We start from the raw sequence: 72089 nt of genomic DNA on the forward strand, positions 1-72089 counted from the left end.
ATGACAACATGTTTAACTACATCATATCATGCGATACTGTGAAAGAAATCTGGGAGAGGTTAACTCAACTCTGTGAAGGTAACGAGCAAACCAAAGAGAACAAGCTTATGGTTTCCACACAATAGTTTGACAACTTATGGGATTCAACAAGATTATCACTACTCTCTATTTTCTGGGCAAGACTTACATCAATAGAGATGTTGCAATCAAAGTCATGCGTACTCTACCCAGGGAGTGGGATATCAAGACAATGGCGATGAGGGAGTCTAAAGATCTCAACAAGATAGAGCTCTTTGACTTGTTAGCCGATCTAAAGGCCTATGAATTTGTAATAAACTCTAGGAATGAAGAGGATCTCTCTATATCTGCCATTGCAACCAAGGCGTTGGTGACTGTTAAGGAGCCACCTACTGTCACCAATGTGAAGACTACTACCGAGCAGATCAGCAGCGACGCCATGACTCTTCTCGTGAAGAAATTTGGAAAATTCATGAAGAAGAGAAATTCTAACTCAAGCTCTTCAAACAACAACAATAATGATAAGAATAACTATAAGGCTAACTTGAAGTGTTTTAACTGTGATAAACTAGGATACTTCAAGTCAGAGTGTAGGAAGCCAAAGCGTGATGAGAAGAAGAAGGACAAGAAATAATCAAAAGCTTTATGACGACTGACAACAAAACCAAGAGGGACCAAAGCGATTCAGATAACTCATCATCCAACGATAGTGATGTGAAGAGGTCACATGTTTCATGGAAAAAGAAGAAGTTGACTCTGAGGTATTTTACTTCTCCTCTGAATAATTTACATGAGATGAATTAACTGATGCACTCAATGACATGGTTAGTGAGTACAAGAAGTTGTAAAACTCTTGTAATGAAATGAGATTGAAATATGAATCTGATAAATCTTTTTAATCTCAAACTTCAGAACCAAAAGATTTTGAAAACAAAATAATCGAGCTCTCATCTGAGAATGAGAAGCTCAAGAAAAATGTTTAAACTCTGTTTTCTGAAACCAACAGTTGGCATATGTGGTTATTTCCTGGACAAGGTTCAGAGATATAGTCAGACAACAAATAAGTGTGCTGAGGCCTACCGGATACAAATCTGGTTTAGGATTTGACAATGTCAACTCAGACAAGTCCTATAAGAAGTTAAACTCAGCAATAGATAAGTTTAAGCTAATAAAATTTGTCAGAAGGAGTTTATCTGATATTTGAACTGATCCAAGTTGTAAGGACTTAACCTTAAATGATGAAATTATTTATGTTCCACCAACTATAAGTTGGCTGAAACCTAGGAAGGAAGCAGCCAACAAATCTGGTAAATTAAAACATGATAGGAAGTTAGGATGTTTTAGACAAAAACCATCCTCTAAGGTTAACCATTCAGATGCTAATAGGAAGATGTCTGTTAAGCATAAATCTTACGCATTAATCACAACACAACATGGGAAATCCATCAAAATAACTCAAATATGTATTACTAAGGGAATGATTGATCGAGGACCCAAGTGAATGTGGGTACCAAAAGATTGTAAATATGTTTTTGTGTAGGTACAACAAATAAGCTTCTTGGAGGAATCTATATGGTATATGGATAGTGGATATTCAGACACATGACTAGAGATAGAAGACTTCTGACTGAAATTACGGAGTGTTACTTGTTGAAAACTTGTGTTATAACATGATTAGTATAAGCTAGTTAAGTGATAATGGATTTACTATTGATTTTCAAACACATGCATGTCTGGTTAAGGATCAGCATGGTAACATTTTGCTGATCGGAAGTAGAGTAGGAAATTTTTACAAAATGAACTAGAAAAATAAGATATCTAATCTCATATGCATGATTGCTAAAAATGATCAAAACTGGTTATGTCATAAGAGATTAAATCATCTTAATTTTAAAACCATTAACAACATTTGTTCGCATGATTTAGTTTTTGGTTTACCTTATTTGAAATTTTTAAAGGACAAGGTTTGTCCTGCTTGTTAGTTAGGCAAGTAGAGAAAATCATCGTTCAATAGTAAAGGAAGATCTTAGTCCAACCGATGCTTAGAACTTTTACATATGGATCTATTCGGTCTAATTCCTGTAAAGAGCTAAGGAGGAATGAGATTCACCCTAGTCATTATTGATGATTTTTCAAGATTTACTTGGGTTATGTCTTTGCAATCTAAGGATGAGACGGCTGAGAATTTGATTAAGATCCTTAAAAGACTTCAAAATGAAAAATCATTAAGTATTTTCAAAATTAGAAGTGATCGGGGAACTGAGTTCACCAACCAACGCCTAACTTCCTATCTTAAAGAGTCTGGTATTAGACACGAGTTGTCTAGTTCCAGAACTTCACAACAAATTGGCATTGATGAGAGAAGAGTAAGAACACTAAAGGAAGCAGTGAGATTAATGCTTGCCGACTTAGGTGTTCCTCAGAAGTTTTGGGCAGAAGCCATAAACACAGCATGCTATATACAAAATCGGCCAATAATCAATAAACGCTTTGATAAAACACCCTACGAACTATTATTTGGAAAAATTCCTACAGTTTCATACTTTCGAATCTTCGGGTGTAAGTGTTTCATTCACAACAATGAGAAATATTATTTGACCACGTTTGATGCTAAAGTAGACACTAGAATCATATTAGGATACTCCTCAGTTAGTAAAACTCTTAGAGTGTATAATAATCGAACACAAACTGTTGAGAAATCTTATCATGTTGTTTGTGATAAATCTGTTGAAAATAATTCTAATGACTCCATTAACATTGCTAACAGATTAGAAGAGACAAGTCTTGAATCTGATAGCGATGATGAAGCTACGGTCAAAGCCTCTACCCGAAACTAATTTTTCTCACTTTAGAAACATTTTAGGACTTGTTGTTCTTGATTGATGTTATTATGTGCATAAACTAAGGGGGAACATGTTGTTCAAATGTAACTGGACAGACAAGAAGACATAGGTCTTAATACGTCCAATGGACTAAAAGTTTAAAAAGCATAACTACTTAGACGTACGTCTACTCAAGCATCTTTATCTTCTTTCGAGAACTCATGTCTTGGTTATTTTAACCTACGCGGTTAGACGTATACGTCTAATAGACATTAGAAGTTTTTATGACAAGAGTAGTGGAATCTCACGTCTAACCAAACACACATGCAGCACGTGGTGTTTATGCGTAATTAGACGTCTACGTCTAATAGACGTTAGACGTTTATAAGACAAACTTAATTAGACGACAACGTCTAATAGACGAATTTCCCAATTTGAAGTGAAGAATGTGAAAAGTAGAATAAATGTCTAACTACTTGTGTACTTATACTTTTCATCTTCTGGCTATCTAGACAACTGTCATCTGCATATAAATTTGTCCATATACCTTTTTCCCGCCGAAAATAAACCAGTCACTTCTCAAATAAATTGAAGACATGTGTCTCTCAATTTCTCAAAAGTGACTAACATTTCTGATTATTTCTTCTATACGTCTAATATTAATTGTGCAGTTTCATGATTAAATTAATTGATAGTCGTGTCCCTTGGGAATAGGTTTCTGAGAATTTTGACGGTTCAAATGATCATTAAACATTTATAATGATTAATGAACCTAGTTAGAATGATTTCCACCCGGAAGAAGATCTTCGGGTATGACGGTCCTCTTTGCTCTTTCCTTTGTCTTAATTTTGATGAACCTGGTCATGGGTTCCATTCTTCTTCCAAAATCTTGAACAGCGAGATGGTTCTCGCTTATTTTCTTACGGTGAATAGGCTCAGATCGAAGAAGAGAAAAAAGGACTAGCTTAACTCGACTTTAACCTTAGCCCTAGAGTCAACTATTGATTCTATTTCTAAATGATGTTAAAAAGGGGGAAGAGAGAAAGGAAGAAAGGAGGATAGGAATTCTTTTTTGGTTGTCTTGTGTTGTTCTGAACTTATTTCGTTTACTTGTTTTCGAAAGGTGTTTATGTATTTTTATGTTGAAAAACATTCCTGATCTTGGATTTATCTGATTATGGTATTTATTGCGCATTACTTATATGATGGATGCTTATTTTATTACCTATGCAAACTTTTAACATCATCATCAAAAATGGGGAAATTGTTGGGTCAAATTATTTTGACTAAGTGTCAAAGTATTTTGACTATTGAAATTTTGATGATGAGTGTGTATAAAACTTAATTTAAGTCGTCTAATCATTTTTGGTGCAGGTGTATCGAAAACATGTTATATTAGACTAAGTCTTAATGAGGTTGTTGAGTTATTGGAGCCTACACTTATAAAAAATTCTTCATTGTTAATTAGAGTTTATTGGGTTTTCTTTTTTTGGTTTAGGGCTTGGGCCTGACCAAAGTTATTTAGGTTTATTACCTGAATGTTTACCCTATAAATATGTGATTATTAAGGGTTTACATTGTGAGACAGAATTCTAGAGAGATAAAGTGTGAGACAAAAACTCTGTATTCCTTCTTCTTCTTCATAGTAAATCTGGTGGTGACTGAAGTGGATGTAGCTCAATTTGAGTGAACCACTATAAATCTGTGTGTTCTTGTATTCTTCTTTCTTGTGTTTTTACAGATTGTTTTCAAGCTGGTAGGATTTGGGAGATACAAATCCTAACAACTGGTATCAGAGCAGTTAAGCTACATCTGAGCATTGGAAACAATGGCAAATGAGAACAGTATAGGACATGGGATTGGAAGATTTGATGAGACAGATTATGCTTTCTGGAGAATGCAGATTGAAGATTATCTCTATGGAAAGAAGCTTCATGTTCCTTTGAGTGAGAAACTAGAGAAGATTGATGAAGCTGAATGGAAACTCCTTGATAGACAGGTTTTGGGAGTTGTCCGATTGACGCTAGTCAAGACGGTTGCTCACAATGTAGCAAAGGAGAAGACCACCATGGGTCTGATGAAATCTCTTTCTGATATGTATGAGAAACCATCTGCTAACAACAAGGTACACTTAATTAAAAGACTCTTGTACTTAAGAATGGTTGATGGTACTTCTGTCACTACTCATTTGAATGAATTCAATACAATTGTGAATCAATTGCTATCTGTTGAGATTGATTTTGGGGATGAAGTTAGTGCCCTGATTTTGTTAGTATCTCTACCAAATAGTTGGGAACCTATGAGGGCAGCAATTAGTAATTCAGTTGGAAATGCTAAACTGAAATTTGTTGAAGTTAGAGATCGTATTCTTGCTGAAGAGGTTCGTAAAATTGATTCTAGTGAAACATTCAAAGGTTCTGCTCTAAATGTGGAAAACAGGGGAAGAGGTAATGATAGAAATTTCAACCAAGGTAAGAGCAGATCTATGTCAAGGAGCAGGAGGAGTTAGTCCAAGTCTGGGAGGACATTTGAGTGCTGGAATTGTGGTAAACATGGTCATCTGAAGAGAAACTGCAAAGCACCGAAGAAAAACGGTGATGATAAAAATGATACAGCCAACGTTGTTACAGAATCTGTCACTGATGCGTTATTTCTGTCTGTTGATAGCCCGATAGAGATTCATGGGTTTTGGACTCAGGAGCGTCTTTCCACACCACTGCACACAAAGAATTAATGGAGAATTATGTGTCTGGAAACTGTGGGAAAGTTTATCTCGCAGATGGTGAGCCACTGAATATTGTTGGCATTGGTGACATCAAATTGAAGATGGCAATGGTTCTGTTTGGAAGATTAATAAGGTGAGACACATTCCAGGTTTAATGCGCAATCTGATTTCTGTTACACAACTTGATGAAGAAGGTCACAATTTCAGTTGTGGAAATGGTGCGTGGAAGGTGACTAAAGGAGAAATTGTTGTTGCTCGAGGTCATAAAACTGGAACGTTATACACGACTTCAACTTGCAGAGAAACAGGTCCTGTTGTAGTTGATGACTCGAAGAACAGTGAGTTGTGGAATTGCAGGTTGGGCCATATGAGTGAAAAATGGATGAAAATTCTTTTGAAGAATGGACAGATTCCAGAACTGAAGTCTGTGGAACATCAGTTATGTGAAAATTGCATTCTTAGAAAACAGAAACGGGTGAGTTTCTTAAAGATTGGGAAGGAGCTCAAGAAAGAAAGACTAGAGTTGGTACACACTGATGTGTGGGGACCTGCACCTATTTCTTCTATTGGCGGATCATACTACTATGTGACTTTTATAGATGATTCAACAAGAAAAGTATGGGTTTACTTTATGAAGCACAAGTCTGAAGTATTTGCTATTTTCAAGAAGTGGAAGGCTTTGGTTGAAAATGAAACAAATCAGAAAGTTAAGTTCTTGAGATCCGACAATGAAGGTGAATATATCAATCTAGATTTCAAAGAATATTGTGATGTGAATGGGATCAGTATGGTGAAGACTGTTCCCCGAACGCCTCAAAAGAATGGAGTAGCTGAACGAATGAATCGAACATTGAACGAGCGTGCTAGAAGCATGAGATTGCATGCAGGGCTGCCTAAAACCTTCTGGGCAGAAGCTATTAATACTGCTGCCTATTTGATAAACAGGGGACCCTCTGTTCCTCTTGAATTCAGAATTCCTGAAGAAGCTTGGAGCAATAAAAGGTAAATCTTTCTTATTTGAAAGTGTTTGGTTGTTTATCATATGTTCATATTAATGAATGTGATAGGTGCAAGCTTGATCCAAAGTCTAATAAATGTTTTTTCATTGGTTATGGTGATATCGAGTTTGGTTATCGTTTCTGGGATAATCAAAATCGGAAGATCATTCATAGCAGAAATGTTATCTTCAATGAACAGGTTCTCTACAAAGATTGTGTTGGGAAGACATCAGATGGTGATTCCAAGTTGGAAGAGACTGATACAGTCGATTTGAGACAATTTCCAGCTGAATATATACCGATTGTCGAAGAAGAACAATGTGTTGTTGAAGATGAAATCGCTGAGAACGTGGCCCCAGAGGTAAATAAGCAAACACCGGTTATACAATTGAGAAGATCATCAAGGAATCGAAAACCAGTTTAGAGATGGTCTCCATCTCTGAACTATATCTTGTTGACAGATAGAGGTGAACCTGAATGTTATGAGGAGGCAATACAATCTGATGAATCGATTAAGTGGGAGTCTGCTATGAAAGATGAGATTGACTCTTTGATGTTGAATCAGACTTGGGAGCTCGCTGAGCTACTAAAGGGAAAGAAAGCACTTCACAACAAATGGATCTTCAGGATTAAAGAAGAACATGATAAAACCATGAGGTACAAGGCAAGGTTGGTTGTGAAAGGATTTCAACAGAAAGAAGGTATTGACTACAATGAGATCTTCTCTCCAGTAGTTAAATTGATGACAATCAGAACTATTTTGAGTTTGGTTATGAAAGAAGACCTTCATCTTCAATAAATGGATGTCAAAACTGCTTTTCTTCATGGTGATTTAGATGAAGAGACTTATATGCGACAACCAGAAGGATTTGAAATCAAAGGAAAATATGAGCTTGTGTGTAAGCTTCAGAAGAGTCTGTATGGTTTGAAACAGGCTCCAAGGCAATGGTACAAGAAGTTCGATAGCTTCATGAAAAGTAACAATTTTTTGAGGTGTGAAGCTGATCATTGCTGCTATATCAAGATGTTTGATAAATCGTACATTATTCTTCTTCTCTACGTTGATAACATGTTGATTGCTGGAGCAAGCTTGTATGAGATTAACAAGCTCAAGAAAGAGTTGTCTGAAAAGTTTGCAATGAAGGATTTGGGTGCTGCTAAACAAATCCTTGGGATGAGAATTTTCAGGGATGAAGAAGTTCTCAAGCTTTCACAAGAAGAATATGTGAAGAAAGTTCTTAGCAGGTTCAACTTGTATGATGCAAAACCAGTTACTACCCCTTAGCTAGTCACTTCAGACTATCTAAAGATCAGTCGCCTTCAACAGAGGAGGAGAAAAATTACATGTCCACTGTTCCGTATGCCTCTGCCATTGGTTGTATTATGTATGCGATGGTTTGCACAAGACCAGACATAGCACATGCAGTGAGAGTTGTTAGCAGATTCATGAAAAACCCAGGTAGACAACATTGAGAAGTAGTAAAGTGGATACTACGATACTTAAGAGGAAGTACGGGTCTCGCTTTGTGTTTTCGAAAGTCTAATATGGGTTTAGAAGGATATGTTAATGCTGACAATGGTGGTGATGTTGATAGTAGAAAGAGCACAACAGGGTACATTTATACTCTGGGAGGTACTGCAATCAGTTGGGTATCAAAATTGCAGAAGATTGTTGCTTTTTCTAGTTGTGAAGTAGAGTATGTTGATGTGACAGAAGCTGCTAAGGAGATGATGTGGTTACAACCCTTTTTGCGAGAATTGGGACAAGACTACGAGGGAAGTGTGATGCGATGCGACAATCAGAGTGCCAATCATTTGGCAAAGAATCCTGTTTATCATGGCAGGACGAAGCATATACAGGTTCGTTATCATTTCATCCGGTCAGCTTTAGAAGATGGAGTATTAGCTCTTGAGAAGATTCTCGGGAGTGAGAATCCAGCTGATATGTTGACGAAAGCTGTGACAAATGAGAAATTGAAGTTGTGTGCAACTTCAGTTGGTCTTCTTTGTTAAGACACCGAATGGAAAGCCACTATCGATCGAGAGATGATGAAGTTAGTCTCCAAGTGGGAGATTGTTGAGTTATGGAGCCTACACTTATAATAAATTCTTCATTGTTATTTAGAGTTTATTGGGTTTTCTTTTTTTTGGTTTTGGGCTTGGGCCTGACCAAAGTTATTTAGGTTTATTACTTGAATGTTTACCCTATAAATATGTGATTATTAAGGGTTTACATTGTGAGACAGAATTCTAGAGAGATAAAGTGTGAGGCAAAAACTCTGTATTCCTTCTTCTTCTTCATAGTAAATCTGGTGGTGGCTGAAGTGGATGTAGCTCAATTTGAGTGAACCACTATAAATCTGTGTGTTCTTGTGTTCTTCTTTCTTGTGTTTTTACAGATTATTTTCAAGCTGGTAGGATTTGGGAGATACAAGTCCTAACAGAGGTTCATTAGACTGATTGGCATTAGATGCATTCAGTAGTTAGACGTACAGTCTAACGGATACGTAGTTAGACGTGCAGTCTAACAGACATAGTTAGACGTGTAGTCTAACGGATATGTAGTTAGACGTGCAGTCTAACAGGCGTAGTTAGACGTGTAGTCTAACGGATAGGTAGTTAGACGTGCAGTCTAACAGATACGTAGTTAGACGTGCAGTCTAACAGACGTAGTTAGACGTGCAATCTAACAGACATAGTTAGACGTGCAATCTAACAGACGTAGTTAGACATGCAGTCTAACAGACGAAGTTAGACGTGCAATCTAATGGATACGAAGTTAGACGTGTAGTCTAACGGATACGTAGTTAGACGTGCAGTCTAACAAACGTAGTTAGACATGTAGTTTAACCAACGTAGTTAGACGTGCAGTTCAAAGGATACGTAGTTAGACTGCAGTCTAACTCCTTCAGATTAGCCTAAAGGGATGCGTAGTTAGACATGTCGTCTAACAGATGAAAGTTAGACGTGATGTCTAACTCCTTCGGATTAGTCTGAAGGGATGCGTAGTAAGACGTGTTGTCTAACAGATGAAAGTTAGACGTGCAGTCTAACTCCTTCAAATTAGTCTGAAGGGATACGTAGTTAGACGTGTCGTCTAACAGATGAAAGTTATACGTGCGGTCTAACTACTTCAGATTAGTTTGACGGGATGCGTAGCTAGACGTGTCATCTAACAGATGAAGGTTAGACGTGCAGTCTATCTCCTTTAGATTAGTCTGAAGGGATGCGTAATTAGACGTGTCGTCTAACAGATGAAAGTTAGACGTACAGTCTAACTCCTTCAGATTAGTCTGAAGGGATGCATAGTTAGACACGTCGTCTAACAGATGAAAGTTAGACGTGCAGTCTAACTCCTTCAGATTAGTCTGAAGGGAACTGTAATTAGACGTGTCGTCTAATCCCATTAGACCAGGTGGTCTAATGGATCCTACTATTAGAAGTGGGCGTCTAATTTCATTAGACGAGGTTGTCTAATTGAAATACGTCTAATGTCATGTTTAAAGCAGTTGCTTGAAGCTAGCATACGTTTACCCACGATCAACTAGTTGTACGCTACTCCTGCTCCACTTTCTAGTGAAGATCAGTACGTCAGCCAGTTGTAACCAATTGATTAATAACACGTAAGCAAATATTCTTCCCACTACTTGTTTTTACAGGAATATCCTAGAAGAATATTTGGCGCACTACCAGATTGGTACGACCACGATCCTGGTGCTTAGAGTCTGTTGTGTACTATGGAGGCGTTCCGATGGAGGCTCTCCACATGTCATTATAGAAGATTCGACTTTTGGTACTTGCTCCTTATTTAAAGATCTTCAAGGACAATGGAAGAACTGCTACAACTATTGCCGAAAAACTATTGCTGAACACTGAGAAATACGCATATACGAAAGAGCTGCTTTCTTGCTTTCCTGTGTGTTTATCAAGAGAGAGTGAGAATCAAAGCATTGTTTTAGCTGAGTGATACACTTCATCATATTGTAAGTTGAACAGAGCCTGTTTTTTTCAACAATGAGCTAATCGTGCGACTGTATTTGATTCTAAGAAACTTATAGTGAATCCTTCCGGTGGTTGGAAGAAGAGGTGACGTAGGAGAGTTTGCTCCGAACATCCATAAACAAATTGTTGTGTCTTCTTCATTCCGTCATCTTCTCATTCTTAGTTCTTAGCTTCAAACCTGAACAAACGTTTCCGCACTTGAATCGTTCAAGAGTTTGCAAGGGTTTGTGCAGAATAGAAAGTGATTTAAATCCTTAACAAGATTTCTATCAAACCGTTTTTTCTTAAGTCGTCAACAATAGCCAGACCTCCGTCTTTATTAGTATTGTCGATTCTATCAGCTACACTAACAGTTATAACCCAAATTTCTATTGGAATTAAGGTCAAACCTTTGAAGATTCGACAGAAGCGTAAATCTGATTTCAAAGTCGAAGTGGTAGCCTCCGTTCAAGTTCCTACCAAACCATGGTTCAATATTCTTTAAAACTACATCGTGTATGTAGAATATTTGTCCCATTTTCGAGCTAAAAAATGAAGAGCCATTTTCGATATTCTTTAAAACTACATCGTGTATGTAGAATATCCGTCCCATTTCCGAGCTAAGAAACGAAGAGCCTTGTGCAAATATTCAACCAACTATGCTTAGATAGCTAACAAGTTATATAGATGATCTTTTGATGGTCAAAACATGCTTTGTGTCAATGGTCCCGAAGCATGATGGATTATTAAAGAAGTACACGCAAGTGTGTGTGGTCCACACATGAATGAACTAGCCCTTGCCAAGAAAATATTCCTCCATGGATATTATTGGCAAAACATCAAACAAGAGTGTGTCAGCTATGTAAAAAGTTATCACCAATTCCAAATATATGCTAATCTAAAGCATACTTCAACATCTATGTTGTAATGCATGACATCACCATGACCCTTTTCGACATGGGGCATTGATGTCATTAGGAAAATTTATCCCCATGTTTCCAATGCACATTAGTTCATACTCGTAGCCATCGACTATTTCTCTAAATGGTCCGAGGCAGCATCTTATAAAATTCTCAAGTCTACTTAGGTAGAAAAATGCATTTGTGTTAACATCATAGCTAGTTACAGAGTACCCCATTCTATTATCACGGATAATATAATACACTTCCAAGGAATGGTTTTATCCATACTCAAAGAATTCAATAATGAACATCACAAATCTTGGCCTTATCGACCCCAACCTAATGGCGCGGTCGAAGAGAGAAACAAGAATGTGATCAGGATCATCAAGAAGATTACCAACACATATAGGATTGGAATGAAAAGCTTCAATTTACTTTGTGGGGATATTGTACGAATACATAAGCATCGACAAAAGAGACTCTATTTTCTCTAGTCTATGGTATGGACGTCGTACAATCTATCGAGATATAAATCCCACACTGAGAGTCTTGTTGGAATCTCATGTCGTTGAAGAAGATTAGGTAAAATCTCGAGACGACCCGTTTACGTTGATGGAAGAACATAGGGTAGATTTGTTATGCAAAACTCAGGCTTACCAGAAATTAATGGTCGATACCTTTATTAGAAAGGTCAATCCTAGAAACTTAAAAGAAGATGACCTAGTACTCAAGGCAACCTAAGAACTATTAGACCTTAGGGGCATGTTCCATCCACGATGGAATGTCCCTTCCTCATCAAGAAAATCCACTTTGGAGGAGCAGATTGCCTTTTTACAGTTGAAGGTGAAGAATTTATTGCTAAAGGCAATCTAGACGTCCTAAAACGATATTATGTGTAATATCGTTTCACGCAAAACCATGGCTCTAGTCTAGAATTGGTAGGATTACTACGGCTCTGATCCAGCCTTAACAGAATTATCATAGCTCTAATCAAGCCTTAGAAAGATTATCACGACTCCAATCTAGACTTAGCAGGATTATCACAACTCCAATCCAGCCTTAGTAGGATTATAATGGCTCCAATCCAGCCTTAGAAGGATACAACTCCAATCCATCCTTAGTAGGATTATCACAGCTCCAATCCAGCCATAGCAGGATTAATACGACTCCAATCCAGCCTTAGAAATATTATCATGGCTCCAATTCAGCTTAAGTAGGATTACAACGACTTCAATATAGCCTTAGCAAGATTACCACGACTCTAATCTAGCCTTACTATGTTGTGAAAAACATTTTGTAAAGTCGAAGGGAAAAAGATTATGTTGAAATATTCCCTAAATCCCCAAAGAGTCGACAAATTCACCTAGTTGTGTAGGACACTTCGCAAGACCAAGGGAAAAACTCTATAGAAAATTTTCCTAAGTGTTAAAATTCCCACAAAAGTTGATGGTTTTAACCTAGTTGTAAAGGACACTTTGTCAAGTCTCGAATCGATAAGCTGCCAATCAGAATAACTCTTCTCATAAACAATCCCCAGCGGAAGTAGGATGTTTCAATCAGATGTGAATGTCACTTAGTATAGAACCACTCTAAATCCCTTTTCCGATAACCATCTCTATGGATTATTGTTATAACCTATCCCCAATAGATTATAGATTATAAGGGTTATTGTTATAACCTATTCCCCCCAGAGTGAGTGTTTTCTCCTATCCCCTTCAAAAGTGAGTCCTATCTTTTATATGTATCTATACCGGTCATCATTATGACCAGTCTCCATTAGAGTGAATGTTATCACATGTCCTCTCTATAGGTCATTGTTATAACCTATATCCTTAGCACGATTGTTGTCACCCACACAGAGCAATTGTTGTTATATTCCCCACACAACATGATTGTTATCACCACCCAATGTGATTATTTCCATGTCACCTAGAAGATCTTCCTTCATCCTCAGTAGAAAATTATCTTCATTCTCCAAGAAAAGTCCTAGTCGTGGATAATATCTCCTATAGTAAGTCTTATCTTATTACATGCAATTGCGAGAGTCATTGTAATGACTAATCTCTAGTAATGATTCCATCTGTTGGTGGACGTGGTATGATTGTTATCACTATCCCCGAGAGTTTTATCTCTATTTTTGGGATTTTATTCCCATGAGAGCATTCCTCATGAGAGTCCTACTTTTCGATAGGTTGTCTTACTAGCATGAGACTCTTCCCCAAGAATAGTTCTTTTCACTTCTCAAATGAGCCATATTTGTTGATAGGCATCATCGATCATTGTTATGACACAATTATTGTAATAATTCATCCCTAGTTGGAGTCTCACTGATTCTCCAACATGGTAAGACTATTGTAATAGTCTATCATCAGAAAGATTCAATAAAGAAGAGAATGATCCATTGTCATGACTCATCCCCACCAGCACTCTGTCGTCTTCCCAACACATGATAAGACTGTTGTGATAGTCTATCCTCGGTAAAAGACAACATGTAAAGTAAGATCACGCGATATCCCCAACCGTGAGTCATTGTTATGACTCCTCACCAACATCCGATGTCATCCATGTTTTATCCTTATACCTCACTATAGGTTATGGTACAATTTTTTATGATCATACCTCGAACCCACGTTTTCCAAAAACTAAATTTGTTTTAATCAAACTTGGTTCGAGAGGGGCATTCTGTAAGTATGAAAATTTGACTTACCCTATTTTCAAATAATATTACTATTTTTAATAATATTAAAAAATATATTTTTAATTTTTATATTCAAAATAATTTAAAGAAGAAATTATAACCTAATTAAGGTTTAATTATTGTGATAATTAAATCATAATTAAGGAAATTTTTCAAAATTCAAAAAAAATTGAGAATAAAATATTGTATTTATTTTAGTCAAATTAGACCAAATAAGAGGTTTAAAATATTTAATTTTGAATGATTTATGTTTAATTCATAACTTAAAGAAATTAAATAAAATACCCCAAAAATACAAGAAGATTTCAAAAAAAAACAATTATGATCATAATTTTTATTATGATTCCAAAAATATTTTTTGTAGAATCTTTGGTGAAAAAATGAATTTAAAAGGGATTAAAAATCATTTTTAATAACCTTTTAAATAAAAATAAAATCTAATAATCATGTGTAGCATAAGTTATTTTTAATCTTTGCAGTAGGTTTCTAGACCATCAGATGAGCACCCATATCTCATCCAACAGCCCAGAACGCACCAGACCCCCACTACAATGGATCGAGCGCCCAGTCAACCGCACTAAATCAACTAACGGGACTGACTAACCCCGTTAGTCAAGTTGTTGATCGCCCAAAGGAACGCGGACAACGTCAAACAAAATGATGTAGTTTTAGTTATCTTTTTTGCTAGGACGCAGGGCTCGCAGGAATCATGACCTCGCCGTTGTGATTCTTCATGCTACAAGTATCCTTATCCACTGATTTCTTCGCCTACACGTTTGTCTATTCAGAGCCTACAATAACCCTCTATTTATAAGCATTATCCTCCCGTTGATAAGGCTACCAACAAACTAGATAAAATTAGGGATAAGTTCATTGGAGGTCAAATTTGTCTTTAATTATCCCTCCCGACAAACCTTAAGGAACTATAAATATTCTTTTATGTTTGTAAAGCAGATCATCAAACAATTACACAACAACACCCATTGAAAGATGATTTGAAGAATCTGGCCAAGTCTATTTTTTATCAAAAACCTCTTCCGGCGATCCTAGCTTCGATCCAGACTTCTGGATAGCCTCCAACATCTCCACGGAGTGTTCTCCAACTGTCGGTATAAATCCAAAAGCCTTAAATTTCAGTTTGTAATGAAAACATTGAATTTTTCAAGTTTTCTTGTTATATCGGTTTGATCTTGTTCTTAAGCTTGATTATGGAATTTATTTGTTTAGAATCATTCTATATATCATATATGAGCTTTCTGTTCAAAAAGTTTAGATCAAATCAACTTGAATCAAAAAATTTAAAAATTAAAATTTGAAAAGTAGATTGTTAAAATCTCATATTCTTGAGTTTAATCTGATTTGTTTTGTTCAATTAGTTGTTATGGATGTTTGTTAACATGTTAGAATGAATCTCAAACAGCAGTAATCACGTTTTGATCATGTTTGATTAAACTGGAATTTTAAAATTCAAGTTTAAAAATCGGAGTTTTGAAATTTTGTGTTCTTGGTTTTAATCCAGATTTTTTTATCCAATTAGTTGTTATACATGTTTGTTAACATATTATGATAAATTCCATGAAACTATTTCACACTTAGATTATGTTTGATTAAATCTTGATTTTGAAATTTTCGGGATTTTGATTAATTCTTCAAAAACTTTTTTAATGATGTTAAGATGTTCTTGTTTTGGTTAAAAACAACTATATTCATCATTTCAATACTAATGGAACAAAAATCAGACCTTAAAATGGTCTAAGTTATAATATCCCAAAATTTGACCTATTAATGGTGTTTTAAAATTAATCCTTGCAAGGACTTCAACACCTTTATTTATATTAGGGATTTTGTTCTTCATGATCATATGAACTTACTGTAGCTTACGGATCAAAATTTCATGATCCCAATCAAAAGTTATGAACTTATGAAATTTTGAACCAAAACAAGAACACTCGGTCCTAAGGTTTTAGCCTAGGACCAGTGATCCTCGGTACTGTTCTTTAGCAGGGACCGAGAAAACAAACCTCAGGTCAAAACCTAGGAGCAAGAAAATACACCCGGGACCGAGTTTTCTGACCCAAGACCGGTGTTCTTCAGCTAGGACCGAGGACTAGACCCAGTGTTCTTCAGCTAGGATCGAAGAATAGGATCGAGTTTAATAACCCTAGGACCGAAGACTAGGACCAAGTTTTCTATCCCTAGAACTAAGCCCTCACTTAACCTAGGACCGATATTTCTACCCCTAGGACCAAACCCTCACTTAGCCTAGGACCGAAAAATATGACCTAACCATAGATCTAGGACCGATGTTTCTAACCCTGGGACTAAGCACTCACTTAGCCTAGGACCGGTAAACTTGACCATAACCCTAGAGAGCTATGAACGATATTTCTAACCCTAGGATCGAGCCCTCACTTATCCTAGGTCTGGTAAACATAACCCAAACCTTAGATCTAGGACCGATAGCTACCTAACCCTAGGACCGAGAGCCTAGACCGATAGACTTGACCCGGGACCGAGCCTCTCTAGTCTTCGACCGAGCCACCCGAGTTTGGGACCGAGCCTCTCGAGCCTAAGACCGTTCTCTCCGGTCCCATGACCCATGCGACTGAACCCTAGTCCAAACCACCCTGGTCTTGACCAAGCCCGACCGAGCCTAGATCAACCAAACCAAACCCAGACCCTAGGGCTCTAGTCCTAAGGCTTGTTTGGTTCCTCTTTTCAAAATCCAAAATTATTTTTGTAATTTTAGAACCCGAACCTATTTTTAAATTATCCCTAAAGGTCAGAAAATGATATTTTTATATTTTTGGGATTTTTCCCAAACCAATGTTTTGAATAGTGCTCTTCAATCCAATTTATCTCCATTTTTTAAACGACACACTGCTCATTATCATCAATCGAATGTGCTCTAGCATGTTAATGATATAAAAATATCTACTTGGTAAATTTTATCAATTAAATATTTCACAGATAGAGTTGTTGATCATCTTTCTCGATAATTCGGATTGAATAAGTACAAGCTCCATGCTTGATTTTTTGAAGTACTCTTAAATTGGAATCAAATTGTTCTCGATAGGCGAGCATATTCTTAAGTGTCTTTTTTAATCCATTTAAACTAAACGATTCTTAAAATGAACCTCTTTCTACCCTAAATAGAATTGTTAAATTTTAAATAAGAAGTTTGTCGTTTATTTTTACTTAATATGATATTACATCATCATCAAACCCCTCATAATCAATTTATTCACTACTACTCTATAAATAAGTTCCCGTACCACTTTCATCCTAATATTCAAAAACTTTATCTTCATGTTTTTAATCATTTACGTCACCTTCCTCGTCTATCTTAGTAGAATAATCTAACTCAACTTCTTCTTCAACCTCAACTTTCTCTTCATAAGTAAGATACTTTCTCTTCATAAGTAAGGTCATCTTCTTCATCCTCACCTTGAAACTCACTTTCAACTTCACATTTATCCTTAACATTAAATTGAATTGGGACATTTTTTTATACTTGTCATAATTTCAATATCCTTTTCAAAATAATCTTCTTCATCCTCCCAATCTTCAACTTCCACATTTTCAACCTTCATCTTTATAACTTGTAGAAGTATAGGTGGACAACTTTATTGAATATGAATCTCAAAGCACTTTCAAAGAGTTTTAATACATCTAACAAATTTTTATCATTATTAAAAGTCATTAGTACCAAAACTACTATTTTTCTTTATCACTATATCCAACAAAAACTGCAAAATTCACTAAATCACATTATTTCACTATATCCAACAAAAACTGCAAATTTGATCGACGTACCAAAACTACTATTTTTATTTATCACTATATCCAACAATTGGTGCACTTCAAGTATAAAAGGTAATCCTAGGACAACAGACGAATCTCTCGGTCTTGAATTTTTGCTTATTTGTTGAACACTACTATACGAATTAAGAATCATTAAGCGTTGTACTCACTCTTCCTGAGATTATTCTATAATTCATCTACTATTATTTCTGTGTGAAATTTCAGTGTTGTAAGTTGAACAAAGATTGTTTTGTTCAATAGAGAGTTATCTAGAAGTTCAGAAACAGACAGTTGTTAAGTCATGTATTTTCTAACTGCGTTTATGCAGTTGTTGTATAAATTAAAGTCTTCTAGTGAATATCCTTCTAGAAACAGAAGAAGGGGTGACATAGTAGTTTTTATCTCCGAACATCCATAAAACTCCGTGTGTTATTTCCTTTCCGCTTCTTGCAATCGTTTTCTTGACGCTTCAAATCTAGAAAGCAGTGCTGCACTTGAATCTGTTCAAGAGCTTGCGAAGATTTGTGAAAAATAGAAACATATCTTAATCCGCAATAAACCATATTATTTGAAATAAAGTCAGATGTGTATTTGCGTAGCGAGTCAAGAGATGGAGGTGCTCCGTCAGTAGCTATTCGACGTAAGATCCTTTCTCTCTCAAAGCTATTATTACAATAATTGTTGATACGATCAAACGAAGAAAGACTAGAGAGCCGTCAAGGATAAGGAGTAAAGTAGTCAATCCACTAATGTTATAATTAAGGCACTATAGCTATTCACTCACCAATAAGAGCGGCAAGAGTTCGAGTAGAATTAACATCGAATCGAAAATTGAAAGTTGTTAACTATAGTCAGACCCTCGTCTCTATAGTCGACACCGATCCTAACAAAAGATATTGATTGCTAGTTTGTATGTTGATGAATTGATTTTAACAGAGAATAGTGAGTAGATGATTGATGTCTTTAAAAATCTATGATGCAAGATTTTAAGATGACAGACTTAGGTATAAAAAAATACTAGGGGTTGAGGTCAAACAAGATGATTGTGGGTTTTCATAAGCCAAAAGAGATGCAAGTTAGATCTAAAAAGATTTGATTAACTGGTTATAATCCTGTTCACAATTTAATTGTTCCTAGAACAAAATTTAATAAGGGTGAAAGTGAAAATAAAGTTGATTCAACAAGATACAAACAAATGGTTGGTAGCTTAACGTACCTCAAAGTCACTAGACCAGACTTGATGTTTACAATTAGAATAGCATATAAGTACATGGAGTCACTCACTGAGTTGCATATGAATCTTATAAAAATGATACTCAAGTATATAAGTGGGATTATTAGATTGAGTGTACTATATAAAAAGGGAAAACAATGAGAACTTGTTGGGTATACCGACACTGACAGTGACTACACAGGAGATGTTGATGACAATATACACCCAGATATGTTTTTATGATGGGAGAAGGAGTTATAGCATGGTCATCTAAAAAACAACCAATTATTACACTTTGCTTTATTGAAGCTGAATTGGTGACAACCACTTTTATAGTGTGTCAAGTACAATGGATGCATTGTAGTTTTTTATGATAATATTTTCACTATAAAATTGTTTAAAAATGATGTTTTGCATGGAATGAGCAAGCACATGGACACTCGTTATCACTTCATCATAGATTTATCCAATGAGAGTTTGATAAACTTTGTTCATTGCAGGACTGAACAACAGTCGCACCGATATTATAACAAAGGCTTTCAAATTTGATGGGTGTCATTAAAATTAAACTATAATAAAATACAATCTAGTTTAAGAGTAGGATTCATGAGAATTAGTTTTAATAAAATGTGTGTCAGTTCCAAGTGCAAGTCGTGTTTAGTCTAGCACATGTCATTTTCATTTAGTTGGTTAGACTAAGTTTATACTATTCTTGAGTAGTGGGTTAAAATAATTTCTTTAATATTGGGTAGTGTTTGACAAATTTTTTAATAGTGGGTTAGTATTTAACAATTTCTTTAACAGTTATTTGGTGTAGTATTTAAGATCCTCCTTTTATTAATATGATTATGAGTTAGAAAAAGCTTGGATTGTTTTTTACCGATATCCCTAAGTTTTCCTATGAGTTGTCTGCCATCTCTGGTAGAGGACCAATGTTTTCAAGAATGCATAAGGTTCCTGTTTTTTTCTAGACGGTGGAGTTGAATATGCTTTGAAAACTCTTTTACATATCCAATCTCACAATATAAATCATATACATATGAGTCTCATACAGAATTTCTAAAGTTCACATAATTAAAATTGACGAAAACAACTAAAATGATAATAATTTCCAAAGTTCAACCTAAATTATAAACCTTAATTTGAGTAACAATCAACTAAAGGAATTCCAGAATCAAACCACACCCACTACAATATAACTATTAACTATGGCTAAAATCTTACTATACCCTATTGACCCAAGAAGAACAGATTCATCTAGTATAGTGGCAGTCTTAAAAACTTTAGTTCAGCCCAAAAAAATCAAAAATATTTATGTATCAAATCTTTTGTATTAGTTTTTATAGTGGTTCATTGATCCGCAAACATTAAGTGTTTTCATTCAAATTATGATACAATATGAGCATGAATCCAGCCTTACAATGTTTCGATTTTGTTTGCTACAAAAGCTGCAACTTCTTCAACAGCTCTTCATGAACCTCGTCTAGCTTTGGAGGAGTGTAACACCCATGTAAATCCTCTACAACATATTCCTATAATAAAATTCATTTGAAAACAAAAACAAGTTAAACCCCATTTGGAAACACTTTTTAATGTGTTGATTCATATATATAAAAGAAAAACATATTAATCTGTCTAAGGTTTCAAAATGTGTTTCAAGTGACATAAAACCGCGTGTTTTGTTAAAGACAGATTCAAAACAGGGGCACTACCTTAGTGAGTTCTTTCTTTGCAAGAATGTGGAAGTGTCTTTGCCAAATTCTTTGAATGGCCATAGTTGCTACAAAGAAACTGTAAGCAATTCCTAAAAGAGCAAAGATGACGCCACAAATGATAACCATACCAACACAAGCTTCCGCAGAAACTGCAGAGCAATCGTAGATAGCCCATCCATAGTAGTTGTTTTGGAAGCCACCCATTTGTCCATCAAAACTAAGGGTAGAACAGTGTATTATAACTCCAATCAAACCGAGAAGGGTGAAAAATAGCAAAAATCCTGAAAAATCCAAAAGGTACTTCTCTTTATTTGCAGTTATTATCTATAAAATGGAAAATAAATAACAAATTACAGTTGAAAAAATAGACATGAATCCCTGTGCTCACGTAATTCAACAGGTATAACAAGGAAGAGGCACAGGTAAGGTGTTGGGCTTGAACAAAAACAAAAACCATTAATGTTTTACACATAAGATAGAAAAAAAGTAGAAGCAAACCTTAAAACTGAACAAAATAACTTCAATGTCATAAGGGACCCATTGAAAACAAACTTTATTTATATTTATGTATTTGGGTCCAAATACATATTAAGTAAACTAGACTTCTCAATCACATATTCAGAACTGTTTCTCATCTAAATTTGGATACAAAAACATAAGTGATTCCAAATTGTACATGATTGAGCATGCGATGAGTCATAAGAGCCAAGTGACAAGGTGTCTTTTATGTTTAGGCCAATTAGGAGTAGTATATAATGTATAGAAATTATGGATATGATTATGTTGATTTGTAATCTGAAAGGCACCTTATCTCTCATTTATGGATATGATTATGTTTAGGCCTATTTTTGAATTGTTGATCTCCGTGACAACTGAAAGAGAGATGAAGCTTTGTTTGATATTCAAACGCAGAAGTAAACAAATGAATAACCTAATTAGTCTGTGACTTTACTTTGGAACTGAAGGTTCTTTTTATTTGAGTGAATATATTTGAATTTTAAAGGCTCGTTTGAAATAGAGAAAAGGGTGGTGCTCTTGTTGTAGAGCTACCATGAGTTTCTCATATCCTATCTGGATACCGTTCCAACGTTTGATGACAAAGATATTAAAGGTTGAATTTGTTATGTTGAACGGATATTTGAAAGAACAATGCACCACTCGAGAGTCGATTCAAATTAGCAAGAAACAATATGGTAAGAGGTGCAAGTGAGTGGTTTTCATCATTCATTTCTTATAAAAACTTTAATATTTGGTTGACATGGGAGGAATTTACATTGGTATTGAGAAGACATTTCGACCCAACTCCCACAGAAAAAAACGTACAGAAGTTTTGTTAGATCTAAAACGGAGGGTAGATAAGGAGTTTGACATTATCCTCAAATCAAGAAGAAACGCAAAAGACAGGAAGTAATGTATGACAATTGAAGGTTAGAAATTCCATTTCCATTTGATTCATTGGTGTTGCTTTATGCAGATCTGAAAGTTAAAGTCTGGAAGAATAGAAGAGGACACAAGACCTTTGGTCGATCCTCCACTTGAGAAGATCGAGAATCAAGACTCAAGAGTCAAGACTCATTTCCGGTCCTTGAAGTTTTTGATCCAGAAGATTCTATTAGCGACACTACTATTCCGGAGGATTATTTGGGTGATCAATTAGAGTCCTCTTTGTTTATTCTCAAGGAATATCAAGACCCGTGTTCAATCACATTTTTGGAGCTTGAGGATTCTAATCTCGACATTTCTCATAGTGACGCTACTATTCATGAAGATTCTTTTGATGATTAGTTGAGCCTCATTTGTCTATTTTCAGGGAGTATCAACACTCTTCCTCCATAACATCGTTCCATCCTTGACGTTCAAGGAATTTTTCAGGTCTCACTCAACAAGGAAACACAGGGTCTTGACAACAACGTAATGTCTTCTTTCGTTCCCTATTTGATAGAGACAAACAACATGACTATTAAGATCTACACAATCCTTGGGAACAGAGATTTCATAAGGGGTATACGGAGATGATGATGAGACCACAGTCTAATATGCTAACTTTATGAAGCCTCAAATATAATATGACCCGGCCCTAACTTCAGTCCATTAAAAATTTGTTTCGCTCGGTGTCAACTACGGGCCTACGGTCGTGACTGATTCTCGCGTGGACGCGAGAAGTAGAGGGGGGAGCATGGTCATGAGTTATTATGCAATACAAGGTCATGGGCCATTTTATGTAATAGTTTAAGCTCACTTAGATATGAAAGTTGAGGTATATATAAGGAGTAGAGGTTAGGGTTAGAATATTATGATGAATGATGATTTTGTAGCCGAGAGGCAAACTCTATGAACACACCCTCTTCAATCTATTCTCACCTAACTATTTTCCCATCTTATTGTATTCTATTATCCAATCCCCTTCTAACCATCATAATGGTATAGAGCGTGAATCCTCGACCATTCAATCTATCCTTCTATCTTTGTTTCGATTTCCCTGCATAAAGGGAAAAAAATTATAGGAACATTCTGGATTTCTTCACCGATCGAACTACTACCGTAATATTTCTGAAACTGTCACCTCACCATCATCCCTTTATAGTGCTCCTCATATCTCTGGGTTACTAATTCAAGGTGAAAAGATTTCATTAGTTGTTGGTGACAAGAAGAAATGACTATCAAGCTACGTTGGTCATGATGATTGTTATGGAGTTGACAGACATAACTCACTTTAAATTGCCAGTTGAAGTTGTTGGGGATCTTGAAGTGTGAATCTTAGCCTACCGATCTAATGTATCAATCATGTCATATATCAATCCCACATTTGAGGTACTTTTTGTGGTTCAAGAAACCACCCGATTATGAATATCTTATGAAAAATTCTTTAGGGAATCTGACACCAAATTTTTGTCTAACTTGGATTTGTAGATAAAACTTTGCAATTGTGATGTTTTGTGATTGAGTGGATTGGACTACAATCTTCATCCTTGAATGGTGTGCAGCCTGATGTTGAAACTTCTCATTTTCCCCCTTTCTTGTACTTTTCTCGATGCTTTGTATTGAAAGAAGTTGCAACGACACAACAAATTATTGAATCTAAACAAGTTTGAAGCAGGTTGACCAAAGAGTGATAGAAACTGACGGAAAATGAGGCTTACCCATACAGTAGTAAAATGGGATGGGATGACTTGACAGTATTCTGTCCCAACTATCATCAAATGAATTTCTGAAGGTCCCATCTTTATCCAGAAGATATACAAATCCACCCATTGCAGCAATTGCCTAATGCATAAAGATGCACAATTAAACATATCAAAATCAAAGCAAAATACATTTCAATAAGTAGTCTCCTTTGAAACATTAACGAGACAAAGACATGAAATTGAGCTGCTTTACTAACCATTTGCACAGCCAGAAAGACAAGAAAAATGTCCCTTGTAACAAAAAATCTGAACTTAAATTTACGCCAGGAATTGTCTTCAAATTCTATCACTCTAAGATGAAATTGAGCTTTACATGTAGTGCAATGCGAAAAAGCAAAACCTTCCTGCAGTTGAACAGAGTATTATTGGGTTATGCTCAGAAAAATCTACATTTGTTATGTTTGCTAAAAATCACAATTATTTAAAAAATAATTAAATCATGATTTATGCCAAAATTCACACTATATATTGGACAATGATTAAAAAATAATCTTTACAAGAAAATAAAACCAAGAATCACATTTTATTCTGGATCATGATTCCAAAAGAAACCACATTCAATTTTAGTTTTGTCGATTTGTTTTCAATAAACTCATGATTGTGACAAAGTGGCAATTTTCAAATAGGCTCCATAAGTGGTACGTTTGTAAACAAAAAGAGAAAAATAAAAACAATAAAAAAGGCCTTGTTCGGTTGGGGTTATTTAAATAACCCAACCCACTCAAACGGGAAATTTGAGGAAATGACCCTCAAGAGGGGCCTAATTACAAATGGTGCGGGCCCATAATTTTAATAGCGTTGGTGACCCTTTTTTTTAATGACAATTATACCCTTGCGTAACGCAACTCCAGTTGCGTGACGCAACCGGTTTTTTTTTTCGTCTCGCGGTTGCGTGACGCAACTGGAGTTGCGTGACGCGATTGCGTAACGGGGGTTGCGTAACGGGGGTTGCGTGACGCAACTTGGGCCATTTCGTCCAAAAAATTTCATAATTAAAATTTTTTAAAAAATAAAAAAAATAAAAAATTGCGTCACCCAACCTGAGTATGCGTGACGCAATAGGGACATTTTCGTTAGAAAAAAAAGGGGTCACCAGCGCTATTAAAATTATGGGCCCGCACCATCTGTAATTAGGCCCCTCTTGAGGGTCATTTCCTCAAATTTCCCACTCAAACATCTTTTCACTCCCTCTCTCATCAATCACATCATTCAATTCATTACCCAAAATACTAAAATACCATTTATTTTAAATTATTATTTATTATTTTATTATTATATATCAATACCCTTTAAGTAATTTATCAAAAATATTCTTTAACTTCTCAAAATCATCACCAATCATTACTCATTTTACTCCTCTAGGTTATTACAATAACCCCAATACGAACAAGGCCAAAATCTCAAAGAGAAAACAGCTTCAATAACAAAGCAGTTAGCTCATGTAGGTCTGGATATGCTTAGATAGCATTAGTCTACTTCTGTTTTGTGCTTTGGTGTTCTTTGTTTTTGCTTTACCTTGTTAACAAATGACAATTGTTTAAAACACAAATAAAATTAATACATGCCTTTACAGATCTCCATTGATCAAGGCATGAGCGATGAACAAACTGCTGGGTGCCTTTGCACATACATGGAGAAATCAATTCATCATCTGCAATCAGTGAGGGAAAAGATGAAGCTTCAATCAGGTCAACAAAAGGATGTAGAAATCGAATCAGAAGGAGATTTTCACATGCTATGTTCAATACGAATTTACACAAACAGTCGAGAAAAACAAAATTACAACTTACAGGTATAATAAAAAAGAAAGAACTGCTAAATCAAGTTGAAGAAATACTTACCGTCATCACCATCACATTCGAGGCAAATTCTGCAATAAATAAAGGAACCAGCTTCAACGTCGACCTCGTCCTTTAACTCGATTATATCATCCGATAATTGAGACGAATTCGTTCGACGATGATTATCGAGAAGGGGATCGGAGTCGTTAGGGTTTCGTTCAATGGTTGAATCAAACTGCAATTCATCCTTCATTGGGTTTGACTTTGAAGAATTTGATGGATTATATACGCTTGTTTGGAATCCAGAATTTTGAATTCCCTAGAGAGAGGTGCGTGATTATATATAAAGGGCATGCATATAAACTACAAAGTACATCTCTCTAGTTGGTAGTTGAAATTTCAAAGAAGAAAAAAATGTCCTTCCTAATACTTTTCTAGTCAACTAAACTAGAACATTGTCCCTCTTTAAAGTCCATATCTCATTTAATAATATGTAGGGTTCTAATTAAATTTTGAATTTGGTAGTGGTTGAAATGTTAAATTTTAATTGTTGAACTTTCAAGATCTTAGAAAAGAAAATGTTCTTTCTAAGAAATTGCACTTTTAAAAAATATAAAATATACACAATTTATCTTAAAAACTATTTAGACTACTAGTCTACAATATTTTAATACATTTAATAAGTAATCAATTTTAGTTTTTTTAGTTGGGCTTATGTCCATACACCCGTTCTTATTCTAACTAAATTTGAATAAAAAAAAGTGTTACTATTTAATTATTTTAACATACTCATTAGTATAGTTAGAGGTCGGTCGGTACGGTATATCTTACTGTTTTATCTATACCTTATACTTTATCGAAAATTTTGGTATACAAAAAATTGATACATTTACCTTAACTTAAAACAAAAATCAATCTCATCGGTAAGGTAGAGATAATATATATTGAATAATATTTCAGTATAATTATATTTTGATATTATTCAAAAATATATATATTTATATAATTAAATTAATATCAAATCTATTTAATTATTTCCTTATAAGTATTATATATTTTTTAATTTATAAATATTATTTCGGTATTTTGGTATATCTCGATATACCAAAATTTTAAAATCTCGTACTTTTACCGTACCAATAATTTTGGTATCGGTACCATACCTTACCTTTTTTTGGTAGACCTTAAAAATCGATATTTTCGATATATATTACGATACGATAGTTTTGATATACCTATGATATCGGTCATTTTTCTCACCCATAAGTATAGTTCAAGTTAAAATAGTATTATTTATGGGAATAAATAGAGTTTGGCTATTATTTAGTACTAGTATGTATCCCGTGCATTTGCACGAGTAATAATAATATAAAAAATCGTGAAAAAAATATTAGGGTAAAATTTTTATGGGTGGGTCAACCCACAATCCGACCCATGTATCCATTACTCTCACATATATCCAAATTAACCACAGCTCTCGATCCGGCAATCCGAACATTTTAAAAATTAAGCATTATTATATATATATAGATTAATTAGTTAAAAAGATGAACTTAAATTGTTAAAATGTCAAGCGTTTATCAAATTTTGGGTTAAATTTAAAATATAAAGTGTTATTAGCCTAGTTGGTTGAAAGGTTGTACTTGTTTTGTTAGGTTGCAGTTCGAACCATACCTATAGCATTTTTAATTTTATTTTTAACCGTTTTAAGTTTATGGGCGGGTCAACCCACAATCCGACCCAAGTATCCATTTACTCTCACATATATCCAAATTAACCACGGCTCTCGACCCAGCAATCCGGAAACTTTAAAAATTAAGCATCATTATATATATATAAATTAGTTAGTTAAAAAGTTGAACTTATATTGTTAAAATGTCACGCGTTTATCAAATTTTGGGTTGAATTTAAAATATAAAGTGTTATTAGCCTAGGTGGTTAAAAGGTTGTACTTGTTTTGTTAGGTTGTAAGTTCGAACCATACCTATAGCATTTTTTATTTTATTTTTAACCGTTTTAAGTTTATGGGCGGGTCAACCCACAATCCGACCCAAGTATCCATTTACTCTCACATATATCCAAATTAACCACAGCTCTCGACCCGGCAATTCGGACACTTTAAAAATTAAGCATCATTATATATATATAGATATCCAAATTAACCACAGCTCTCGATCCGGCAATCCGAACATTTTAAAAATTAAGCATTATTATATATATATAGATTAATTAGTTAAAAAGATGAACTTAAATTGTTAAAATGTCAAGCGTTTATCAAATTTTGGGTTGAATTTAAAATATAAAGTTTTATTAGCCTAGTTGGTTGAAAGGTTGTACTTGTTTTGTTAGGTTGCAGTTCGAACCATACCTATAGCATTTTTAATTTTATTTTTAACCGTTTTAAGTTTATGGGCGGGTCAACCCACAATCCGACCCAAGTATCCATTTACTCTCACATATATCCAAATTAACCACGGCTCTCGACCCAGCAATCCGGAAACTTTAAAAATTAAGCATCATTATATATATATAAATTAGTTAGTTAAAAAGTTGAACTTATATTGTTAAAATGTCACGCGTTTATCAAATTTTGGGTTGAATTTAAAATATAAAGTGTTATTAGCCTAGGTGGTTAAAAGGTTGTACTTGTTTTGTTAGGTTGTAAGTTCGAACCATACCTATAGCATTTTTAATTTTATTTTTAACCGTTTTAAGTTTATGGGCGGGTCAACCCACAATCCGACCCAAGTATCCATTTACTCTCACATATATCCAAATTAACCACAGCCTTCGACCCGGCAATTCGGACACTTTAAAAATTAAGCATCATTATATATATATAGATTAGTTAGTTAAAAAGTTGAATTTATATTGTTAAAATGTCACGCGTTTATCAAATTTTGGGTTGAAATTAAAATATAAAGTGTTATTAGCCTAGTTGGTTAAAAGGTTGTACTTATTTTGTTAGGTTGTAAGTTCGAACCATACCTATAGCATTTTTAATTTTATTTTTAACCGTTTTAAGTTTATGGGCGGGTCAACCCACAATCCGACCCAAGTATCCATTTACTCTCACATATATCCAAATTAACCACAGCTCTCGACCCGGCAATTCGGACACTTTAAAAATTAAGCATCATTATATATATATATATATAGATTATTTAGTTAAAAAGTTGAATTTATATTGTTAAAATGTCACGCGTTTATCAAATTTTGGGTTGAAATTAAAATATAAAGTGTTATTAGCCTAGTTAGTTAAAAGGTTGTACTTATTTTGTTAGGTTGCAGTTCGAACCATACCTATAGCATTTTTAATTTTATTTTTAACCGTTTTAAGTTTATGGGCGGGTCAACCCACAATCCGACCCAAGTATCCATTTACTCTCACATATATCCAAATTAACCACAGCTCTCAACCCGACAATCCGGACACTTTAAAAAATTAAGCATCATTATATATATATAGATTAGTTAGTTAAAAAGTTGAACTTATATTGTTAAAATGTCACGCGTTTATCAAATTTTGGGTTGAATTTAAAATATAAAGTGTTATTAGTCTAGTTGGTTAAAAAGTTGTACTTCTTTTTGTTAGGTTGCAAGTTCGAACCATACCTATAACATTTTTAATTTTATTTTTAACCATTTTAAGTTTATGGACGGGTCAACCCACAATCCGACCCAAGTATCCATTTACTCTCACATATATCCAAATTAACCACAGCTCTCGACCCGGCAATCCGGACACTTTAAAAATTAAGCATCATTTTATATATATATATATATATATTTGAACCACTATTATTTAATTAGTTACACATAATACTGATTAAGTTATTTGTCATTTTATGTTTTAATGGTTAAGGTATCATACTTAATATTTAAACAATATTCGGTTAAAAACATAAAATTTAAGTTTGAACTCATTATTTTTTAACTACATAATTTTCACCAATCATAAAACAGTAATACATAAATGAACTTATAGCTTTTCGAAACTTTATGTTATCAGTCTTAAGGTTGTGTTTCTCTCTTTATTTTTTCCTTATTGAAGCTTCAACATATTTATGATTACTACCATTTCTTGATGAAGAGAAATAAATTATATATTGTAGAGAGAAGGTCAACATTCCATATATAGTAAAACAAATATTATCCATTAAAATATTTGTGAGTCAGGCTTTAATTAAAAAAGCTCATAACATTATTAATGGCCCAACTCATATGAATAATTTATCTTATAATATAATAAATATTTGATGAGCTTCATGCTTACATTTTCCAACTACTCATAAGTAATTAATATAATCATAATGTAAAACACACACAAAAGAGAGAGAAAATCTCTGGAGATTCAAAAGCAAAAAACGTTGATGTCGATTGAAACACGATCGACACAATCGACACGGTCGACACGATCGGCACGAACACCATGATCGGCACGAACGACACGATTCACGAAGTAAGTGAAGCTAACCCTAAATCTATTAGAATTGCATCGATACCTTTTCTAGACGCTTGTTTTCTGGTTGCGAGCGTCTATTAGAATCAAATTTCGAAATTGTTGTTTCAAGCGAAGAAAGAAGAGATTGTTCTTAGCAAGGAAAAAACTCAACAATTCATATCCCAACTTAATATTCATTATCTTCAGATATGAAATTTACTAAAAAAGGAAGAATATGATAAGATAGTTAGTTGGTCTGTAGAGACAATGCAGGAGCTAATGAAGTGCCCAAAAACTAAGAATTACACTATCAGAAGTAACTTCAGTTGGAAAGTAAATGAGTTTGGAAGAAAGATACTAAACAGAAAGCTGAAACTCAGGTACAATACAAAGGCAAAATTTACTTAGGGGATTTTAAACCAAAGGTTGAGATTCTCAAATCTCATTTTGAGTTTAAATTACCCCTTGAAGTTGAAGAAAAATGCATTAAAGAGTGGGAATATGTAGTTGTTGGTAACTATATAGGAAAAATCATGTATCTTTCCTGGTCACTAAGGAGGCATTGCTAAAGCAATTGGAGCACATTGGACTAGTATAGGTATCTGCAAATATCAATGATCTTTATTTTCTAAAGTTCAAGTAGGGAACAAATTTGGAGAATATTCTGAAGTTGGGGCATACTTATATTGAGTTAAACTGCATGAAGCTGGAAAGATGATATGAAGGATTGAACCTACATAGCAAATCAAAAGAAACAGCTCAAATTTGGTTCAAACTAAGGAACATTATGGCTCATATGTACAATGGAGAAGCACTTAGTCATTTTGCTAGTATACTAGGAAAAACATTATATATGGACTCAATCACGGAAAAAAGAGAACACATCACATATTCTAGGATTAGCATTGAAGTGCACTCCAGAAGTACTCTACCAGTAAAAATGACAGTCACTTTGCAATACTTTTGAACATGTCAGTAATCAATGTGAAAAAACAATTGAAGAACAACAGGAAATCTTGAAAGTTCAGAAACAGAAGGATAGCCTAAAACTTCAGGAGCAGAATGAGAATGCCTAAGAAAGTGAAACTGGAGAATTAGGAACTGGAAAGCATCTAAAGGAAACTAAAGATGAAGAAGAAGATGATGAAAATGTTGAGGATTCAGAAGAAGGAGAAGATGAAAAATTAGAGGAAGTAGAAGATGAAGAATCGGATAAAGAAGAAGAATTAGAGGGTGAAAATGAAGAAGAATTAGAGGAAGAAAAATGTGAAGAATCGGGGGATGAAAGAAATGGAAAATTAGCAGATGGAAGTGATAGAAAGGCAGTGGAGGAAAGTGAAGAAGAGACTATAAAAGTAGATTAAAACAACTCAGGAAAAGTTGAAGCCATTGAATGCACAGCTCACAAACAAACATCATCATATGCAACAGTTCAATCACCAATAGTAAAGCCTAGAGCCAAATAGGTGAGGATGTGACGTAAATATAATCGTTGGAATTCGAGGAATGCAAACTGGGTTTTGAGGAAAGCAAATTGGGATTTTAAAGAAGAGTAAGAGTAGTAAAAGTAGAAGTTCACAACAGAATCATAATTTTAAAATTGTAGGTCTTGTATGCTTTTGTTGTTTTTTACTGTAATATTTGTTTGTTTGTTATTTCCAATCAAATACTCTAAGGTCGTTGTTTGTCATCCTTTAATCAAAGATAGAGATTGTCTAACTTTGATTTTGACCCTCTCCCGCTTTTGGGATTTTTAATGAAATAGCGCTAAGCTGTTTTCCAAAAAAAAATATAATCATAATGTGCACATAATATAATATAAGATAAATCCATAATCATACGGTAATATCATAATGTCATAATTAAGCAAGGAAACTAATATGAATCATAGAGGTTATATGTCAATTTATCAACATAGTCTCTTCTATATATCACATAGCAGCCCTTCACATAACATTACAAAAAAAAAAAAATCGAAGGCGACGTTTAAAACAACTTTTGTCAACCCATAAAAGTGCTACCAAAAATATCACCAACCCTAATTTTTGCGTCGCTAGAAGCAAGGTCGGCGCAAGTTATAACGATGCTTATTTAAGAGTCGGTAAGATTAATTAAATCGTCACCGAAAATCTATTTAAATTTTAACAATTTTGTTTTATTTTTAGTTTTATTTAATTCTTTTTAATAATTTTTTCTAAATTTTTATTTTAATGTATTTTTTTAATTAAACAATCATTCAAAATGACATTCAAAATATCATTTCCTACTCACTTAACATAAAGATGCACAAAACAACCCGAAGATGCTAATTAATTAGATTTTTCTAATTCACAAATCTAGTTAATTATATATAACATCATTTTATTTTTATCTCCTTAATTTAAATTTAAAGATACAATAAACAACAAGAAGTTGACTAATTAATCGTGAGATCCAGGGACGGACCCAGGATTTCGAACTGGGGTGGGCTTGAAAAAAATTTAGGGTAGGCTTAAAATAATAACGAGAAAATTTTGAAAAAAATAAGTATATAAAAGTAAAGTTTTACCATTTTTTAATAGTTAAATAAAAAAATAATGAATTATATTAAAGTTTTTTAAGAAATTAAGGGTAATGTCTAATTTCTACCATAAAAAAAAAAAAAAAATCGGTGTGGCTTCAGCCTAGGGATGGCAATGGGTACCCGTATGCCCGATACCCGTGGGTACCCGATAGTCGGGTTCGGGTATTTTAAATCGGGTATGGGGTCGGGGTCGGGCATGGGGTATGAGAGAAGATACCCGATCGGGTACGGGGTCGGGGATGGGGAGTGTGTGAAACCCAAACCCGATACCCGATACCCGATTATATTAATATGAAAAATAAAATATATTTTTTATTATAGTTTAATGTGACATTTCAAATATCTCATTATTACAAATATCATCATTAATAATTTGCTCTTATCCATACTCCACTCAAACATTATTTCTTTATATTCCCCAACAAGACATTATTTCTTTATATTCCCCAAAAAAGTTATTTCTCTCATCATCTTCAAATTTTCTTTTAATAATAAGATGTATTTCAATCTCAACACTCTTCATATTCAATCTTTAACTTTTTTTTTAATATTCATTATATTTTCTTCACTCTAACACAACCAAGTTCTTATTTTTTCAAGATCTTCAACATAAAAAAAAATGGAACAACGAATTAAGTATGTAGCCCGCAAACACACTTAATCATTTAACCAGGCGCAGAACTTGCTGTTCTGCACCCGACGGGCTCGAACCCAGGAACTTAGAGTTAGTATCCACCTCTTTTTACCGCTAGGCTAGAAGGTAAGTAATGTTTTTGTTTATTTTTTTAACATTCATTCTAACTTTTCTTCACTTTAGCAACAACAAAGTTCTTGTTTCTTTCAAGATCTTCAACATAAGTCAATATTTTTTTTTACATTTATTCTAACTTTTCTTCAATTTAACAACAACAAACAAAGTTTTTATTTTTTTTCAAGATCTATAACATAAATACTTAGTTAAGTAATGTTTTTGTTTATATTTTTAACATTTCGTTATTAATAATTTTATTATTTATTACAGTTATTATGTTTCTTTTTCTTCAACTTCTACATTTTTTAAGTTTTTAATCGGGTAATGGGGTACCCGTCGGGGATCGGGTACCCGTTGAATCGGGGATGGGGATAACATTACATATACCCGTCGGGGTCGGGTTCGGGGTCGGGTAGTAAAATGAAAATCGGGTTCAGGGATGGGTATTTCACTACCCGACGGGTAGGGTACCCGTTGCCATCCCTACTTCAGCCCACCCGAGCCCCTACATAGATTCGTCCTTGGTGAGATCTAATACATATAAGAAAAGAAAAAAAGAAAAAAATTATTATAATATAAGAACATCTTTCGGTATAAAGAAAGGGGTTGTAAATATTAAAATTTGGCATACACTAATTTTATAATAATATTAAAAGAATATTTTAAAATTTTAAATTCAAAATAACCCAAAAAAAGAGTTAAAATCAAATTTTGACTAATTATTGTGGTAATTACACCCTAATTAGAAAAATTAAATAAAAATTCAAAAATAATTTGAGGTTAAAATATTGTATTTATTTTACCCAAATTAAATCCAAAAATGGGTTGAAATAATTTAATTATGATTTTAAACATAAATTATGTATAATTTATGACTTAAAATAATTAGATAAATATCCCAAAATACCTAAAAATAAAATAAATGAACATAATATTTATTATGTTTTCAAAAACATTTTTGTGTATTAATTTGGTGAAGAAAAACGCAAGAAAGGGATCAAAAATAGATTTCAAATAACCTTATTATTAAAAATATAAACGGAAGATCCTATGTGGCGGAAATTATGTTTAAATGTTACAGCAGAATTTGTGACCATCAGATAAGCGCATGGGAAACATCCAATGCCTCATATGCTTCCACACATTTGGATGTAAAGAAATCAACGCGCGCCAAGGTTCACATCGGATCAACTAACGGGACGCAAACCCCGTTAGCCTAGACGCTCCAGCGACCGACGGAAAGCTAACGAAATGCAATGGCGCATTTTTTTTAAACAAAACGACGCCAGTTTGTTCTTCTTCTTCGCGAACGTCGGAGGTCGCGCTCGACGCCGAAAATTCTTCCAGAAACCTTATCTCCCCCGTTTCTCAACATTATCCCTCCATTCTTTCACCCATGTGCACGTCTCCTCCTCGCCATCATTTCCCCTATGATCAATAGTCAAAACATATACTCCATCTAGGCTGTAAGACAAAACAAAAATATTGAAGGAAGATTTCAGAAAAGAAATAGAAGTTGAATTCGTCTATGAAAACGACTTAGCTTGGGTATAAATAGTCCTTAGGAGTTCTTCTTCCAAGTCATCCAAGAATATCCTACAATCACATCCAGTACGAAGATCTCCAACCAAGCTCCAACGAATGATTTTTTAAGAAATCATTCCGGCAATCCCAACTTTGATCCCAAGTTCTGAAAAACTTATTATCCAATCAATAGTAAGCTTCCAAACTTGTTATAATTCAAATTTTGATTAAGAATTGATTTTTTTTTAATTTCAATCGATTCGAACTTGTTTCATGATCAATTTCGTGCATTTTATAGTCGAAATTGATCCTAAGATGATTTATAAACTTTTTGTCGAAAGAGATTTCAACAAATAGACCTTAATAAAAAAACTCAAAATTAATTTAAAAATCTGGAAATTTCGAATTTGATGTTCTTGAGCTTTAAGTTTGAACTTTTGATTCAAATAGTTACCTAACATGTGTTTAAACATGTTAGGATGATATCCAAATCATAAAATTAACATCCCGATCATGTTTGATCCAACTGATTTTTTTTTTAAATAAGTTTGAATTTTTGTTTTGAATTTTGTTACAGAGCTTGATTGATGTTATTGTTTTAGTTGTTTTCGACTATAAACATCATTTCAAAGATGTTGGAACAAGAATTTGGCCACGAGATGTTCTAAATCAAAAGTTCCAAAATTTTGTCCTAAAATCTATTTTGAAAATTCAATTGTTATAGAGTTTGATTGATCGTATTTAGGGTTAAGGATTATGATCCCTACATTCATATAATTGTTTAAAACTTATAGATCATGTTAAAACATGATATATACAAAATTTATAAACCTACAATTCGTCATACCATATGAAGAACAATCGGTCCATGGTGATCGAGTCTTGTAGGATCGGAACCAAGAAGTAGGACCGAGAACTCTCAGTCCTGACCGAGACCAAGGATCGAGAAAATTAATATAGGACCAAGACTAAGGATAAGTGTTCTTGAGTCAGTACCGAGCCCGATGACCTGTGTTTTTGAGTAAGGACCGAAGAATATGACCGATGATTCTAACCTAGGACCGAGACTCCTAGATTCCACGACTGAGGAACTTAGACCTGGAACGAGTACTAGTGTTCTTGAGCAATGACCGAGGAATCCGACCGAGGAATCTGACCGAGGATTTTAACATATGACTAAGAGGTCTAACTTGGGATCGAGACCCCCAGACCTAGGACCGAACAACCTGAGTTCAGGGCCGAGCCCTCTAGTCTCTTGATCAAATGTTCGAAGCCCCGATCCAGACCAGTTCTAGTCTAGACTGAGCCCATCTGATCCCAGATCAATAAAAATAGACCCAATCCCTATTACTCTGGTCCTAAGGCTTGTTTGGTTCCACTTTTCAAAATCTAAAATTATTATTCTAATTTTGGAACCCCCAATCTATTTTCAAATAATCCTGAAAGGTGAGAAAATGATATTTTAATATTTTCGGGATATTTCCCAAACAAATATTTTGTCTAAGGCCCGTTTGGAATTTATTTTTAAATTCTAATACTTTATTGATATTTTTCAGGGTTCATTCTCATTTTTATATCAACGCACTCATAGGTACGTCATTCTAAATAATTTTATACAATTATTATGTAATCTAAACTTATCCTTGTTTAGGACCCCTTGACTACTAATTAAAGGAAATAAACGTTATAAATAAAACTTTTGATAGACAAACGTTTGCTTTATAAATAAAACCATCATTCGACGGGCGTAAAGGACATAGCGCGAAAATCTTTTTCCAAACGTAACCAAATAACGAACACCTTATAGAAACTCTTGTATAAAGTACATTTATACATATACATTTGACTGATTTTCTAAAATCATTTGGCGACTCAGTTTTCAAATAAATAATATTTTCTTATACTAATTATGTTTGATTAATTTAAATTGGGCTTTAAATAAATTATCATATGATACCCATATTATTAAAGTTTGAATAAATTAATTATTTTTGCATGATTAATTTCAAAATCTCCTAAGTGTTTTCAAAATCTTTTAAAATAATGTTTAATCTTAAAAAAATTTCCAGAATGCAAACCGAAGTGCTAAGCTACGAGGGGGGGTCTTTTTCCGAGGGTTACAGAAGTCAATATTGTACACGATCGAAAAAGTACAAGAAGTAGACTTCGTGATTTATGGAGAAAGACAAGCGGGCATGTTTCCAAATTGAAGAACGAACTCCAAAGGAAGTGGATATGTGTAAATAAGATAATAGAATGAAGATGGAAGAGGAAATCACCTAGAAATTATAAAAGATTCTATAAATTAAATATGTGATCTTATATTGATACATCCAACCGCTATCCCTATACAAATTGAATTAAGAATATATCATAATATACATCCAACCTCTATCTCAAGAAATCTCTACTAACATTAATTTTATAGACAAAGTGATCTTCACTCCTTCACCATAAAATATTATCTAACCATAGAACAAGGATATGGAAGATAATACTAAATCATTTCCATCCATTTCCACTAAATTGTATTTGGCCTAAACAGAAGACATGAAAATCATAACAATACATAATAGATCGGTGAAGAGAAGAGCACCCCGTATCAAATATCCAACAGCAAAGAGATTCATTGATATCATGCAATTAAGGTTTGGAACTTCAATTCACAGTAAACAAACACAAATAACATACATTCCTTAAATAGTCTCCCTCAAACTAAAGCAAAGATGCCTTATTTCTCACATATACCTTTACTTTTCTTCTTGGTAAAGCCTTCCTAAACACATAAGCAAGTTATTTTCTAGTACAAACATATCTTGTGGAGATAAGACCTTTTTTTCTTTAGAATAAAAAATTGTTTTTGATACTTGCTCTTTATAGAGCCAAATCAGGTTTGCGATAATTTGTTGTTCCAGGTCCAAAACCAGAAGTGGTAGTTGGTGAAATACCGTTACAGACGGGTCCGCTTCCAGAGAATTAGAGCAAAAAGTGCTCTTCCGCCAAGAACATTACACTATTTTATTTTACCATGCTCGGTCAAATATTCAAAATGAAATGTATAGTAATGACAAAGGAACAAAATCGAGTATTCTTCTTCTTCTTTTTGTTTGTTAATTAGAAATAATCGACCGTAATGCAACCTGAATATTAAAACACTTAAAAATTCTTTCCTGAAAGTACTTTGATTGAAGTGAGGGCTCATGATGAGATGTTGTGAGAGCCCTCTCCATAAAAAAAAAGCCTAGTCTAAAGATTGAAGAAACAAATCTAAAGCCTTGTCTTCTCTACTATCTCCCTCTGCTCAGATGTAACTTTACCAAAACTCACAATTATTGTAAAATAAAATGTTAATGGATTAAATAAGAGAGAGAAAAGCTCTGGAGATTTTAGGTTTTCAGCAAAAAATCCAGCAGCAAATTCTCTCATCGCGGATACACGAATAACACGATCAGCACGATCGACACGATTTGCACGGTATCAAGGTCGATATTCACTTATTGTGCTCACGTTGTTAGTTGCTTAGTGTCGCTTGTCAAACATGTGCACGATCAACACAATTTGTACAATCGACACAATCGGCACGAACGATGTGATATCAGCTCTAATTGTTAGGCCGATCATTCATCTACAAAGCTTGGTTGGAAGGTTAGGGTTTTTGGTTTACCCTATTTTGTATATCTAGGGTTTCTGGTCTCCCCTATTCTGTAATTACTCTTCTTTGTTGCTTTGTTCTGTTTTTCATTAAAATGGGAAGAAAGAAAAGCAATAAGTATAAGGAAGTCAAAGAATTTGTGATGGAAGGTTTAATGGATGTAACTGAAAAGAAAATTGATAGGATTGCTGAAGAAATAATCCAGTAAAAACATAAATATAGCAAAGGCAAGGAACTAATTGCTGTTAAAAATTCTAAAGAAAAATGCTGCAGGAAAATAGGGGAAGAAAGAACGAATTTGGAAGGTTGATTATAATAAAAGAGCCAACATGTTTGGTCTTAAAACCCAGATTACTAAACTCTTATGCATGCTAAGAAGGGAGAAATCACAATCAGTAAAGAGAAAGATCAACAAATAACAGTTCAACTCAATATTCATTATCTCTAGGACTGGAATTTACTAAAGAAAACAGAATATGAGGAGATAGTTAAATGGTTAGTTGATGCAATGAAGGAGTTGATGAAGGCTCCCAAAACCAAGACCTACACTATCAGGAGTAATTCAACATAGAAAATTAACGAGGTATGGAAGAATTAAGCAGAAAAGAAATCTGAAGATCATGCCTACAAAGGAAAAATCTACTTGGGGAATATCCAAACAAAGGAAGAGGTACTCAACTCTCCGTTTGAATTCAAACTGCCTTCTAAAGTAGAGAAGAAATGTATTGAAGACTATGAGTTTGTGGTGGTTGGAAACTTCGATGGGAAAAACAGAGTATCATTCTCAACTACCAAAGAAGCTCTAATTAAATAGTGGGGAGAAAAGGGGCATGAAAAAGTTTCTACAAACATACATGACCTCTACTCCTGCAGTTCAAAAAGGCTCAAATCTAAAAGAAATCTTGGAGAATGGGAAAACTTACATAGGATAAAATTGCATGAAGCTGGAAAAATAGTTAGAAAAGATGAATCTACAGAGCAGACCAAAGGAAACTACCCAGATTTGGTTCAAGCTCTGAAACATTCCAGCCCACATGTACAATAACGAAGCGATTAGTCACATTGCATGTACAATTGGGAAACCATTATATATGGATCCAATAACTGAAGGAGGAGAGCACTTGTCATTTGTTAGAATTAGCAGTCAAGTGCATCCTAGGAGTGTCCTGCCAATGAAAATGACAATTGTTGACAGAAAAGGAAAGCACAATGTCTTGGAGATCTCTTATGAATAGAAACCAAAAAGGTTTCCTTTTTGTAACACTTTTCTGCACAATAAATATGATAAAGCTAAACTCAAATATCAAACATTTGTAGAAAAAGCAAGAAGGATTCTGAGAAAAAGGAAAGTAACGAAAGAAAGAAAGTGAAGGGAATAAAGGTGAAGCGGAAAAGAAAATTTTCTATAATGCAAAGGATTAGGCCTAAAATGAAAGATGAACCTCAAGATGTTATTGAGGAAACTCAAGATCAAAACACCCAGAATTTCAAAGTTGAAATAGAGAATTCTAAAGCCGATAAAGAAGCTTATAAAATCGATGTGGAGTCTAAACCTGAAGCTAAAAATAAGGAAGGCAGAAATACAGAAATTCAAGTTGAAGATAACATAGGTAAAAGCCCTAAAATTCTTAGAAACAATTCTTTCTATCAAATCAGAACGGGCTCATACAAAGAGAGAATTCAAAATGAGAAACAACAATACTCATCATCCTCTTTAATACAAACTCTTTTTATCGTTAGAGGAAGAAGAATGGGAAGAAGGTCTCTCAATGAAGAAAGATGGCATGCGAAAATCCCAAGATGGAATGGTTAGGTTTGAATGTAGTCTTTTTTGTTTGTAATCTCTGTTTTTTTAGAATGTATGAATTCTACTAATCAGTTTTTTTAGGGTCTTTTGATTGTCATCCTTAATCATAACTAGGGTTTTTCTAACTTTGATTTCTGACACTCACGCTTTTGGGATTTTAATGAAATGGTTTTAACCGTTTTCCCAAAAACAAATGTTAGTGGATTATAATTTGACTCCACATATAAATATTAAGTGGATATTTTGTCAAATATATCTTATTTTTTCAAGAAGTTTTTTGTTCTTAATAATAGAAATTTTCAAGAAAATTGAAGGATAACGAATTCATTTGGAAACATCTTTTCTCATTCGGATGTGGATCTAGAAGGGAAGACGTTTGAAAACGGAAAATAAACACAAAGATCTGGAAATGATACCTTTTCGAAACTCGGTGATTGATATGTAGGAGGCATACCATGTTTTGTAAAACTTCTCGAATCTTTCATTTTCTTTAATACTTCAAATCTCTGCTGAACCTATTAAATCTCCACAAACAACACATCAATACTACTAATTACCAGAAAGTACAAAATGGAACATTACTTTTTTTCATACACAACAAGAGTCATCTCTTCTATATTCTGCATATATCTCCTCTTATAATATATATTAGTAATGAAAGTGCGTCCATAATAGACATACCTAAAGTTCGAATTGTCACCTACCTATTCAAGGGATGCCCGTTCCACTCGCATAGACGTATCCAAAGCCTTTTGTTCTGTAGGGAAAAAAAGAGAGCATAATCCTCCTAACCAATGAAATTTGTAACTAAGTTAGTTAGGTTTTACATACGTTTCTTTCCATTAATATGATCCAAGTAATCTGTTTAATCTTTCACTACACAATCACAGACTTTGCAGAAATATTCAGCTTGTAAAGAATGCAATCATACCAAACACACAATGATCTATACCTTCTTCAACTACCAAATCTAGTTTTACTAACCAGATCATATTAACATACACTTTCAAGAGGAAAAAATCCATAGTAACCAACATACATGATGGTTTAATGGTGTTATTGGTGTGGCAACTTTCAATTTAAGAAAATAGAATTAAAAGAAGAATATCTAAGTAGAAGAAATAATTCTATTGAGATTCTAACAATGCACCCTAAGTGGATGTTCTTCACAGTAGAAAAAAAAACACGCTCAACTTGATAATAGAAATTTTCTAAGCACAACAATAACTTAATAATAGAAAATTTATGGAAATTTGAAGGATAACAAATTCATTTGGAAACGTCTTTTCTCATCCAGGTATGGATCTAGTAGAGATGACGTTTGAAAATAGAAAATAAACACAAAGATCTAAAAGTGATACATTTTCGAAGCTTGTTGATTGAAGAAACAAATCTAAAGTTTCTCAGCATAGATTGTGAGCTATTGAGAACGAATACACACTTGGAGAACGAATGCTCTGACCGTTGCTTGGTAATTGATTCGTTTGCAATCGAGTAAATAAATGATGGATTCGAATCTAGTAAGTTTTGGGAGGGTCACGGTAGAAGAAAGAATTAGAAAAGATTTAGAGAGTGCGGTATAAGAGATATTAGAGGGATCCTAGAGAGAGAAGTGTAAATGAAAGTTAGTGAGAAACCCTATCATTTTTTACCCGCCCAAGCTTATGACCCGCAAAAAAAATTTTATAAAGGTTGTCATAAATATTAAAGGTTGGCAAAACCTTTTTTCTTAAGACTTTTACCAATGCTTAATATGTGTTGGCAATTATGGGTCACAAAAAGTATGTTTATTGTAGTGTAATCAGACTTATCATGAAGGTATACATAAAGTTTAACAATAATTTCTTTGTCAAAGACAGGAAATCCTATTTAATTCACATAATTCATTATGTATATATACAAACATAAGTAACAGGATTTATGACATTTATATTAGAAACAACAAAACCATGAGCTTAGAGTGTTAAACTCATTATAATTGAACATATACTACATCATAAGTGGTATCTCATAATCCTCATGAATTTGTTTTTAGAAAAGAAGATTGTTTCAGAATTATTGTAATAAATTTTCACCGGCTTGGCGATAGTGTCGACAAGTCTGAGCCCTAAAATAATGTTTCGTAACCATAAAGCATGAAGTGTAAACTCTAAGCATACCATAATTGCAACTTCCATAGTGGATGCAGCAATGGCAGACTACTTCACACTTTTCTGTGAGATTGTTCCTCAAACTAACATGAACAATTAACCAAATGTGGATTTTATCGTATCAACACATCCAAAAAATCTGAATTTGAGTATCTAATCACTTTAGATGACCCGACCTCGGAAAGTGGGGAAAAGATGTTATGAAAATTTTGCGTGGGTCTCTTGTTATTTTTACTGCTAAAAAGATGAACAATTTGTATGTGTGTCATGCTAAGACTATTTGTGACTTTGTGAACTATTTGATTAGTGATAATTCTGTTCTTTGGCATAATAGATTAGGTCACATGAGTAACCAAGGTCAAGAAATTTTGCATAAAGGTGGTCACTTTGGTAGTGATAAATTGTCTCTCATCCCCTTCTGTGAATCATGTGTGCTTGGAAAGCAGTATAAGGTGAGTTTTCCCATCTCCTTCTATCCAAACGTATTTAAGTGTACTGATATCCTTGAATGTTTGAATGCTGATGTGTGGGGTCCCTCTAGTATTGCTACACATGGGGGGAACCAATATTTTATGTCCATCATTGATGATTATTCTAGGAAAGTTTGGGTGTTACTTTTAAAACATAAGTATGATGATTTGGATTGAGAATCAAACAGGTAAGAGAATCAAAACTCTTAGGACAGATAATAGTCTTGAGTTCTGTAATAAACAGATGAATGATTTATGTGTTACCTGGGGTATTAAAATGCATAGGTCTGTGTCATACACACCACAGTAGAATGGTGTTGTTGAGAGGATGAATAGGACACTTCTAAAGAGGGTGAGAGCTATGTTAGCGTCATTTGGGTTATCAAAGAAGTTTTGGGGGGATGAATTGCACACTTCTGCTTATTTAATAAATAGGTCCCCCAGTGTTCCCTTAGGAGATAAATGTCCTGAATCTATGTTTTCAGGTAAACCTCTTGATTTGAGCAACTTGAAAGTTTTTGCCTGTGTTGGCTATTTGCATCAAAAGGTTCACAAGTTGAAGCTTAGGCCCAAGAAATGTGTGTTCTTACGCTACTCTAAAGGGGTAAAAGGTTATAGGCTTTGGGATAGGAGTGAACATGGGCTTATGATAAGTAGAGATGTTATCTTTAATGAGAATGAATTTCCTTACTTGCCTATGTCCCCCACTCTTGTTAATGATGCTCCTAATAAGGTGGAGCATGTACCTGTATTTTTTATCAACGTGTTGAACATGATGTGAATGTTTTCAATGAGATGGAGTATGATAATGTGCATGATATTGATGATTTGCATGATTCAAATATTTTGTCTAATTCACATGATTTTCATGATGATTTGAATGATTCAAATGTGTTGTCTGATTCACATTATTTATCTAATGATTTGCATGACTATCAACTTGCTAAGGATAAAAGTAGAAGAACTTTTAGAATGCTTGCTAGATTTATGGATGATAATTTGAATGATTGTAATATGTCTGAATTTGCTTTTAACTTGTTTGAATCTCTAGACTATAATGAGTCTAGCTCTTACAAATAAGTTTTGAGGTCTAAGTTTTCTATTGAATGGATTGTTTCTATAAATAATGAGATGAATTCTTTGAGAATCAATGATACTTGGAAACTTGTTCCTAAATCTCATATTTGCTCCTTAGTGGATTGCAAGTGGTTGTATAAGGTGAAACAAGAGTCTGAAAAAGATAGATTCAATGCTAGGTTAGTAGCCAAAGGATTTACTCGAAAGGAGGGAATAGATTATGCTGAAATATTCGCTCTTGTTGTTAGATTCACTACTGTTAGAATCATGTTTGCTTTAGTTGCTCACTTTGATTGGGAATTGAAGCAAATGGATGTTACTATTGGTTTTTTACATGGTGAATTTCATAAGAATATTTATATGCATCAACCTGAGGGGTTTGTTAACCCCAAGTTCTTGGATCATGTTTGTTTGTTAAAAAAAGCCTTGTATGGTTTAAAACAGTCTCCTAGTAAATGGAAAATCATGTTCGATAAGTGCATGCAATCTTTGATGTTAAAAAGAAGTTTTTCTGATCATTGACTTTACTTAAAGAATATATAATTTGTGCCTGTATTTATTTTATTGTATGTGGATGACATGTTGATTGTTAGCCCATGTCTGAAGTCTGTTATGCATGTGCAAAAATCGTTTTGTGAAAATTTTGACATGAAAGACTTAGGTGATGCTAAGAAGATTTGGGCATGAATATCTTTAGAGATAGAACAAAATTTCCTCTTGTGTTGAATCAAAGTGCATATGTTGCTAAAATTTTGAGTAAATTTTCTATGTTTGATGCTAAATTTGTGAATGTGCCTCTTGCTTCCCATTTTGTGTTAAGTAAGGATCAGTCTCTTAAGACTAAAACTGAAATAACTAAAATGAAGAATGTGCATTATTTTAATGCTATAGGGTCGGTTATGTATCTCATGATTAGCACTAGGCCTTATATTGAATATACAGTTAGTTGTTTGAGTAGATTTATGTCTAACCCTACTATGCCTCATTGGAATGCTTTGAAATGGATTTTGAGATATTTGAAAACCCCCCATTCATGTTGGCTTGATTTTCTCTAAGTGTTCTGGAGGTACTACTAAGATGGATGGTTATGTGGATTCAAATTATGCTAATGATAGGGATAATAGAAAGTCTACGACTTCCTATGTGTGTACGTGGGTCTTGCATAACTTGGAAGTCTTAACTTCAACCCATTATTTCTTTATCTATTACAAAATCTAAGTATGTAGCTTCCACTAAAGCTTTTAATGAAGCAATTTGGCATAGGGCTGTTTTGTCTGAAATTGGTTTTCTTGACAAAAATGTGGTTGTGTTTTATGATAGTCAATCTACTATTCAACTGTGTAAAAATCCTATTTTTATGATAGAACTAAACACATTGATGTTAAGTTTCATTACATTCGGGATATTGTTGAAAAGGGTACTATTATGTTTAGAAAATTCCTTCGGAATTTAATCTTGTTGATATGGGTACTAAGTGTTTACCTGCTGAAAATTTTATTTTATGTAAACGGATTTTAAACTTTTACTTAGGGAAAGCTCTTTGAGGTTCTTCCTTTGTCGGCATGGCATGCTTTGTGATCTTGCTTTCAATCTTTGTGATTTTCCCATGCTTTGTGCTCTTGCGTTTGATCTTTGTGATTTTCGCATGTTTTGCACTCTTGCATTTCATCTTTGTGATTTTCGCATGCTTTGTGCTCTTGCGTTTGATCTTTATGATTTTCCCATGTTTTGTGCTCTTGTGTTTGATCTTTGTGATTTTCGCATGCTTTGTGCTCTTGCGTTTGATATTTATGATTTTCGAATATTTTGTGCTCTTACGTTTGATCTTTGTGATTTTTGCATGCTTTGCGCTCTTGCCCTTAGTCTTTGTGACACGAGTTTACCTTGGGTATTCTCTTTGTTTCCTCGGTAGTAATAAATTGGCGATGATGCGTCTTGTGATTTCGTGATTGTGTTTTGCATTATTTTAGGCCAAATGTAGAGATTGTTGGGTATTGGTTGACCCAACATTGTGGCTCAATCTCTAGTAACCCACTTACTTGACTTGACTTAATAATATAAAATAAATACTACTCTCTTGGTGGGAGTCAAAGGTTAAGCTCATTTGTGGTGTTGGATGCTAGTGAGAGGGTTTCCTCTTTGGGGTTAGGTTGTAGTGCAACGAAATCGATAAACAAGAGGAATTGGGTCAAACTCCAATCGCAATCACACCCAACAATTAAATCAAAAATTTGAGGTAAAATTCATATTGTACACTTATATGTTGATGATATGTAATAATATGAAATGATGAAGCATTAATTCATGCATTCAAAGAAATCATGAAGTTAATTTGAATGACTCGTATAGAAAAAGAAATAAATTCTCTTTTGGAGTTGAAGTAATTCAAAGTGATCTAGACATATTTTTCCAATAGAAATATTCTAAAAATTTTAGAATAAAGAAATGTTTATTATATTAAAAATCCTTTATTGCCAAGGACAATGAACAAATTCATCAAGATTGCTATGATTTGTTTGACAAAATAAATTAAGAAAACCAAATCGTAGAGAGAAGGCAATGAAAAATTAACCACATTCTTAATATTTTCTGTTAAGAGGTTACAAAGTCTACTTCGAGCTAAACCTCAAGTTAGTATTACCAAACTAACAAATAACCCTTAAATTTTACATTTAGTACAATTTCAGTCAACATAAAATATTCTATTAAAATAGTAACCTAAACTTATCAATTTGTGTAAAAGCTACAAATTATTCATTTATCTTGATACTCCCCTTCAAGATGCACATCTTGCAAGAACAATCGCGATCGAAGAAAGCTGTATTATGGATAGTCCAAAGCCTTTGTAAAAATATCAATTCGGAAATCATTAATATGATATGAAAGTCACTTAATCTCGCAAGCTGTCACAGTTAAACTACGATACTTAGCCTCGACTGAAGAACGAGATTTAATGGGTTGATTTTTTGTTTTCTAAGAGATAACCGAATTTCCAAAATGATACAATAAACTGATAATTGCACTTTCTTGTTAGTTTCAAAAGTTTAATCCCAAATCAATTTAACTTTAGAATAATGCTCAACAATATCATAAGTACCTTGTTGAATTGTAATATATCATTCCTTAACTGAAAATATCTTGGTCAGTTGTTGCCTTCGTATTTACTTCGAATAATTTTGGATAGTTGTTAAGCAATTACAACATTCTAGAAATGAATTTTCATATTTTGATCCATAGTGTTTATTATCTAATTTCTCACCATAGCACCTGTTAAAATAAAAAGGGAAATATTATATTTAATCGTTATTTGGCTACATAGGTTATGTCTATTACAAATACATTAAATTATATTTATAAAGAAACTAATATAATTATAATATTATCATAATTTATATTATTATGATAATATTTTACATATATTATTTTATATTCTAACATTTATTCTCAAACTCTTGATTTAACAATAATAAACATTGGGAGTTTGTTAGTTAGAATACAAATGTACTCATCATTTTTAATCTTCGTTCTCTTCTCTCTTCTGCCCAATTCATTATCATTCACCCAGAAAGCAGCTCTTCTTTGATTTTGACCAACCATAATCAACAACCCACAACAACCAAATCAAGATCAATCAAACCAAGTTTCACAAACTCCTCCTAAGACTAAACCAAATTCAACTCTTTATTCTCAACAAAACAACAAAAACCAATACCAATTAAACTAAGCTTCACAAATTCCTTCAATAAAAACCAAATTCAACTCTCTATTCTCAACAAAACAACCAAAATTAAAATCAAGACCAATAAATTGAAATACCCTTAAGTGTTAATAGACTAAAATACCATCAACTGCTAATTAAGATAATAAAAGTAATATATATAACAAATGATTAGAATCATCAATCAATGACTAATGTAACCATTGATGAAAGCAGTGAAAGACTGTCACTTGATTGACTCAAGAATGATAGCAAGACTTTAATACCATGTTAAAATAAAGAGTGAAAGATTGTATTAAATCGTTATTTGGTTACATAGATTATGTTTATTATACAGACATTAAATTATACTAATAAGGAAACTAATATAATAATAATATTATCACAATTTATAATATTGTGATAATATCTTGCATATATATTATCATATATTCTAACAGTATCCACTAAATTTCATTGCATTACTCCATCTACATCTACATCTAGTGGCATTTTACAAGATCCGTCGATGAATCTTAGATTCATTTTATCTCATATGCTAGCCTAATACTTGTACTCCACTCATGATAATGAGATTTTGTTAGTATGTAATTATTGCACTTGCAATATCTCCATTTTGAAGAAGTAGTGGATCAGTGTTATATTTCCTCTTGTTCGTTATTCTCCTCTTCAATCGAGCCTTTGTTTCTTGATCTGTGATTGAAGACGGCGATTCTTTGTTGATAGTCAAATTAGGGTTTGAATTGTCCACTTCTTGATTTTTATCGGTTGAATCACTCTTCTTTGTGTCTGAAAAATAATATGAACCACGCTCTAATATCATGGACTAATATAATTTGCTAGACAAAATCGTAGAGAGAATGCAAGTAAAAATTAACCACATTCTTGATACTTTTTGTTAAAAGGTTACAAAGTCTGCATCGAACTAAAACCCCAAATTAGTTTACCAAACTAACAAAATAGCCCTTAAATTTTACATTTAATACAATTTCAGTCAAAATAAAATATCTTTATTAAAATAGTAACTTAAACTTCTCAATTTGTATAAAAGCTATAACGCTAAAAATTAATTCATTTATCTTGATTGACCAAGATCTATAATGACGTAAATGAGAATAAAGTGAATGCTACTATTTCTAAAAATGTAGTTGGCAATACGAGGTATCTCATAGTTACATGACCTGATTTGATCTTTTTAGTAGGTCTAAATAAGTAATACATAAAATTACCAAGGTAATCACATTTAAGCCTATTGAAAATGATACTCAGATTGATAAAGTATTAAATAAATAATAGTGTGTAATGGATTTGCTTGAAGCATATCAGGCCGAGTGAGAATATCATCAATATACTTGGATTGAGAAAGAAATAAGCCATCTTTAGTACGAGTGGCTACCATTCCAAGAAAGTAATGTAATTGACCTAAATCTTTAACAGGGAATAATTTATTTAATTGAAATATAATTTTTGTTAGAAACGATTTAGAGTTGCCTGTGAGAATAATATTGTCCACATATACTAAAAAGTATGTTGTTATTTGAGGTGCATGATACGTGAAGAGAGTCGTGTCAGATTTTGATTCTTTGAAATCAAGAGATAGTAAAGCAGTCCAAAGAGTAGCATACCAGGCATGAGGAGACTGTTTAAGACCGTATATTTCTTTATGAAATTTGCATATATGATTAGGAAAATCTGGATGGACAAAACCGGGTGGTTGTGCCATGTAAACTTCTTCTTGTAGAGACTCATGAAGAAATGTCCTTCTTCATACTTTTCTAGTCAACTAAACTAGAGCATTGTCCCTCTTTAAAGTCCATATCTCGTTTAATAATATGTAGGGTTCTAATTAAATTTTGAATTTGGTAGTGGTTGAAATGTTAAATTTTAATTGTTGAACTTTCAAGATCTTATAAAAAAAGGAAAAAAAAATATTCTTTCTAAGAAAATGCACTTTTAAAAAATATATAATATACACAATTTATCTTAAAAACTATTTAGACTACTAGTCTACAATATTTTGATACATTTAATAAGTAATCAATTTTAGTTTTTTTAGTTGGGCTTATGTCCATACACCCGTTCTTATTCTAACTAAATTTGAATACAAAAAGTGTTACTATTTAATTATTTTAACATACTCATTAGTATAGTTAGAGGTGGGTCGGTACGGTATATCTTACTGTTTTATCTATACCTTATCGAAAATTTTGGTATACAAAAAATTGATACATTTACCTTATCTTGATTTCGATATACCTTGATTTCGGTATAATTTTTCGGTATTCAAAATATTAATACATTTACATTACCTCGATTTCGGTACGGTATCGGTATTATACCTTTCATACCTAAAAACATATTAACTTAAAATAAAAATCAATCTCATCGGTAAGGTAGAGATGACATATATTGAATAATATTTCAGTATAATTATATTTTGATATTATTCAAAAAAATATATATTTATATAATTAAATTAATATCAAATCTATTTAATTATTTCCTTATAAGTATTATATATTTTTTAATTTATAAATATTATTTTAGTATTTCGGTATATCTCGATATACCAAAATTTTAAAATCTAGTACTTTTACCGTACCAATAATTTCAATATCGGTACCATACCTTACCTTTTTTTGGTAGACCTTAAAAATCGATATTTTCGATATATATTACGATACGATAGTTTTGATATACCTATGATATCAGTCATTTTTCTCACCCATAAGTATAGTTCAAGTTAAAATAGTATTATTTATGGGAATAAATAGAGTTTGGCTATTATTTAGTACTAGTATGTATCCCGTGCATTTGCACGAGTAATAATAATATAAAAAATCGTGAAAAAAAATATTAGTCTAAAATTTTTATGGGTGGGTCAACCCACAATCCGACCCAAGTATCCATTACTCTCACATATATCCAAATTAACCACAGCTCTCGATTCGGCAATCCGAACACTTTAAAAATTAAGCATCATTATATATATATAGATTAGTTAGTTAAAAAGATGAACTTATATTGTTAAAATGTCTAGCATTTATCAAATTTTGGGTTGAATTTAAAATATAAAGTGTTATTAGCCTAGTTGGTTAAAAGGTTGTACTTGTTTTGTTAGGTTGCAGTTCGAACCATACCTATAGCATTTTTAATTTTATTTTTAACCGTTTTAAGTTTATGGGCGGGTCAACCCACAATCCGATCCAAGTATCCATTTACTCTCACATATATCCAAATTAACCACAGTTCTCGACCCAGCAATCCAAACACTTTAAAAATTAAGCATCAATATATATATATATAAATTAGTTAGTTAAAAAGTTGAACTTATATTATTAAAATGTCACGCGTTTATCAAATTTTGGGTTGAATTTAAAAAATGAAGTGTTATTAGCCTAGTGGTTAAAAGGTTGTACTTGTTTTGTTAGGTTGCAAGTTCGAACCATACCTATAACATTTTTAATTTTATTTTTAACCGTTTTAAGTTTATGGACGGGTCAACCCAGAATCCGACCCAAGTATCCATTTACTCTCACATATATCCAAATTAACCACAACTCTCGACTCGGCAATTCGGACACTTTAAAAATTAAGCATCATTATATATATATATATATATAGATTAGTTAGTTAAAAAGTTGAATTTATATTGTTAAAATGTCACGTGTTTATCAAATTTTGGGTTGAAATAAAAATATAAAGTGTTATTAGCCTAGTTGGTTCAAAGGTTGTACTTATTTTGTTAGGTTGCAAGTTCAAACCATACCTATAGCATTTTTAATTTTATTTTTAACCGTTTTAAGTTTATGGGCGGGTCAATCCACAATCCGACCCAAGTATCCATTTACTCTCACATATATCCAAATTAACCACAGCTCTCGACCCGGCAATCCGGACACTTTAAAAATTAAGCATCATTATATATATATATATATATATAGATTAGTTAGTTAAAAAGTTGAACTTATATTGTTAAAATGTAACGCGTTTATCAAATTTTGGGTTGAATTTAAAATATAAAGTGTTATTAGTCTAGTTAGTTAAAAGGTTCTACTTGTTTTTGTTAGGTTGCAAGTTCGAACCATACCTATAGCATTTTTAATTTTATTTTTAACCATTTTAAGTTTATGGGTGGGTCAACCCACAATCCGACCAAAGTATCCATTTACTCTCACATATATCCAAAATAACCACAGCTCTCGACCCGGCAATCCGGACACTTTAAAAATTAAGCATCATTATATATATATATATATATATATTTGAACCACTATTATTTAATTAGTTACACATAATACTGATTAAGTTATTTGTCATTTTATGTTTTAATGATTAAGGTATCATACTTAATATTTAAGCAATATTCGGTTAAAAACATAAAATTTAAGTTTGAACTCATTATTTTTTAACTACATAATTTTCACCAATCATAAAACAGTAATACATAAATGAACTTATAGCTTTTCGAAACTTTATGTTATCAGTCTTAAGTTTGTGTTTCTCTTTATTTTTTCCTTATTGAAGCTTCAACATATTTATGATTACTACCATTTCTTGATGAAGAGAAATAAACTATATATTGTAGAGAGAAGGTCAACATTCCATATATAGTAAAACAAATATTATCCATTAAAATATTTGTGAGTCAGGCTTTAATTAAAAAAGCTCATAACATTATTAATGGCCCAACTCATATGAATAATTTATCTTATAACATAATAAATATTTGATGGGCTTCATGCTTACATTTTCCAACTACTCATAAGTAATTAATATAATCATAATGTAAAACACACACAAAAGAGAGAGAAAATCTCTGGAGATTCAAAAGCAAAAAACATTGATGTCGATTGAAACACGATCGACACAATCGACACGGTCGACACGATCGGCACGAACACCATGATCGGCACGAACGACACGATTCACGATGTAAGTGAAGCTAACCCTAAATCTATTAGAATTGCACCGATACCTTTTCTAGACGCTTGTTTTCTGGTTGCGAGCGTCTATTAGAATCAAATTTCGAAATTGTTGTTTCAAGCGAAGAAAGAAGAGATTGTTCTTAGCAAAGAAAAAACTCAACAATTCATATCCCAACTTAATATTCATTATCTTCAGATATGAAATTTACTCAAAAAGGAAGAATATGATAAGATAATTAATTGGTCTGTAAAGACAATGCGGGAGCTAATGAAGTGCCCAATAACTAAGAATTACACTATCAGAAGTAACTCCAGTTGGAAAGTAAATGAGTTTGGAAGAAAGATACTAAATAGAAAGTTGAAACTCAGGTACAATACAAAGGCAAAATTTACTTGGGGGATTTTAAACCAAAGGTTGAGATTCTCAAATCTCATTTTGAGTTTAAATTACCCCTTGAAGTTGAAGAAAAATAAATTAAAGAGTGGGAATATGTAGTTGTTGGTAACTATATAGGAAAAATCATGTATCTTTCCTTGTCACTAAGGATGCCTTGCTAAAGCAATTGGAGCACATTGGACTAGTATAGGTATCTACAAATATCAATGATCTTTATTTTCTAAAGTTCAAGTAGGGAACAAATTTGGAGAATATTCTAAAGTTGGGGCATACTTATATTGAGTTAAACAGCATGAAGCTGGAAAGATGATATGAAGGATTGAACCTACATAGCAAACCAAAAGAAACAGCTCAAATTTGGTTCAAACTAAGGAACATTATGGCTCATATGTACAATGCAGAAGCACTTAGTCATTTTGCTAGTATACTAGGAAAAACATTATATATGGACTCAATCACGGAAGAAAGAGAACACATCATATATTCTAGGATTAGCATAGAAGTGCACTCTAGAAGTACTCTACTAGTAAAAATGACAGTTATTGATAGAAGAGGTAAGCCCACCGTCATGGAGATTAATATTAATGGAGGCCAAACAAATGTGCACTTTGCAATACTTTTGAACATGTCAGTAATCAATGTGAAAAAACAATTGAAGAACAACAGGAAATCTTGAAAGTTCGGAAACAGAAGGATAGCCTAAAAGTTCAGGAGCAGAATGAGAATGCCTAAGAAAGTGAAACTGGAGAATTAGGAACTGGAAAGCATCTAAAGGAAACTAAAGATGAAGAAGAAGATGATGAAAATGTTGAGGATTCAGAAGAAGGAGAAGATGAAAAATTAGAGGAAGTAGAAGATGAAGAATCGGATAAAGAAGAAGAATTAGAGGGTGAAAATGAAGAAGAATTAGAGGAAGAAAAATGTGAAGAATCAGGGGATGAAAGAAATGGAAAATTAGCAGATGGAAGTGATAGAAAGGCAGTGGAGGAAAGTGAAGAAGAGACTATAAAAGTAGATTGAAACAACTCAGAAAAAGTTGAAGCCATTGAATGCGCAGCTCACAAACAAACATCATCATATGCAACAGTTCAATCACCAATAGTAAAGCCTAAAGCCAAATAGGTGAGGATGTGACGTAAATATAATCGTTGGAATTCGAGGAATGCAAACTGGGTTTTGAGGAAAGCAAATTGGGATTTTAAAGAAGAGTAAGAGTAGTAAAAGTAATATTTGTTTGTTTGTTGTTTCCAATCAAATACTCTAAGGTCGTTGTTTGTCATCCTTTAATCAAAGATAGAGATTGTCTAACTTTGATTTTGACCCTCTCCCGCTTTTGGGATTTTTAATGAAATAGCGCTAAGTTGTTTTCCAAAAAAAATATAATCATAATGTGCACATAATATAATATAAGATAAATCCATAATCATACGGTAATATCATAATGTCATAATTAAGCAAGGAAACTAATATGAATCATAGAGGTTATATGTCAATTTATCAACATAGTCTCTTCTATATATCACATAGTAGCCCTTCACATAACATTACAAAAAAACAATCGAAGGCGACGTTTAAAACAACTTTTGTCAACCCATAAAAGTGCTGCCAAAAATATCACCAACCCTTATTTTTGCGTCGCTAGAAGCAAGGTCGTCGCAAGTTATAACGATGCTTATTTAAGAGTCGGTAAGATTAATTAAATCGTCGCCGAAAATCTATTTAAATTTTAACAATTTTGTTTTATTTTTAGTTTTATTTAATTCTTTTTAATAATTTTTTCTAAATTTTTATTTTGATGTTTTTTTTTAAATTAAACAATCATTCAAAATGACATTCAAAATATCATTTCCTACTCATTTAACATAAAGATGCACAAAACAACCCGAAGATGCTAATTAATTAGATTTTTCTAATTCACAAATCTAGTTAATTATATATAACATCATTTTATTTTTATCTCCTTAATTTAAATTTAAAGATACAATAAACAACAAGAAGTTGACTAATTAATCATGAGATCCAGGGACGGACCCAGAATTTCGAACTGGGGTGGGCTTGAAAAAAATTTAGGGTAGGCTTAAAATAATAACGAGAAAATTTTGAAAAAAACAAGTATATAAAAGTAAAGTTTTACCATTTTTTAATATTTAAATAAAAAAATAATGAATTATATTAATTTTTTTAAGAAATTAAGGGTAATTTCATATTTCAACCAAAAAAAAAAAAAAAAAAAAAAAAAAAAAAAAAAATCGGTGTGGGCTTCAGCCCACCCGAGCCCCTACATAGATTCGTCCCTGGTGAGATCTAATACATATAAGAAAAGAAAAAAAGAAAAAATTATTATAATATAAGAACATCTTTCGGTATAAAGAAAGGGGTTGTAAATATTAAAATTTGGCATACCTTAATTTTATAATAATATTAAAAGAATATTTTAAAATTTTAAATTCAAAATAACCCAAAAAGAGAGTTAAAATCAAATTTTGACTAATTATTGTGGTAATTACACCCTAATTAGAAAAATTAAATAAAAATTCAAAAATAATTTGAGGTTAAAATATTGTATTTGTTTTACCCAAATTAAATCTAAAAATGGGTTGAAATAATTTAATTATGATTTTAAACATAAATTATGTATAATTTATGGCTTAAAATAATTAGATAAATATCCCAAAATACCTAAAAATAAAATAAATGAACATAATATTTATTATGTTTTCAAAAATATTTTTGTGTATTAATTTGGTGAAGAAAAATGCAAGAAAGGGATCAAAAATCGATTTCAAATAACCTTATTATTAAAAATATAAACGGAAGATCCTATGTGGAGGAAATTATGTTTAAATGTTACAGCAGAATTTGTGACCATCAGATAAGCGCATGGGAAACATCCAATGCCTCATACGCTTCCACACATTTGGATGTAAGGAAATCAACGCGCGCCAAAGTTCACATCGGATCAACTAACGGGACGCAAACCCCGTTAGCCTAGACGCTCCAGCGACCGACAGAAAGCCAACAAAATGCAATGGCGCATTTTTTTTAAACAAAACGACGCCAGTTTGTTCTTCTTCTTCGCGAACGTCGGAGGTCGCGCTCGACGCCGAAAATTCTTCCAGAAACCTTATCTCCCCCGTTTCTCAACATTATCCCTCCATTCTTTCACCCATGTGCACGTCTCCTCCTCGCCATCATTTCCCCTATGATCAATAGTCAAAACATATACTCCATCTAGGCTGTAAGACAAAACAAAAATATTGAAGGAAGATTTCAGAAAAGAAATAGAAGTTGAATTCGTCTATGAAAACGACTTAGCTTGGGTATAAATAGTCCTTAGGAGTTCTTCTTCCAAGTCATCCAAGAATATCCTACAATCACATCCAGTGCGAAGATCTCCAACCAAGCTCCAACGAATGATTTTTTAAGAAATCATTCCGGCAATCCCAACTTTGATCCCAAGTTCTGAAAAACTTATTATCCAATCAATAGTAAGCTTCCAAACTTGTTATAATTCAAATTTTGATTAAGAATTGATTTTTTTTTAATTTCAATCGATTCGAACTTGTTTCATGATCAATTTCGTGCATTTTATAGTCGAAATTGATCCTAAGATGATTTATAAATTTTTTGTCGAAAGAGATTTCAACAAATAGACCTTAATAAAAAAAAACTCAAAATTAATTTAAAAATCTGGAAATTTCGAATTTGATGTTCTTGAGCTTTAAGTTTGAACTTTTGATTCAAATAGTTACCTAACATGTGTTTAAACATGTTAGGATGATATCCAAATCATAAAATTAACATCCCGATCATGTTTGATCCAACTGAATTTTTTTTAAAATAAGTTTGAATTTTTGTTTTGAATTTTGTTACAGAGCTTGATTGATGTTATTGTTTTGGTTGTGTTCGACTATAAACATCATTTCAAAGATGTTGGAACAAGAATTTGGCCACGAGATGTTCTAAATCAAAAGTTGCAAAATTTTATCCTAAAATCTATTTTGAAAATTCAATTGTTATAGAGTTTGATTGATCGTGTTTAGGGTTAAGGATTATGATCCCTACATTCATATAATTGTTTAAAACTTATAGATCATGTTAAAACATGATCTGTACAAAATTTATAAACCTACAATTCGTCATACCATATGAAGAACAATCGGTCCATGGTGATCGAGTCTTGTAGGATCGGAACCAAGAAGTAGGACCGAGAACTCTCAGTCCTGACCGAGACCAAGGATCAAGAAAATTGATATAGGACCGAGACTAAGGATAAGTGTTCTTGAGTCAGTACCGAGCCCGATGTCCTGTGTTTTTGAGTAAGGACCGAAGAATATGACCGATGATTCTAACCTAGGACCGAGACTCCTAGATTCCACGACTGAGGAACTTAGACTTGGAACGAGTACTAGTGTTCTTGAGCAATGACCGAGGAATCCGACCGAGGATTTTAACATATGACTAAGAGGTCTAACTTGGGATCGAGACCCCCAGACCTAGGACCGAACAACCTGAGTTCAGGGCCGAGCCCTCTAGTCTCTTGATCAAATGTCCGAAACCCCGATCCAGACCAGTTCTAGTCTAGACTGAGCCCATCTGATCCCAGATCAATAAAAATAGACCCAATCCCTATTACTCTGGTCCTAAGGCTTGTTTGGTTCCACTTTTCAAAATCTAAAATTATTATTCTAATTTTGGAACCCCCAATCTATTTTCAAATAATCCTGAAAGGTGAGAAAATGATATTTTAATATTTTCGGGATATTTCCCAAACAAATATTTTGTCTAAGGCCCGTCTGGAATTTATTTTTAAATTCTAATACTTTATTGATATTTTTCAGGGTTCATACTCATTTTTATATCAACGCACTCATAGGTACGTCATTCTAAATAATTTTATACAATTATTATGTAATCTAAACTTTTTCCAAACGTAACCAAATAACGAACACCTTAGAGAAACTCTTGTATAAAGTACATTTATACATATACATTTTACTGATTTTCTAAAATCATTTGGCGACTTAGTTTTCAAATAAATAATATTTTCTTATACTAATTATGTTTGATTAATTTAAATCAGGCTTTAAATAAATTATCATATGATACCCATATTATTAAAGTTTGAATAAATTAATTATTTTTGCATGATTAATTTCAAAATCTCCCAGGTGTTTTCAAAATCTTTTAAAATAATGTTTAATCTTAAAAAGATTTCCAGAACGCAAACTGAAGTGCTAAGCTACGAGGGGGGTCTTTTTCCGAGGGTTACAGAAGTCGATATTGTACACGATCGAAAAAGTACAAGAAGTAGACTTCGTGATTTATGGAGAAAGACAAGCGGGCATGTTTCCAAATTGAAGAACGAACTCCAAAGGAAGTGGATATGTGTAAATAAGATAATAGAATGAAGATGGAAGAGGAAATCACCTAGAAATTAAAAAAGATTCTATAAATTAAATATGTGATCTTATATTGATACATCCAACCGCTATCCCTATACAAATTGAATTAAGAAGATATCACAATATACATCCAACCTCTATCTCAAGAAATCTCTACTAACATTAATTTTATAGACAAAGTGATCTTCACTCCTTCACCATAAAAAATTATCTAACCATAGAACAAGGATATGGAAGATAATACTAAATCATTTCCATCCATTTCCACTAAATTGTATTTGACCTAAACAGAAGACATGAAAATCATAACAATACATAATAGATCGGTGAAGAGAAGAGCACCCCGTATCAAATATCCAACAGCAAAGAGATTCCTTGATATCATGCAATTAAGGTTTGGAACTTCAATTCATAGTAAACAAACACAAATAACATACATTCCTTAAATAGTCTCCCTCAAACTAAAGCAAAGATGCCTTATTTCTCACATATACCTTTACTTTTCTTCTTGGTAAAGCCTTCCTAAACACATAAGCAAGTTATTTTCTAGTACAAACATATCTTGTGGAGATAAGACCTTTTTTTCTTTAGAATAAAAAATTGTTTTTGATACTTGCTCTTTATAGAGACAAATCAGGTTTGCGATAATTTGTTGTTCCAGGTCCAAAACCAGAAGTGGTAGTTGGTGAAATACCGTTACAGACGGGTCCGCTTCCAGAGAATTAGAGCAAAAAGTGCTCTTCCGCCAAGAACATTACACTATTTTATTTTACCATGCTCGGTCAAATATTCAAAATGAAATGTATAGTAATGACAAAGGAACAAAATCGAGTATTCTTCTTCTTCTTTTTGTTTGTTAATTAGAAATAATCGACCGTAATGCAACCTGAATATTAAAACACTTAAAAATTCTTTCCTGAAAGTACTTTGATTGAAGTGAGGGCTCATGATGAGATGTTGTGAGAGCCCTCTCCATGAAAAAATCCTAGTCTAAAGATTGAAGAAACAAATCTAAAGCCTTGTCTTCTCTACTATCTCCCTCTGCTCAGATGTAACTTTACCAAAACTCACAATTATTGTAAAATAAAATGTTAATGGATTGAATAAGAGAGAGAAAAGCTATGGAGATTTTAGGTTTTCAGCAAAAATTCCAGCAGCAAATTCTCTCATCGCGGATACATGAATAACACGATCGGCACGAACGACACGATCGACACGATTTTTACGGTATCAAGGTCGATATTCACTTATTGTGCTCACGTTGTTAGTTGCTTAATGTCGCTTGTCAAACATGTGCACGATCGACACAATTGGTACAATCGACACAATCGGCACAAACGATATGATATCAGCTCTAATTGTTAGGCCGATCATTCATCTACAAAGCTTGGTTGGAAGGTTAGGGTTTTTGGTTTACCCTATTTTGTATAGCTAGGGTTTCTGGTGTACCCTATTCTGTAATTGCTCTTCTTTGTTGCTTTGTTCAGTTTTTCATTAAAATGGGAAAAAGAAAAGCAATAAGTATAAGGAAGTCAAAGAATTTGTGATGGAAGGTTTAATGAATGTAGCTGAAAAGAAAATTGATAGGATTGCTGAAGAAATAATCTAGTAAAAACATAAATATAGAAAAGGCAAGGAACTAATTGCTGTTAAAAATTCTAAAGAAAAATGTTGTAGGAAAAATAGGGGAAGAAAGAAGGAATTTGGAAGGTTGATTATAATGAAAGAGCCAACATGTTTGGTCTTAAAACCCAGATTACTAAACTCTTAATGCATGCTAAGAAGGGAGAAATCACAATCAGTAAAGAGAAAGATCAACAAATAACAGTTCAACTCAATATTCATTATCTCTAGGACTGAAATTTACTGAAGAAAACAGAATATGAGGAGATAGTTAAATGGTTAGTTGATGCAATGAAGGAGTTGATGAAGGCTCCCAAAACCAAGACCTACACTATCAGGAGTAATTCAACATAGAAAATTAACGAGGTATGGAAGAATTAAGCAGAAAAGAAATCTGAAGATCATGCCTACAAAGGAAAAATCTACTTGGGGAATATCCAAACAAAGGAAGAGGTACTCAACTCTCCATTTGAATTCAAACTGCCTTCTAAAGTAGAGAAGAAATGTATTGAAGACTATGAGTTTGTGGTGGTTGGAAACTTCGATGGGAAAAACAGAGTATCATTCTCAACTACCAAAGAAGCTCTAATTAAATAGTGGGGAGAAAAGGGGCTTGAAAAAGTTTCTACAAACATACATGACCTCTACTCCTGCAGTTCAAAAAGGCTCAAATCTAAAAGAAATCTTAGAGAATGGGAACACTTACATAGGATCAAATTGCATGAAGCTGGAAAAGTGGTTAGAAAAGATGAATCTACAGAGCAGACCAAAGGAAACTACCCAAATTTGGTTCAAGCTCTGGAACATTCCAGCCCACATGTACAATAATGAAGCGATTAGTCACATTGCAGGTACAATTAGGAAACCATTATATATGGATCCAATAACTGAAGGAGGAGAGCACTTGTCATTTGTTAGAATTAGCAGTCAAGTGCATCCTAGGAGTGTCCTGCCAATGAAAATGACAATTGTTGACAGAAAAGGAAAGCACAATGTCTTGGAGATCTCTTATGAATAGAAACCAAAAAGGTTTCCTTTTTGTAACACTTTTCTGCACAATAAATATGATAATGCTAAACTCAAATATCAAACATTTGTAGAAGAAATCAAGAAGGATTCTGAGAAAAAGGAAAGTAACGAAAGAAAGAAAGTGAATGGAATAAAGGTGAAGAGGAAAAGAAAATTTTCTATAATGCAAAGGATTAGGCCTAAAATGAAAGATGAACCTCAAGTTGTTATTGAGGAAACTCAAGATGAAAACACCCAGAATTTCAAAGTTGAAATAGAGAATTCTAAAGCCGATAAAGAAGCTTACAAAATCGATGTGGAGTCTAAACCTGAAGCTAAAAATAAGGAAGACAGAAATACAGAAATTCAAGTTGAAGATAACATAGGTAAAAGCCCTAAAATTCATAGAAACAATTCTTTCTATCAAATCAGAACGGGCTCATACAAAGAGAGAATTCAAAATGAGAAACAACAATACTCATCATCCTCTTTAATACAAACTCCTTTTATCGTTAGAGGAAGAAGAAGGGGAAGAAGGTCTCTCAATGAAGAAAGATGGCATGCGAAAATCCCAGGATGTAATGGTTATGTTTGAATGTAGTCTTTTCTGTTTGTAATCTCTGTTTTTTTAGAATGTATGAATGCTACTAATCAGTTTTTTTAGGGTCTTTTGATTGTCATCCTTAATCATAGCTAGGGTTTTTCTAACTTTGGTTTCTGACACTCACACTTTTGGGATTTTAATGAAATGGTTTTACCGTTTTCCCAAAAACAAATGTTAGTGGATTATAATTTGACTCCACATATAAATATTAAGTGGATATTTTGTCAAATATATCTTATTTTTTCAAGAAGTTTTTTGTTCTTAATAATAGAAATTTTCAAGAAAATTTAAGGATAACGAATTCATTTGGAAACATCTTTTCTCATTCGGATGTGGATCTAGAAGGGATGACGTTTGAAAACGGAAAATAAACACAGAGATCTGGAAATGATACCTTTTCGAAACTCGGTGATTGATATGTAGGAGGCATACCATGTTTTGTAAAACTTCTCGAATCTTTCATTTTCTTTAATACTTCAAATCTCTACTGAACCTATTAAATCTCCACAAACAACACATCAATACTACTAATTACCAGAAAATACAAAATGGAACATTACTTTTTTTCATACACAACAAGAGTCATCTCTTCTATATTCTGCATATATCTCCTCTTATAATATATATTAGTAATGAAAGTGCGTCTATAATAGACATACCTAAAGTTCGAATTGTCACCTACCTATTCAAGGGATGCCCGTTCCACTCGCATAGACATATCCAAAGCCCTATGTTCTGTAGGGAAAAAAAGAGAGCATAATCCTCCTAACCAATGAAATTTGTAACTAAGTTAGTTAGGTTTTACATACGTTTCTTTCCATTAATATGATCCAAGTAATCTGTTTAATCTTTCACTACACAATCACAGACTTTGCAGAAATATCCAGCTTGTAAAGAATGCAATCATACCAAACACACAATGATCTATACCTTCTTCAACTACCAAATCTAGTTTTACTAACCAGATCATATTAACATACACTTTCAAGAGGAAAAAATCCATAGTAACCAACATACATGATGGTTTAATGGTGTTATTGGTGTGGCAACTTTCAATTTAAGAAAATAGAATTAAAAGAAAAATATCTAAGTAGAAGAAATAATTCTATTGAGATTCTAACAATGCACCCTAAGTGGATGTTCTTCACAGTAGAAAAACAAACACGCTCAACTTGATAATAGAAATTTTCTAAGCACAACAATAACTTAATAATAGAAAATTTATGGAAATTTGAAGGATAACAAATTCATTTGGAAACGTCTTTTCTCATCCAGGTATGGATCTAGTAGAGATGACGTTTGAAAATAGAAAATAAACACAAAGATCTAAAAGTGATACATTTTCGAAGCTTGTTGATTGAAGAAACAAATCTAAATTTCTCAGCATAGATTGTGAGCTATTGAGAACGAATATACACTTGGAGAACGAATGCTCTAACCGTTGCTTGGTAATTGATTTGTTTGCAATCGAGTAAATAAATGATGGATTCGAATCTAGTAAGTTTTGGGAGGGTCACGGTAGAAGAAAGAATTAGAAAAGATTTAGAGAGTGCGGTATAAGAGATATTAGAGGGATCCTAGAGAGAGAAGTGGAAATGAAAGTTAGTGAGAAACCCTATCATTTTTTACCCGCCCAAGCTTATGACCCGCAAAAAAAAATTTATAAAGGTTGTCATAAATATTAAAGGTTGGCAAAACCTTTTTTCTTAAGACTTTTACCAATGTAGTGTAATCAGACTTATCATGAAGGTATACATAAAGTTTAACAATAATTTCTTTGTCAAAGACAGGAAATCCTATTTAATTCACATAATTCATTATGTATATATACAAACATAAGTAACAAGATTTATGACATTTATATTAGAAACAACAAAACCATGAGCTTAGAGTGTTAAACTCATTATAATTGAACATATACTACATCATAAGTGGTATCTCATAATCCTCATGATTTTGTTTTTAGAAAAGAAGATTGTTTCAGATTTATTGTAATAAATTTTCACCGGCTTGGCGATAGTGTCGACAAGTCTGAGCCCTAAAATAAAGTTTCGTAACCATAAAGCATGAAGTGTAAACTCTAAGCATACCATAATTGCAACTTCCATAGTGGATGCAGCAATGGAAGACTACTTCACACTTTTCTGTGAGATTGTTCCTCAAACTAACATGAACAAATAACCAAATGTGGATTTTATCGTATCAACACATCCAAAAAATCTGAATTTGAGTATCTAATCACTTTAGATGACCCGACCTCGGAAAGTGGGGAAAAGATGTTATGAAAATTTTGCGTGGGTCTCTTGTTATTTTTACTGCTAAAAAGATGAACAATCTGTATGTGTGTCATGCTAAGACTATTTGTGACTTTGTGAACTATGTGATTAGTGATAAATCTGTTCTTTGGCATAATAGATTAGGTCACATGAGTAACCAAGGTCAAGAAATTTTGCATAAAGGTGGTCACTTTGGTAGTGATAAATTGTCTCTCATCCCCTTCTGTGAATCATGTGTGCTTGGAAAGCAGCATAAGGTGAGTTTTCCCATCTCCTTTTATCCAAATGTGTTTAAGTGTATTGATATCCTTGAATGTTTGCATGCTGATGTGTGGGGTCCCTCTAGTATTGCTACACATGGGGGGAACCAATATTTTATGTGTTACCTGGGGTATTAAAATGCATAGGTCTGTGTCATACACACCACAGCAGAATGGTGTTGTTGAGAGGATGAATAGGACACTTCTAAAGAGGGTGAGAGCTATGTTAGCGTCATCTAGGTTATCTAAGAAGTTTTGGGGGGATGATTTGCACACTTCTGCTTATTTAATAAATAGGTCCCCCAGTGTTCCCTTAGGAGATAAATGTCCTGAATTTATATTTTCAGGTAAACCTCTTGATTTGAGCAACTTGAAAATTTTTGCCTGTGTTGGCTATTTGCATCAAAAGGTTCACAAGTTGAAGTCTAGGCCCAAGAAATGTGTGTTCTTACGCTACTCTAAAGGGGTAAAAGGTTATAGATTTGGGATAGGAGTGAACATGGGCTTATGATAAATAGAGATGTTATCTTTAATGAGAATGAATTTCCTTACTTGCCTATGTCCCCCACTCTTGTTAATGATGCTCCTAATAAGGTGGAGCATGTACCTGTATTTTTTATCAACGTGTTGAACATGATGTGAATGTTTTCAATGAGATGGAGTATGATAATGTGCATGATATTGATGATTTGAATGATTCAAATATTTTGTCTAATTCACATGATTTTCATGATGATTTGAATGATTCAAATGTTCACATTAGTTATCTAATGATTTGCATGACTATCAACTTGCTAAGGATAAAAGTAGAAGAACTTTTAGAATGCTTTCTAGATTTATAGATGATAATTTGAATGACTGTAATATGTCTGAATTTTCTTTTAACTTGTTTGAATCTCTAGACTATAATGAGTCTAGCTCTTACAAATAAGCTTTGAGGTCTAAGTTTTCTATTGAATGGATTGTTGCTATAAATAATGAGATGAATTCTTTGAGAATCAATGATACTTGGAAACTTGTTCCTAAATCTCATAATTGCTCCTTAGTGGATTGCAAGTGGTTGTATAAGGTGAAACAAGAGTCTGAAAAAGTTAGATTCAATGCTAGGTTAGTAGCCAAAGGATTTACTCAAAAGGAGGGAATAGTTTATGCTGAAATATTCGCTCTTGTTGTTAGATTCACTACTGTTGGAATCATGTTTGCTTTAGTTGCTCACTTTGATTGGGAATTGAAGCAAATGGATGTTACTATTGGTTTTTTACATGGTGAAGTTGATAAGAATATTTATATGCATCAACCTGAGGGGTTTGTTAACCCCAAGTTCTCAGATCATGTTTGCTTGTTAAAAAAAGCCTTGTATGGTTTAAAACAGTCTCCTAGTAAATGGAATATCATGTTCGATAAGTGCATGCAATCTTTGATGTTAAAAAGAAGTTCTTCTGATCATTGACTTTACTTAAAGAATATATAATTTGTGCCTGTATTTATTTTATTGTATGTGGATGACATGTTGATTGTTAGCCCATGTCTGAAGTCTGTTATGCATGTGCAAAAATTCATTGTGAAAATTTTGACATGAAAGACTTAGGTGATGCTAAGAAGATTTGGGCATGAATATCATTAGAGATAGAACAAAATTTCCTCTTGTGTTGAATCAAAGTGCATATGTTGCTAAAATTTTGAGTAAATTTTCTATGTTTGATGCTAAATTTGTGAATGTGCCTCTTGCTTCCCATTTTGTGTTAAGTAAGGATCAGTCTCTTAAGACTAAAATTGAAATAACTGAAATAAAGAATGTGCCTTATTCTAATGCTATAGGGTCGGTTATGTATCTCATGATTAGCACTAGGCCTTATATTGAATATACAGTTAGTTGTTTGAGTAGATTTATGTCTAACCCTAGTATGCCTCATTGGAATGCTTTGAAATGGATTTTGAGATATTTGAAAACCCCACATTCATGTTGGCTTGATTTTCTCTAAGTGTTCTGGAGGTACTACTAAGATGGATGGTTATGTGGATTCAAATTATGCTAATGATAGGGATAATAGAAAGTCTACGACTTCCTATATGTTTACGTGGCTCTTGCATAACTTGGAAGTCTTAACTTCAACCCATTATTTCTTTATCTACTACAAAATCTGAGTATGTAGCTTCCACTAAAGCTTTTAATGAAGCAATTTGGCATAGGGCTGTTTTGTCTAAAATTGGTTTTCTTGAAAAAAATGTGGTTGTGTTTTATGGTAGTCAATCTACTATTCAACTGTGTAAAAATCCTATTTTTATGATAGAACTAAACACATTGATGTTAAGTTTCATTACATTCGGGATATTGTTGAAAAGGGTACTATTATGTTTAGAAAATTCCTTCAGAATTTAATCCTGTTGATATGGGTACTAAGTGTTTACCTGCTGAAAATTTTATTTTATGTAAACGGATTTTAAACTTTTACTTAGGGAAAGCTCTTTGAGGTTCGTCCTTTGTCGGCATGGCATGCTTTGTGATCTTGCTTTCAATCTTTGTGATTTTCCCATGCTTTGTGCTCTTGCGTTTGATCTTTGTGATTTTCGCATGTTTTGCGCTCTTGCATTTCATCTTTGTGATTTTCGCATGCTTTGTGCTCTTGCGTTTGATCTTTATGATTTTACCATGTTTTGTGCTCTTGTGTTTGATCTTTGTGATTTTCGCATGCTTTGTGCTCTTGCGTTTGATATTTATGATTTTCGAATGTTTTGTGCTCTTACGTTTGATCTTTGTGATTTTTGCATGCTTTGCGCTCTTGCCCTTAGTCTTTGTGACACGAGTTTACCTTGGGTATTCTCTTTGTTTCCTCAGTGGTAATAAATTGGCGATGATGCGTCTTGTGATTCCGTGATTGTGTTTTGCATTGTTTTAGGCCAAATGTAGAGATTGTTGGGTATTGGTTGGCCCAACATTGTGGCTCAATCTCTAGTAACCCACTTACTTGACTTGACTTAATAATATAAAATAGATACTACTCTCTTGGTGGGAGTCAAAGGTTAAGCTCATTTGTGGTGTTGGATGCTAGTGAGAGGGTTTCCTCCTTGGGGTTAGGTTGTAGTGCAACGGAATCGATAAACAAGAGGAACTGGGTCAAACTCCAATCGCAATCACACCCAACAATTAAATCAAAAATTTGAGGTAAAATTCATATTGTACACTTATATGTTGATGATATGTAATAATATGAAATGATGAAGCATTAATTCATGCATTCAAAGAAATCATGAAGTTAATTTGCATGACTCATATAGAAAAAGAAATAAATTCTCTTTTGGAGTTGAAGTAATTCAAAGTGACCTAGACATATTTTTCCAATAGAAATATTCTAAAAATTTTAGAATAAAGAAATGTTTATTATATTAAAAATCCTTTATTGTCAAGGACAATGAACAAATTCAACAAGATTGCTATGATTTGTTTGACAAAATAAATTAAGAAAACCAAATCGTACAGAGAAGGCAATGAAAAATTAACCACATTCTTAATATTTTCTGTTAAGAGGTTACAAAGTCTACTTCGAGCTAAACCTCAAGTTAGTTTTACCAAACTAACAAATAACCCTTAAATTTTACATTTAGTACAATTTCAGTCAACATAAAATATTCTATTAAAATAGTAACCTAAACTTATCAATTTGTGTAAAAGCTACAAATTATTCATTTATCTTGATACTCCCCCTCAAGATGCACATCTTGCAAGAACAATCGCGATCGAAGAAAGCTGTATTATGGATAGTCCAAAGCCTTTGTAAAAATATCAATTCGGAAATCATTAATATGATATGAAAGTCACTTAATCTCGCAAGTTGTCACAATTAAACTACGATACTTAGCCTCGACTGAAGAACGAGATTTAATGGGTTGATTTTTTGTTTTCTAAGAGATAACCGAATTTCCAAAATGATACAATAACCTAATAATTGCACTTTCTTGTTAGTTTCAAAAGTTTAATCCCAAATCAATTTAACTTTAGAATAATGCTCAACAATATCATAAGTACCTTGTTGAATTGTGATATATCATTCCTTAACTGAAAATGTCTTGGTCAGTTGTTGCCTTCGTATTTACTTCGAATAATTTTGGATAGTTGTTAAGCAATTATAACATTCTAGAAATTAATTTTCATATTTTTATCCATAGTGCTTATTATCTAATTTCTCACCATACCACCTATTAAAATAAAAAGGGAAATATTATATTTAATCGTTATTTGGCTACATAGGTTATGTCTATTACAAATACATTAAATTATATTTATAAAGAAACTAATATAATAATAATATTATCATAATTTATATTATTATGATAATATCTTACATATATTATCTTATATTCTAACATTCTTTCTCAAACTCTTGATTTAACAATAATAAACATTGGGAGTTTGTTAGTTAGAATACAAATGTACTCATCATTTTTAATCTTCGTTCTCTTCTCTCTTCTGCCCAATTCATTATCATTCACCCAGAAAGCAGCTCTTCTTTGATTTTGACCAACCATAATCAACAAGCCACAACAACCAAATCAAGATCAATCAAACCAAGTTTCACAAACTTCTCCTAAAACTAAACCAAATTCAACTCCTTATTCTCAACAAAATAACAAAAACCAATACCAATTAAACTAAGCTTCACAAACTCCTTCAAAAAAAACCAAATTCAATTCTCTATTCTCAACAAAACAACCAAAATCAAAATCAAGACCAATAAATTGAAATACCCTTAAGTGTTAATAGACTAAAATACCCTCAACTGCTAATTAAGATAATAAAAGTAATATATCTAACAAATGATTAGAATCATCAATCAATGACTAATGTAACCATTGATGGAGGCAGTGAAAGACTGTCACTTGATTGACTCAAGAATGATAGCAAGGCTCTAATACCATGTTAAAATAAAGAGTGAAAGATTGTATTAAATCGTTATTTGGTTACATAGATTATGTTTATTATACAGACATTAAATTATACTAATAAGGAAACTAATATAATAATAATATTATCACAATTTATAATATTGTGATAATATCTTGCATATATATTATCATATATTCTAATAGTATCCACTAGATTTTATTGCATTACTCCATCTACATCTACATCTAGTGGCATTTTACAAGATCCGTCGATGAATCTTAGATTCATTTTATCTCATATGCCAGCCTAATACTTGTACTCCACTCATAATAATGAGATTTTGTTAGTATGTAATTATTGCACTTGCAATATCTCCATTTTGAAGAAGTAGTGGATCAGTGTTATATTTCCTCTTGTTCGTTATTCTCCTCTTTAATCGAGCCTTTGTTTCTTGATCTGTGATTGAAGACGACGATTCTTTGTTGATAGTCAAATTAGAGTTTGAGTTGTCCACTTCTTGATTTTTATCGGTTGAATCACTCTTCTTTGTGTCTGAAAAATAATATGAACCACGCTCTAATATCATGGACTAATATAATTTGCTAGACAAAATCGTAGAGAGAATGCAAGTAAAAATTAACCACATTCTTGATACTTTTTGTTAAAAGGTTACAAAGTCTGCATCGAACTAAAACCCCAAATTAGTTTACCAAACTAACTAAATAGCCCTTAAATTTTACATTTAATACAATTTCAGTCAAAATAAAATATTTTATTAAAATAGTAACTTAAACTTCTCAATTTGTATAAAAGCTATAACGCTAAAAATTAATTCATTTATCCTGATTGACCAAGATCTATAATGACGTAAATGAGAATAAAGTGAATGTTACTATTTCTAAAAATGTAGTTGGCAATACGAGGTATCTCATAGTTACATGACCTAATTTGATCTTTTTAGTAGGTCTAAATAAGTAATACATAAAATTACCAAGGTAATCACATTTAAGCCTATTGAAAATGATACTCAGATTGATAAAGTATTAAATAAATAATAGTGTGTAATGGATTTGCTTGAAGCATATCAGGCCGAGTGAGAATATCATCAATATACTTGGATTGAGAAAGAAATAAGGCATCTTTAGTACGAGTGGCTCCCATTCCAAGAAAGTAATGTAATTGACCTAAATCTTTAACAGGGAATAATTTATTTAATTGAAATATAATTTTTGTTAGAAACGATTTAGAGTTGCCTGTGAGAATAATATAGTCCACATATACTAAAAAGTATGTTGTTATTTGAGGTGCATGATACGTGAAGAGAGTCGTGTCAGATTTCGATTCTTTGAAATCAAAAGATAATAAAACAGTCCAAAGAGTAGCATACCAGGCATGAGAAGACTGTTTAAGACCGTATATTTCTTTATGAAATTTGCATATATGATTAGGAAAATCTGGATGGACAAAACCGGGTGGTTGTGCCATGTAAACTTCTTCTTGTAGAGACTCATAAAGAAATACATTGCTAATATCAAGTTGATGAATGAACCATTGATAAGATATTACCAAATAAAGAATAACACAAATAGTAGTGGGTTTTACCATAGGACTGAATGTCTCTTCATATTCAATACATTGTGTTGATGGAATCCTTTAGCCACGAGACGTGCTTTATGTCGATCAATAGACCCGTCAACTTTATGCTTGAGTTTGAAAACCCATTTACATCCAACAATATTATGAGATGGTGTACGAGGAATAAGAGACCATGATTTATTCTAAATAAGAGCTTTATATTCATTTGTCATGGCAAGACGCCATTGTGGATCCTTATTAGCTTTGGTAAAACATGTAGGTGTAGTAGCGGAAGAAGTAGTAGTGAGAGCTAATGAGGACATAGATTGTGCTTTATTGCGTGTGATCATCTAATGAGTAGAAGATTTATGTGCATTAACTGTTGTGATAATTGGTTGTGTTGAAAGAACAATAATAGTAGTAGAAGAAGATGATACAGTGTTTGGTGATGTTTTGGAGGTCAAAGAGGGTGATGATGGAGACGGTGAATTGATATGAGATAATAGTTGTGGTGTTGATGAATTAAGTATAGTTATTGGAAGAGATGTCTCATTATCTACTTATGGTTTAGACAAGTGCACAAGGTCCTTACTTTTGAAAGGAAAAGAGAGTTCGTCAAAAGTGACATGTCGAGAGATAAATATTCGTCCAGACGGAATGTGAAGACACTTATAACCTTTATGAGATGAGTTGTAACCAAGGAAACTGCATTCAGTAGTATGAAAATCGAGTTTGTGTTGATTGTATGGCCGTGTGAGTGGATAACAAGAACACCCAAATATCTTCAAAAAACCATAGTCGGGAGAAGAATTAAATATAGTCTCGAATGGTGAACGTTGATGTAATGTCAGAGTAGGAAGACGATTGATAAAATATGTGGCTGTTTACAAAGCTTCACTCCAACAATGTAATGGCATAGATGCATTAGCCAATAAAGTGAGACCAGTTTCCGTAATATGACGAATTTTTCGTTCAGCAATACCGTTTTACTCACTAGTATGTGGGCAAGATAAACTATGTAAAATACCATGATTATCCGTTAATAATTTGAAATTTCTATATTCTCCTCCCAATTAGTTTGCAATATTTTGATTTTACGACTAAATAAATTTTCAACAGGTCGAAGAAAGTTG

The 72089-nt window shown here is 33.1% G+C and overlaps 1 protein-coding gene across 1 annotated transcript; it reads right to left on the reverse strand.

The window, feature by feature from the left end:
• Positions 1-20591: 20591 nt before the first annotated feature.
• Positions 20592-26194, reverse strand: LOC124911850. The gene is made up of 6 exons (XM_047452381.1): positions 25903-26194; positions 25627-25712; positions 24259-24405; positions 24017-24140; positions 20874-21157; positions 20592-20693 (listed from the first exon to the last, which is right to left on the reverse strand). Exons 1-6 carry the CDS (start codon positions 26093-26095, stop codon positions 20601-20603), a joined length of 927 nt encoding a protein of 308 aa, XP_047308337.1. The 5' UTR covers positions 26096-26194; the 3' UTR covers positions 20592-20600.
• Positions 26195-72089: the final 45895 nt, after the last annotated feature.

This window comes from Impatiens glandulifera, chromosome 8 (genome assembly GCF_907164915.1).
Source record: "Impatiens glandulifera chromosome 8, dImpGla2.1, whole genome shotgun sequence".
NCBI lineage: Eukaryota > Viridiplantae > Streptophyta > Magnoliopsida > Ericales > Balsaminaceae > Impatiens > Impatiens glandulifera.

Coding starts and splice junctions, on each gene's coding strand:
- LOC124911850 (XM_047452381.1), bottom strand. CDS start 26,095: ATGAAGGATGAATTGCAGTTTGATTCAACCATTGAACGAAACCCTAAC. Junction 24,406..25,626: donor ATCAATGGAGATCTGTAAAG/GCATGTATTAAT, acceptor GTTCAACTGCAG/GAAGGTTTTGCTTTTTCGCA. Junction 24,141..24,258: donor TCTTTCTGGCTGTGCAAATG/GTTAGTAAAGCA, acceptor TTTATGCATTAG/GCAATTGCTGCAATGGGTGG.